The sequence below is a fragment of the Schistocerca nitens genome, chromosome 2, assembly GCF_023898315.1.
Source record: "Schistocerca nitens isolate TAMUIC-IGC-003100 chromosome 2, iqSchNite1.1, whole genome shotgun sequence".
In the NCBI taxonomy this organism is placed as follows: domain Eukaryota; kingdom Metazoa; phylum Arthropoda; class Insecta; order Orthoptera; family Acrididae; genus Schistocerca; species Schistocerca nitens.
In genome coordinates, this window is record NC_064615.1 from 894,414,747 (window position 1) to 894,486,835 (window position 72,089).

A 72,089-nucleotide genomic window follows, 5' to 3' on the forward strand; every position below is an offset into this window, starting at 1 on the left:
TAGTGGAATTTAATAGTCTTTCGTTAGGTAGCAGTAAATCAGACTTCCAACTTTTTTTTGGTGTTTGTCTAGTACTTTAGTCAACCTGCATTTTCTGCAGTTATAGCCGTGGCAAGATTAGCTCTCCCATACTTATCTTCATATGCCAACTGCCTGCATAGAATGTTATTTGTCCTTCAAATTGAAATGACAACACAATTTCTTTACGCAGATGCTCAAGGCGGCCGTTGTCAATCATACTGCATATCATTTATTATTGGTACTCAAGTACCTGTCGTAAAGAATGCACAACTTACTCGCCAGATCACCATCCGACAGAGCTTACTGCAGGGGAGCCCCCTCTCCAGGTCTCTTTTTGTCTTGTCTCTAGAACCTAGGCTTCTGTGTATTGCTCATCAATTATGTGGCTGGAAGACATTAGGGGAAACCCGCTCGATACGAGTGCAAGCGGATGATGTTATGGTATTGCTATGTCATATCGATTACATACACTTGATCAAGGACATGTTGGATTCCTTTTGTTATCTCCCTAGGTCCCGCGTTAATGAAGGAAAATATACGCTGTTACCATTGCGGTGTTTCCATTACGTTGTCATTCCATGGGTAAAGGTAGTTGCTCACCAGAAATCGTTAGGAATTACCGTGGATCGCTGCCCGATGAAAATGGCTACATTCAATTGGCGAGAGGTGACGAATCGCATTCGAGGGGGATTCATGGACACGAACGCCACTCCCTTAGTATGCTTCACAAAGTGAGGATCTTAAATTTTTACACGTTCAGAAGAGTGTACCATTTTGCACAAATATTCCCGTTACCCGCGGTGATGGCGCTCAAATTGAAGCAATTTTCCTGTCGATTTCTTTCGAAAAGTCGTATTTTTCGACTTCGGTATGACGTGGTGGCGATACCCTGTCCACTTGGAGACTTGGGACTTTCCAGTATGAAAGCGAAATCTGTAGTGTTGTTTCTACGGCTTAACGTTTCAACATGTGCTCTAGCTAATCATTCTACAATATCTCGCTTATTTGCCAGACTTCGGACAGCCAGTCTGACTCCCCCTGCCGATGTAGGCCGAATCAACTTTAAATTGTGGCACATACGTAAATTTTATATTATAATAAGTTTTCTGGAAGCTGTCATTTAATCAGATCATTGTTTTCTCTTTGGGGGAGTAGGCCTACAATCATCCCTTCCATCTCTCCAGTTGAGAAGCCCGCGTATTTGATATCTAGGAAAACAGCTTCGTTTCACGTTAGTCTTCCTAATCACCCGATGGAAGTCACCTCATCGCGGTACAGGGTAATTCACAATATGATCCCGAGCGGCGAATGCCTCCATCGCATTGGTCTTAGTCCGTGGTCTTTGCGACACAGCCGGCCGGAGTGGCCGAGCGGTTCTAGGCGCTACAGCCTTGAACCGCGCGACCGCTACGGTCGCACGTTCTAATCCTGCCTCGGGCATGGATGTGTGTGATATCCTTAGGTTAGTTAGGTTTGAGTAGTTCTAAGTTCTAGCGGGCTGATGACCTCAGCAGTTAAGTCCCATAGTGCTCACAGCCATTTTTTCTTTGGAACACACGTTATCTCTAGCGGACGAGAACACTAGCACTGGATTCGCCAACAACTGACCTCACATATCCAATCAGCTGAAACTGTTTTCTCGGTTCAATTTCCTCTGTGCCCAGAATTTTTCGTTTTCCCTCGGACGAACACTAATTCGATCGTATGACTCCTCAGGTACCACGCCCACTATGTAGTCGGGTGTGACAATGATCTCGACACCCTTTTTTTTCGCCAGTGTGGAGTGGATGCTCGTCGCAAGTCGCAGAGGCTTCCACATTGTCGTGCTTTGTTTGAAAATAGTTTGCACTTTGTCTTTGGACAGTTTTTTTTCTTATCTTGTTCTGAAGGTTTCGCTCATTGTGTTGTTCCTAGAAAAATAAACTTTTGTTTTTTTCTTATTTAAAAAAGTAAAATAAAAATAAAAACCAATATAGAAATTGAGGAAAAAAGAAAAAAAAATTAAAAACCAACTTAGTAGCATGTCGAGTAACCAGCACAGTGATATGGGGGGGGGGGGCAGGAAGCATTGACCTGCCCTGCCCAACTACTTGTCAACTTGTCTCCAACCAGCCTGAAGCAAACTGTGTCCGTTCTCTCTCATATATATATATATATATATATATATATATATATATATATATATATATATATATATATGAGAGATAGATAAAGTATATGAGGATTCTGAATGGTTATTCGTTGTGTGTAAAGAGATGATAATCTAATATGTGTAGGGGCTTGGAATGCGGTTGTAGAGGAAGGAGTAGAAGAAGGAGTTACAGAGTAATATGGGCTTGGTGGCAGGAAAGAGGGGGAGAAAGACTGACTGAGTTCAGTAATAGATGACGGCTACTAATGCGAATACTCTGTACAAGAATCACAAGAGGATGAAGTATACACGGAAAATTCCTGGAGAGCATAGTAAATTACAGTTGCATTAAATCATGATCACATATAGATTCCAAAAGAAGGTACTGGATTGTAATGTATACCCAGGACTAGATATAGATTCATATCATAATTTAGTAACGACGAAGAGCAAGATGAACTTAACGAGAATCGTCCAGAAGATCCGTAAGAAAAGATGTGGGATACTGAGGAACCATGATTCGCATTTGAAATTCATTAAAGGTGTGAATACTGCAGTTTAGCTGAAGAGTAATCACAGATGTTGGATAGACAAATATGGCTATAAGGACGATAACTGCGAAGAAACTTAGAGTAACGGCAGAAATACTTCAACTGATCGACGAAAGAAGGAATTATATAAATAACCAGGGAATGAAAGGAATACAGACAACACATAGGAATGAAATGAATAGAAATTACATGGAAGCTAAGGCCCAACGACTGCAGGAAAAGCGTGAAGATATCGTAAAAGCAATCATCGTCAGAAGGACTGTTTCATCTTATAGAAAAATCAAATTAACCTTCGGTGGAATGAAATGAAAGGGTGGCGTCATGAAGAGTACAATGGAAATTCTGCGGTTAAACATAAAGAGTGGATAAGTAGAAAGGCCTATATGAGGGGGAGAAGTTACCTGACAGTATGATGGAACACGAAACTGGAGCTGTTATGGAAGGGACAGGAGATCCAATATTAGAATCAGAATTCAAAAGAGCTATGGAAGACTAAAGATCAAATAAGGTCGAAGAGATAAATAACATTCTATTCCAGTTTGTAAAATCAATGAGGGAAGTGGCGACTATTCAGACTGGTGTGCAGAACCTATTAGACCAGTGGCATACAATCAGAGCTTCGGGAAAATATCAACTGCACAATTCCGAAGATAGCAAGAGCAGGTAAGTGCGAGAAGAATCGCACAATCACCTTAACGGCTCCTGCTTCCAAGCTGCTGACACGCATAATATGCAGAAGAATGGAAAAGGAAATTGAGGATCTGTTAGATGATAGCTTCGCTTTAGGAAAGGTAAAGTCACCAGAGAGATAGTTCTGACATTGTTGTCGACAATGAGAGCAAGACTGAAGAAAAATCCAGACACATACATAGTATATGACGACCTGGAAATATCCCTCGGCAATGCAAAATTAAGCAAGAAGCCGGAAAATCTGAGAAAAACTGGACAAAGCTATGGGAAACGACAGATAATACGTGACGTGTACAAGAATCAAGAAGGGACAATAAGTCTGGAAGACAGAGGACAAATTCCTCCGATTAAAAAGAGTATAAGGCAGGGTAGTAGTCTTTCATCCCTACTGTTCAATTGATGCATCGAGAAATCCAAGATGGAACTAAGAGAAAGGTATAGAGATATAAAAGATAGGATTTTCTGATGAAAAAGTGAAGAGGAGCTACAGGACGCACTGAATGGAATAAATACTATAGTGAGTACGGAATATAGTCAGACAAAACCGAAGAAAGACTAAAGTAACCTGATGTAGCAGAAATAAGAATATTGAAAAATTTTGTATCAAAATTTGTAATTACAAAGTAGACGACGTTCAGTATTTCCGCAACCTTGGTACCAAAATAACCAGTGAGAAACGAGGCAAGGGGGACATAAAAACCAGACCAGCAGAGGCAATGAAAGTTTCCGCGGCTAAAAGAAGTTTGTTAGTTTTATATATTTAGACCGATGTGATGAGTGAAAATTTGTACCAAGGCCGAGAATTGAACCCGAATGTCTTGCTTACGAGGCAGGTGCGCTAGTCACCACTTAGGCACAGCGTTTCACACACCTGCAAGGATTACATTGGCACACCTCCCTCCTCGATCCAGATTCTCACTGCCTCTCCAGTCTATTTTAGGGGCAATTTAATGTCTTGAGTCATGTCCATTTCTATTGGTTTGTGTCGTTGTCCTCCCATGGCTCAACATTGCTGCACCCAGCTGTTACCAGCTCTGAAGGTATCCTGGACAACATATCCACTCTAGTAGTAATTAATAACAAATGAATAGAGTGCACAATACATTTTTCACATTTGGAATATTGAACGACCTATGATTCAGTTACAATACAGACGCAACGCAATTCAATAATTATGTTGCACAATAAACAGAGCAATCAACTCTAAGACTCGAAAAGAAAGAAAAATATTTTTTAAACTCTAGAACAATATGACCATCCCATTTAACTTTGTTCGAAATTTATAAAGCAGTTGCCCTTGCTGCAGCTCATCCTCTCTCTCTCTCTCTCTCTCTCTCTCTCTCTCTCTCTCTCACACACACACACACACACGCACACACACACACACAAAGGCAGTCGACAAATGAAAACTGGTAACAGATGCCTCTGGCCTGAGAGCTGACTACCAGAGATATTCCATTTTCCATGATGGGTTTCCACGATGTTTATTCTAAACAATTTTCCCATTGAGATTCGAGCTATGCGATATGTAAACCTAATTCTGACTGGAGCGTGCTGAAGTTTTTCTCCGAACGAAATGACCGAGGGAGTTCTCTGCGGCTATACGCGTATCATACTCGCACTGTTAAGGACTGGGGCCCGAATCTCCGTGCGTATATTCTGATTTAGGCCGGCCGCGGTGGTCTCGCGGTTCTAGGCGCGCAGTCCGGAACCGTGCGACTGCTACGGTCGCAGGTTCGAATCCTGCCTCGGGCATGGGTGTGTGTGATGTCCTTAGGTTAGTTAGGTTTAAGTAGTTCTAAGTTCTAGGGGACTGATGACCACAGCAGTTGAGTCCCATAGTGCTCAGAACCATTTGAACCATATATTCTGATTTAGGTTTTCCCAGATTTCCCTACACGTGTTTAAGGTCTATATTGGAATGATTCCTTTGAGAAAGATACTGTGGATTCTCTTTTCCTTCCGTTCCCAATCTAAATATGTGCTCCATCTGGAACTTCCCGTTTGTTGAGTGGGAGTTAAACCCATACTGTCCTTTATGCTCCCTGCGTCCATCGTACAATGTCATCGTTGGCACCTTTCATTTATTCGTCTCCTCCGTCCTGCATATGTGTCCTTTCTGTGTTTCTTTCCTTCGGTACGAGGCTTTATCAATAAATAATACCACCATTTTTACAGCCTGTAATGTGTTTAGGGAAGCGTCCCTTTCGACACTTTAAATTTGAAGTCTCTTTTGTACGTGCCCAGAGTTTCGAACAATTCCGACAGGTGAAAGAGCCGTAGTGAACCATCAGAATCGTCTACATGCAAGACACTCGCTACAAGCATTATGATACAATTGAGTTCTTGGTTGCGGAAAAAGAAACGATGGTGGATATCTACTAAGATCTGTGAGCGGCGTTGGGTAATAACGCAGTTAGTAATACTGTTGGATGATGTGCAAAGAGAGTGAAAATATCAGGAAGGGCAGAAACCGAGCTCCATGATCGACCAAATTCGGGAAGCCCTATCACAGCCATTGCTCCCGACGTGATGAACGGACCGCTTAAGTATTCTCTACATGGGACAAACTTTGAAGATGAAGATAGCGTAATTCATGAATGAAAACTAGGCTACGAGTACACAACAAAAGCTTTCACCAACAAGCGTGGTACTACACAACGCTGGCTTAAGGTCACAGAACGTGTGGAGACCATTTAAAAATGGTACATGTAAAAGAAATGCTGACTGTTATTGTCACTAAATTCTAACTGTTAAGAATAAATATGTTCCATGAAGTAATAGTCTTCCGGAACAGGCTTTCATCTCTTATACTATTCACATGCACTTTCCATTTAAGCATGTAGTCAATAACTTTCTGATTAACAGCTTGTACATTGCAGTTATTACATACCTCCTCATCTGTATTAAGTCCTTTCTTATGCAGCCCTTCACTATTGTCAAGAATTTCATCTCAGCTGCCTGTATTCCAATTTACCCAACTCCTATTGTTAGGTTGTCAGTTTTCTTTGAAACTGTCACCCAGCATTTTTCGCGTATATACCAAATAGTCGATCACTGACGCTGTATAATAACTGCTATCGAGATTCAGTACCTCCGGTGACTGTTTCCTTTGATTTCTTTCTGTCAGTGAAAGGATTGTACAGATAGATGCCTACTAGCTGACTAGCAACAGATAAGAATCCTTTTAAGATGAGTTGGCTGCCGTAAAAATGAAGTCGCAAGCCTCTTAGCCAACGCTCTCCAGGGGAACATAGGACGGATGCTTTCTGTAGAACAAATACAATATTGTTCGCAGAAGCCTTTTAGCAACATAGGAGATCTCTATCCAAGTGTTGCTTCCCAGGGTTTAGCCCCAGGAGTGAAGGCACGAAATAATGTTCGTGTTCAGTTTTCAGGATCCAGCGTCGTGGTTAGTTCTTACTGTTATTTTCTATAAAGTATGCAGTTTCTCGACCGTACCTACGAGTCAGCTATCTTATAGTTCTGTTTCAAAATTGTGCCATGTAATGGAGGTGATTTTCTGCCTCATCCCCATCTCAGATCAATATTGGTTGGAAACAGTAAAAAATTTCGAGATTAGAGGATTATTTAAGATCTTTACTTGAGTTTTGCTGGATCGAAGGCGCAAAGTCAGGCGAGTTCTTGCTCTCGCGAAAAGCAACCAAGCAACAGCGCGTCCAGAAAGAGACGACTTTACTCTAGGCGACGAAAGAGCACACTTCAGGTGGTGGAGAACACTTCCCACTAGGCTTTTCCTGAGTGAATATTCCATCTTAGGAGCAGAAAGAAAACACTTCTCACTAGGAGATCATGGAGAGTAGACTTATTCCTGGACATCGGATGAGGCGAGCCTTGCAAGTCACGAAGAAGGTTGTTTACACTCGAGTTCTGACAACAGAAAGAGGCTCAAATCTGAGACCCCAGCCACTACTGCCACTGCCTTCCGCATTACGCTAAGAGAATGCTAAGATGCGTCATCGCTGCGATCGGAAAAATCTTAGAGTCATGATATTCATTCACTACCTTCAGAAACCAATTACTCGATTTTAATACTTCACAGCCAGATAGTTTCCTTTCAGTATGCACTTCGGCGTTCTCACTGGTGTTCAGTCCTATTTTTCTTTGTTCTTCCTGTAACTTACTACTCATGCTTACAGTCACTGATCATATTTGTGCATTATCCGCGTAACTTAGCATTTATCGTTCTCACTCCCTTGTGCCATGGTTACCGTTCACCACTAGAACCCATTTTCCTAGTATTTAACGTTCAATTGATTATCTGACTCAGTAACTCAAGTGATTTACTTCACGATAATAGATCTTGATGTTATAATAAGCACTTGTTTCTCCTATAGACTATATGATCCCTCCTCTCATTAGTAAGTCTCTGCGTTTTGTGTGGTACCTACATTGCAACATTTGATTGTGTCACCCAAATTAATTATCATTCAGGAAGACATTTCCACTGAATGGCATTATTAGTTCCTTTAAATAACTTGCTTCATCATATGGGATGCTTCACTTCTCTGTAGGTGACCAGAAATCGGACGTGAGGTTTATAGAGGCACGCAAAAGAGCCACTCAACACCCCACAATGTTCAGTATGTAATATGCAAGCTTAAGCCTGGTACGTACATTTACAGTATTTATAGGATTTGTAAAATGCCTTCATTAATTTAGTGATAATCTATGCAGATTTAATTCACGATTATATCCATAATACACTGAGTGAAAAAAATATCGCAGCACTGTGAAAGAATTTTCCGCCGTAAACGAAAGTTGGCAAGGAAGTATCTACATCTGGGAGACGGGGCCTCCTCAAATTTCGCGCTGGTTGCATAAGAGTTGCGCAAAATGCACCACTATGACGATGAAGACTAGGCTTGCTTTAAACACACGCTGTGACTGGCGTTAGCGTTAGTTGCCTTTGAGATTCGACATAGTGAGTTGATGTTAATCAGTAATGCCCTTAAGACAACAAAGACGCTGTTATCAACACGTTAATGAGTTTCAAGCGAGATCGTGTAATAGGGCTACGAGAAGCTGGGTGTTTCTCCTGCAATACTGCACAAAGACTTACCAGGAATGTAGCCATTGTTCATGATTTCTGGAAGCGGTGGTCACGAGAATGTACGGTCCCAAGTAGATCAGGCTCCAGGCGGCTATGTTGCACTACCGAGAAGAGGGAAGACCACCGTGTTCGGCGTAAGCCTCTGGCGCGTCGCACTGCATCTGCAACAGCAATCTGAGCAACAGTTGCCACCAAAGCGACAAAACTAACTTCTACAAATAGTTTATTGAAAGAAATCTCCAATCCAGTCGCCCTGTAGCGTGCATTGCAGTGACTCCAAACCACCGCCATTAGGAGCTTCTATTGTTTCAAGAGAGAACTCATTGGAGGGCAGGGTGGGTTGTGTTTTGTAATGACAGATGACTCTGCCTCGGTGCCGGTGATAGTTGTTTGTTGCTTAGGAAGAGGCCAGTTGAGGACGTGCAAGCAACCTGTCTGCATGTTAGACTTACTGGACCTACACCTCGAGGTATTGTTTGGGTTGCGATTTAGGATGCTTGCATGATCTAGAGTATATAAATGGAGGGGCGAAGATGAACAGTTTCAAACGGAGTAATCACGTGGAAGGACTTTGTTGTCATGTACTCGTGTGAGACACCGTCAACAATGAGAGGGGTCGTATTGTGGACCTCATTGTGGTGGGCTGATCGATTCGTGCTACATCCAGAGCTGTGGAGTACTTGGATGTGATAGTGGTCCGATGTAGTACTGCATGGGAATGTGAGAGCAGGCATACTAGTCATAAAGGTTTCACAGGAGGGTGTCTGAACAGCAGAAAGGAGTATCACCGTGTTGTGCTCCAAGCACATCATAATACTGAGCCGTGAGCGGCTCTTGTTCATGCCGTTATGGCTTGACATCTTGTCTTGGCGGTACTCCCGTCTCGTTTCTTATTCGATTTACTGGAGTCACTAAGTCTGTGGCTTGCCTGCCCGTGAGTGGCAGCAGCAGCGCTTATCGATAAGAGCGCTGTCGTACTATCTTTGGAGCGACTGCTAGCATTTCCGGGTCGTCGTGTGTCGGGAGGTCAGATGGGACGGAGCAGCAGTGAGGTCCGGACAGTCATGACTCGCCCGACCGTTGCCAACACACAAGACTTGAGTGGGGACGACTTTGGTTGGTCGTTCGGTCGGTCGTCTCATCCGACGACGTGTATTTGGTCGCCGAAGCTGCGGGTTCTACATCTACATCTACATCTACATTTATACTCCGCAAGCCACCCAACGGTGTGTGGCGGAGGGCACTTTACGTGCCACTGTCATTACCTCCCTTTCCTGTTCCAGTCGCGTATGGTTCGCGGGAAGAACGACTGCCGGAAAGCCTCCGTGCGCGCTCGAATCTCTCTAATTTTACTTTTGTCATCTCCTCGGGATGTATAAGTAGGGAGAAGCAATATATTCGATACCTCATCCAGAAACGCATCCTCTCGAAACCTGGACAGCAAGCAACAACGCGATGCAGAGCGCCTATCTTGCAGCGTCTGCCACTTGAGTTTGCTAAACATCTCCGTAACGCTATCACGCTTACCAAATAACCCTTTGACTAAACGCTCCGCTCGTCTTTGGACCTTCTCTATCTCCTCTGTCAACCCGACCTGGTATGGATCCCACACTGATGAGCGATACTCAAGTATAGGTCGAACGAGTGTTTTGTAAGCCACCTCCTTTGTTGATGGACTACATTTTCTAAGGACTCTCCCAATGAATCTCAGCCTGGCACCCGCCTTACCAACTATTAATTTTATATGATCATTCCACTTCAAATCGTTCCGCACGCATACTCCCAGATATTTTACAGAAGTAACTGCTACCAGTGTTTGTTCCGCTATCATATAATCATACTATAAAGGATCCTTCTTTCTATGTATTCGCAATACATTACATTTGTCTATGTTAAGCGTCAGTTGCCACTCCCTGCACCAAGTGCCTATCCGCTGCAGATCTTCCTGCATTTCGTTACAATTTTCTAATGCTGCAACTTCTCTGTATACTACAGCATCATCCGCGAAAAGCCGCATGGAACTTCCGACACTATCTACTAGGTCATTTATATATATTGTGAAAAGCAATGGTCCCATAACACTCCCCTGTGGCACGCCAGAGGTTACTTTAACGTCTGTAGACGTCTCTCCGTTGATAACAACATGCTGTGTTCTGTTTGCTAAAAACTCTTCAATCCAGCCACACAGCTGGTCTGATATTCCGTAGGCTCTTACTTTGTTTATCAGGCGACAGTGCGGAACTGTATCGAACGCCTTCCGGAAGTCAAGAAAAATAGCATCTACCTGGGAGCCGGTATCTAATATTTTCTGGGTCTCATGAACAAATAAAGCGAGTTGGGTCTCACACGATCGCTGTTTCCGGAATCCATGCTGATTCCTACAAAGTAGATTCTGGTTTTCCAGAAATGACATGATATGCGAGCAAAAAAGATGTTCTAAAATTCTACAACAGATCGATGTCAGAGATATAGGCCTATAGTTTTGCGCATCTGGTCGATGACCCTTCTTGAAAACTAGGACTACCTGTGTTCTTTTCCAATCATTTGGAACCCTCCGTTCCTATAGAGACTTGCGGTACACGGCTGTTAGAAGGGGGGCAAGTTCTTTGGCGTACTCTGTGTAGAATCGAATTGGTACCCCGTCAGGTCCAGTGGACTTCCCTCTGTTGAGTGATTTCAGTTGCTTTTCTATTCCTTGGACACTTATTTCGATGTCAGCCATTTTTTCGTTCGTGCGAGGATTTAGACAAGGAACTGCAGTGCGGTCTTCCTCTGTGAAACAGCTTTGGAAAAAGGTGTTTAGTATATCAGCTTTACAAGTGTCATCCTCTGTTTCAATGCCATTATCATCCCAGAGTCTCTGGATATGCTGTTTCGATCCACTTACTGATTTAACGTAAGACCAGAAGGTCCTAGGATTTTCTGTCAAGTCGGTACATAGAATTTAACTTTCGAATTCACTGAACGCTTCACTCATAGCCCTCCTTACGCTAACTTTGATATCGCTTAGCTTCTGTTTGTCTGAGAGGTTTTGGCTGCGTTTAAACTTGGAGTGAAGCTCTCTTTGCTTTCGCAGTAGTTTCCTAACTTTGTTGTTGTGCCACGGTGGGTTTTTCCCGTCCCTCACAGTTTTACTCGGCACGTACCTGTCTAAAACGCATTTTACGATTGCCTTGAACTTTTTCCATAAACAATCAACATTGTCAGTGTCGGAACGTGTGTATCAACTCGTGATTCGTCCTTGTTGTTCCACAGTCACTAGTTTTAATATTGTTCGAATTGCTTGTGGAAGTGTTTTAATATTGTTCGAATTGCTTGTGGAAGTGTTTTCGTGGAACCGTGTGTAGCTTTTGTGGTTTTGACTGAGCAGCTATTTTAATACTGTCTGCATGCTGCATGCAGTCAGTCAGTTGGGACGGAGCAGCGAGGAAGTCTCCACAGCCCGAGGCCAGGCCGGGACTGCTGGCAGCGTGCATGCTATGTCGGATCATGAGGCGCTAGCTGCGAGAGTGACAAAGTTTGTTGCGCACTGAACCTGGACGCAGAAGTTGAGTGATCAGTTAAGGACGCAGAAGTTTAGAGATCAGTTAATCTGTTATGAAACCCCAACTATTGTGACATCTCTTTGTTCATTTGTGGGTTACTGCTCCCTGGACAGTTCAGGCTAGCAACAACGTATGATATGTTGGAGTCAGCAAAATCTTGTAACTGTCTTCCTACATTGTGATTAATTATTAAATTTACTGTTACTTATCAGTGAAGTGCACCAGCGGTATATTCTGCCCTGTGGCCGTTAACGCCCCAGTTACCTGCCCTGTTCGTTAGCATAGTTTTCCAGCAGTGTGCCTTTCCTCATCATGTTGATGCTGTCTGGCACAGTGTGTAGTTCAAGAGCCATTTAAGTTGTTTGGTTCATATTTTGCTTAGAGTGGTTATTGTTCCCTTGGCTGTTTTTATACGCCAATTTTTGAAGACGTAGTGCTGTTTGTATCCTCGTCCTCTGCCGATATTTTCCATCGTCGTGTCGTTGGTCAGATGGAAGGGAATTGGTTAAATTGTTCATCGGTCCTTGGACCATTCCTAGTTTGGGTTGCCATATGAATATTTAACTTCAACTGCTGGCTGCCTGTCTCACCTCACCTTATGTTTGAGGTGTCTTCTCAGGCAGACCCTTGGAACACTTCTGAGTACCATTTGTTCTGCTTGTCCTAGACTGTAATTTTCATATCTGTTTGAAGTATTGTGTGAGGCCTTCGGCCTTCTATTAATTCAGTTCCTTTAAATTTTACATAAAGGCCTTCATCCACGTTAAATTAAGGTCTTGAAGATTGATTTTATTTTATAAAAAAATTTAAAATTGATTCTATTTAAAATTGTTTGTAATCCTGGTTCAAATGGCTCTGAGCACTATGGGACATCTGAGGTCATCAGTCCCCAAGAACTTAGAACTACTTAAACTTAACTAACGTAAGGACATCACACACATCCATGCCCGAGACAGGATTCGAACCTGCGACCGTAGCAGTCGCGTGGTTCCGGACTAAAGTGCCTAGAACCGCTCGGCCACCACGGCCAGCTGTAATCCAGGCCCTAAGCCGTTAGTTGTTCGATGTGTTATGTGTGGCCTTCAACTGAGGATTTACATGAACCCCTTTTAATACGGCCTTCAGCTGTGTGTACACTTTAAAGGAAAATTTTATACAAGAAGAAAGGGGTTTATTTAAAATTGTTCGTCTGACTTTTTGTTCAGGCCTTCAGACATTGTTTCAAATTTGTTTGACCTTCAGCCATGCAATAATTTAATATTTTTTAATGAGGCTTTCAGCTGTTCTGCTGTAAGTTTAAAAAGAAATTTCTTGGTTGGAAAAATTATTTATTAATGTGTTTTAATTATAGTTGTCCTTCCGGCGTGTAGTGTAGGCCTTCAGCCGCTAATTGTTTTGAATTGCATGCTTTTTGTAAAGGCAAAAAAAATTTTACCTTCTGATTTAATTGCTTTTCATTTCTAAGTCAGGTGGTTTTGGGCCTTCAGCCCAGAAAGCATCTCAAGTTTTTTAATTAGGCCTTCAGCCATATTGTTTAATTGTGATCTTCTAAGGCAATGTGTAAATGAGTGATTCTTAGACAAATAAAGTGGTGTGTTTTATTGTGAAACTCACAGTAACTCTTCACGGCCCCATCCACAATCATAACTATATCCTGTGAGCTCTCTGAGTACCTACCAACCTTATTTCAAATACCTTACATTTGTGTCTGCTATTTGAGAACAAGTAATAGTCTCTCGACTAATACGGAGGCGACTCGATAAGATGTCCCATTCTTCCAATGCTACTCCTGGAGTTGTGGTGTGGGCGCCATAGATAAAACTTCAAGCCATGGCTGATGATGGTTGAGGGCACTCTGGGATCACAATAGGACATCACAAACCACCCGTGTCCTTATATGTTAACTCTTACACGACAGTATAATGATAACATTATTCAATAGGACAACGCTCTTTCAAACATCCCAAGAGTATGAACTAATGTTGAAGTATTCCCATAGTCAGCTGGATCCTCTCTCCCGGGTGGAACATGTGTGGGACCAGCTAGAACGTCAGCTCTGACCCGATGCCAGCAATTGGGATATCAAAATGGCTCTGAGCACTATGGGAATTAACTTCTGAGGTCATCAGTCCCCTAGAACTTAGAACTAAATAAACCTAACTAACCTAAGGACATCACACACATCCATGCCCGAGGCAGGATTCGAACCTGCGACCATAGCGGTCGCGCGGTTGTAGACTGTAGCGCCTAGAACCGCTCGGCTACTTCGGCCGGCCAATTAGGATATCAAGTACCACTTACAACAGCTGTCCAGAGAGGGAATACGGGCATGAATGCATATCAGAGTCCATGGAACGTATTACTGATATCTGAGCTCATACTGTCATGTTCTTTAAGTTCTTTGTACATTTGACTCCGCTTTTGTAAACACCAAAATAACATCACATGCCGTCTCAACCTGTGTGATTTCGTTTCATTTCCTCCTTCTGGGTCTGGGTCTCATGCTACTACGAAAATTAGTTTTCCTTAGCCTCTTAAAATAATTTTTTTAATTGTGTATCCCTGTTGCAGCAATGTGTTTCTTGGGGGATTTGGGACACTGTGCTTTTTTGATTATCCCATCAACCACTTCATCAGTTGGACCGAATACGCATACGTATTTACCTACCTGAGAAATATTCCTGGCACTGTTTTAGAAGAGCAGTGGATCTTTAAGCATTGCCTTGCTTTATTCGCTTACTACCTAATACCTTTCGTTCGTCACTTACCTGTGCACGAACCACATGTTTTATTTAACACAAATGGGTACAGCAGTAAAACACTCGTTACCTAACAATCTGTGATTTTCTGTTGAAAGAAATGAAAGAATTTGTACGATTACGTTCCTGCAAACATGAAATCGTTGCCCCGATGTTGATATCTTATCGTTCATTTATGTCATCCGTAGCTGGAAGAAGTATACAGTTTATCTTTCTTCTGAGGATTACTCCTTGATATATCTCTTTTGCCTCGCGGAAACTGTATTGAGGGAATGAGGGGAGAATTATTCAGACGTGCTGTTGCGTGGTTTTGTTTGGTACTGAGCCGCCAGTGCTGACGTCACCACACCGGCAGCCGCCATTAACGTCGTCAACGCCGCGGGGAGTCTATTATGAGCAACAGATGAATAGCCGTTAATCAAACGCGTGAATAGCAACAGAAATACAAAAGGCATCTGCCGTGAGCTGCAGGCTCTTTGTCTCAAATCTTTGTCTCGAGGCAGAGCCGCTATTACGGCGCTCTTGCTGTGTATCGCATTGAATCGCACTATTACTCGCACATCCGAGATGTGGCACTTGAAAGCACTTAGCATATGACGTATGTACATAGGTACACAGCAGTATTCCGTGCTTACAGACGTACTTTGAGAAGCAATGGTCATGTACAGAGAGTCATTTTTATTCTGCGTATGAAATATTTCATTCTTCTACTCAGCGGTTTTATTATTTGTACCTCTTGGACGTTTCTGTGTACCATCTTCTAGGAGCCCGACCTCATTTCCTTTTTTTCCTCTGGGGTGCATCTCCATACCTTTTTTGGCCACCTTTTGACATCTGTTTTGTTATAAACAGTAACACCATAATAACTCATATTTTGAATATCTTGTATGATGTTCCTTTCTAGTTGTACTACTTTTTTCATTTTTTCATTTCTGATGTATTAATATAGAGCAGTGATCGGAAAACTCATTTGTCAACAGAGCCAAGCATCAACAGTACAACGACTGACACTTGTTTTGCAAGCCAATTTATTTCAAGTTAAACTATATAGGTAGGAGCATTGTTATTAACTTAATGAGGGTATTCCTAAGATTTTGGTAAATACGTCATTACTCTGGATGAGGTACGTTCGCTGAGGTCGACCCCCTCCAACTCTCCCATCCACACTCGCCTTGTTACTTGTTTCAACTGTCTGCTTTCTTTCGTCTTCTCTAAATGTCCAGACCACCTCAACATCCCATTCTTAAAACACGACACGATATCTTCTTTCGCTGCACAATCCTCCCTAAAGTTAAATTAATATGCTTTATTTAATGTTTAAGTTATGTTGAGTAAAGCTCGAAAGTCAGTGGCTGCTTAGACCCAGTGTGCCAAAGTTTAAAAACCTGTCATTTGGTCATCTATTTTTCCACAACCATAATAACTGAGTCATGCTAAATGCCAGTAAATTAGCACATTATACAAATGTTCTCCATTTATTTTTGAAAAAAATTCGGTTATGTAATCCAAGACACATGTTACGAAGATGACGTGGGTTCAACCCAAGTTTAACGATTTAAAACACGTAAGAAAAAGAAAATATCATGCAGTCCACGTATTCTTATGCTAAAAAAAACCTTCTTAATGAAGAGGCAGATTATTTGTACACTCCTGGGAATGGAAAAAAGAACACATTGACATCGGTGTGTCAGACCCACCATACTTGCTCCGGACACTGCGAGAGGGCTGTACAAGCAATGATCACACGCACGGCACAGCGGACACACCAGGAACCGCGGGGTTGGCCGTCGAATGGCGCTAGCTGCGCAGCATTTGTGCACCGCCGCCGTCAGTGTCAGCCAGTTTGCCGTGGCATACGGAGCTCCATCGCAGTCTTTGGTAGCACGCCGCGACAGCGTGGACGTGAACCGTATGTGCAGTTGACGGATTTTGAGCGAGGGCGTATAGTGGGCATGCGGGAGGCCGGGTGGACGTACCGCCGAATTGCTCAACACGTGGGGCGTGAGGTCTCCACAGTACATCGATGTTGTCGCCAGTGGTCGGCGGAAGGTGCACGTGCCCGTCGACCTGGGACCGGACCGCAGCGACGCAAGGATGCACGCCAAGACCGTAGGATGCTACGCAGTGCCGTAGGGGACCGCACCGCCACTTCCCAGCAAATTAGGGACGCTGTTGCTCCTGGGGTCTCGGCGAGGACCATTCGCAACCGTCTCCATGAAGCTGGGCTACGGTCCCGCACACCGTTAGGCCGTCTTCCGCTCACGCCCCAACATCGTGCAGCCCGCCTCCAGTGGTGTCGCGACAGGCGTGAATGGAGGGAAGAATGGAGACGTGTCGTCTTCAGCGATGAGAGTCGCTTCTGCCTTGGTGCCAATGATGGTCGTATGCGTGTTTGGCGCCGTGCAGGTGAGCGCCACAATCAGGACTGCATACGACCGAGGCACACAGGGCCAACACCCGGCATCATGGTGTGGGGAGCGATCTCCTACACTGGCCGTACACCACTGGTGATCGTCGAGGGGACACTGAATAGTGCACGGTACATCCAAACCGTCATCGAACCCATCGTTCTACCATTCCTAGACCGGCAGGGGAACTTGCTGTTCCAACAGGACAATGCACGTCCGCATGTATCCCGTACCACCCAACGTGCTCTAGAAGGTGTAAGTCAACTACCCTGGCCAGCAAGATCTCCGGATCTGTCCCCCATTGAGCATGTTTGGGACTGGATGAAGCGTCGTCTCACGCGGTCTGCACGTCCAGCACGAACGCTGGTCCAACTGAGGCGCCAGGTGGAAATGGCATGGCAAGCCGTTCCACAGGACTACATCCAGCATCTCTACGATCGTCTCCATGGGAGAATAGCAGCCTGCATTGCTGCGAAAGGTGGATATACACTGTACTAGTGCCGACATTGTGCATGCTCTGTAGCCTGTGTCTATGTGCCTGTGGTTCTGTCAGTGTGATCATGTGATGTATCTGACCCCAGGAATGTGTCAATAAAGTTTCCCCTTCCTGGGACAATGAATTCACGGTGTTCTTATTTCAATTTCCTGGAGTGTATTTAGAACTCACAAATATTGTTCGTATTAATTATAACATAAACATTGACGATATCTGGATACAGTTTAATGAACATTTGGAAATTTGTAAACAAGGCATAATGCGTAAACACGGGAAGAAACTTAGTAATCTTTTTTGTCTGTTTCCTGGTGAAAAAATATCCGCAAAGCACCTTTTAAAAAAAAGAGTCATATTTTCTATAAAAGAATTCTAAATAAAACTATTGTTACTTTTACACAGAATTACACTGTCTTGCTGGATAAAGGGCTGAAGTACAACGTCATGCCCAACTTGTCTGACCAAAAGGTGATTGAAAAAATGCTTTTCGGTCTAAAAATTGGTCTTAATTGTAAAAAATAGATAATGCATGTCAAACTAGAATTGCTTTTCTTAGCAAAAATGCAGCCTCTCTACATAATGTTACGCATATCGATAGAGAATTGGTTAATTCCATTAGTAATAAACTTACAGAAGCATGTGCTCTAATAACTAAGTCTGTCAAAGATTGCTCTTTAGTTATTGCTTGCAATTCTGAATATATTTCCAAAAACCTTGGTTTTTTTAGCGAAAATAATATTTCGGAACTGAATGAGGATCCGACTCCTGAATTACAAAAATAATTCAGGTCAGCTATCAATAATGCAAAATTTCTAATGAAACCTTTTCGGAAGAAAATGCTTATTAATATGAACCCTCGGCCCCCAAAGCTTCCGTCTCAATTTATAATCCATGAACCTAACTATCCGATACGCCCGATATCTAATAGTATGAAGAACGCGTACCATGATTTGGCCAAATTTCTACATGACACCCTGAAAAAAAATCATTCGTTTTCGAGAACAATTATTCCATTCTGAACAGTCACGCCCTAATCCGTAAAATAAAAATATATCGAATACAGATCAGACACCAAGTTGGTATTATTGTAAAAAAATCTGAACTCCTCCCGAACAGGCCATGAAGGCCCAATGGTACTGACCGGCCGCCGTGTCATCCTCAGCTCATAGGCGTCAATGGATGCGGATATGGACGGGCATGTGGTCAGCACATCGCCCTCCCGGCCGTATGTCAGTTTCCGAGACCGGAAGTTGTTTTCCTTAGACATGAAAAATCTTTGTACTAATATCCCCGTACAGGAAACGCTTACTATCCTAGAAAAAATTTATGTCATTTCAGAAAAGATTTGTCAGACGAACAATTCACTGACTTCATGAATCTCATCACAGTCGTAGTCAACTACAACTATTTTGAATTTAATGAACAATTGTACCAGCAATCCGACGGTCTTGCTATGGTAAATCCCTTGCCGATTTTTTCTCTAGAAGAAAATACGAGGGTTGTTTTTTAAGTAAGGGCCGTTTTTATTTTTTAAAAAAGATACAAATACTTTTGTAAAAAAACTTTTATTTTCTGATTCTACACACTTTTACCTATTTTTCTACATAGTTGCCTTGTTTATTTAAGCACTTGTCAAACCGTACAACTAAGTTTTTAATTCCCTCTTCAAAGAATTCGGCCGCCTGCTCCGACAGCCAAGAGTTCACGGCCGCTTTCACTTCATCGTCGTCATTGAAGCGCTGCTTGCCAAGATGGTGTTTCAGGTACCGGAAAAGGTGAAAATCGCTAGGAGCAAGGTCGGGGCTGTATGGTGCATGGTCCAAAACATCCCAGCCAAAAGAATCAATCAAATCCCGAGTCTTTTGAGAGGTGTGAGGCCTAGCGTTATCGTGCAGGAGCAAAACTCCTTTTGTCAGCATGCCGCGCCTTTTGTTTTGAATTGCTCTGCGGAGCTTCTTTAGAGTTGCACAGTAGGCATCTGAGTTAATTGTCGTTCCTCGTGGCATAAAGTCCACTAGCAAAACACCGCGCCGGTCCCAGAACACAGTTGCCATAATCTTGCGCTTTGACAGCGTCTGTTTTGCTTTGACCTTGACGGGTGTGGTTGTGTGTCGCCATTCCATCGACTGTCGCTTGCTTTCGGGAGCGATATGGGATACCCATGTTTCATCTCCAGTGACAATTTGACTCGACATGTCATCCCCTTCTTCCTCGTAACGAATCAAAAATTCCAATGAAGTGGCAAATCTCTTCCCTTTGTGGTCCTCTGTGAGGAGTCTGGATACCCACCGAGAACACAGTTTCTTAAAGTTTAGGTTTTCAGACACAATTTTGTACAAAACCGATCTTGAAACTTGTGGAAATTCCAAAGAAAGAGTGGAAATTGTGAATCTTCTGTCCTCACGAATCTTTGTTTCGACTGCAGCCACCAAATCATCAGTGATCACAGAGGGCCGGCCTGAGCGTTCTTCGTCATGGACGTTTTGACGGCCATTTTTAAACTCTCTAACCCACTGACGCACTTTACCTTCACTCATTGCATTCAAGCCATAAAATTTAGTCATCTACAAGGGACCTGCTGATGGCATTGACCGTATTTATGATCTTTTCCATGAACTTCATGAGAAAGTATCTTTCACCATCGAACTTGAAAATGAGGCCCGCCAATTAAACTTTCTTGATTTGACGCTTACAATAGAAGAGAATAAAATCTCATACAATATTTTTCGTAAAGAAACATACACTGATCAGATCGTTCCTGCGTCTTCAATGCATCCACTGTCTCATAAAACCTCCTTCTTTCAGTCTGCTATTCACCGAGCTACTTCTATTCCACTTTAGAAAGAAAAGTTCAACGACAAAATCAATTTACTCAAAACGATAACAGTTATAACAAGTATAAACCTGGCTTAGTAGATGACATCCTCAGAAAGATAACTGTTACAAGAGTTATTACCCTCGGCACGTCTGTCATTGAATCCAAAACAAAAATTAAAAAAAAAAATTCTATTCGTTTCTTGGGGCCCACCTCCTATCAGATCCAAAGTCTTCAGAGTGATAAAGAAAACTGCAATGTTGCCTTTTCTACCAATAACAACTTGAAAAAAAATCCTTCATTCATAATTTAAAATCGATTCGTTTCCCGTTAGAAAGTTCTGGCGTGTATAAGATTTTCTGCGATACCTGCTCTTCCTACTACTTAGGACAAACAGTACGTGCCTTTACAACCGGACATAAAGAACACCTTTTAAGAAAAAATGGCACTAGCCCCCAAAATTCGTCTTTTGCCGAGCATCTCTTGATTACAGGTCACGCGCCTAAAGCTATTTTCGATATCAATATCTTACACACCGAGAAGAACGGGCGTAGATTAGATATTCTCGAAGAATTAGAGACTTTTAAACATATTTCTCGAAATGATAGACTCATTCTCAGTAAGCAGCTGCAGTTACGTAATAAAAATTTCTTCGACAGTATAAAGCCTTTACTTGCCATTTAATTTCGGGTCTCCTCGTGCAGTTCATCGAAATGTTTTTTCCATCTAGGTCATTTCATAATTTTTCATTTATTAGAAGGTTTATTGACTGTATTTCATGTTATATCGTTTTCTACAAGCTGTGTCATTCAGCCCTTTCTGTATTTTCTATAACGACGGTTTTATGCTTCAAACTGTACTTCTAAGGTCTGATGTAGACAAAATGTTACTTTATCTGTCACTGTTAAACAAAATTCGCATTTTACATTATGTGCTGAACAATTTACTTTATAATTTTCGCCTGTCTACATTTGAATGTTAAGTAGTCAAGTCGTACCTGCGGCTACTAGATGGCGCTCTCGCTGCAATGTCACATTCACCTGCCGCACATGTTAACGCGGGCGCCTTAGTCCGTTGCAGCCTGTGGCTGTACAGGTATGAGCAGCCCTTGGAGGCTCGCCTTCACACATTCCTTTTAAATATTTTGGGACTAAAGCCCTTCTGGCATGTTTTGTTTATTTTATACGCGATATGTAAGTACTGTCTCTGTCTTGTATTGTTAGCCAGTACTTACACTTTTTTGTATAAAAAATGTTTTTCTTCCCATAATTTGTAATTATGTTATAGACCACTTTAAATGTCTAAATTCTGATGAAGGCACTCTTAGAAGTGTTAAAACCTGGTTAATGAGACTACAAAATTGTGACCGAGGGCTCATTTGTTTCAATTTCAATTTGTAAACGGTCACTGAACCAAGCAGCCATTTTCAAATCTTTGTTGCTGTTACTGCTGGCACAGCTCACAATGTGAAAAAAATTTCTTCCACGGTATAAAGCCTTTACTTGCCATTTAATTTCGGGTCTCCTCGTGCAGTTCATCGAAATGTTTTTTCCATCTAGGTCATTTCATAATTTTTCATTTATTAGAAGGTTTATTGACTGTATTTCATGTTATATCGTTTTCTACAAGCTGTGTCATTCAGCCCTTTCTGTATTTTCTATAACGACGGTTTTATGCTTCAAACTGTACTTCTAAGGTCTGATGTAGACAAAATGTTACTTTATCTGTCACTGTTAAACAAAATTCGCATTTTACATTATGTGCTGAACAATTTACTTTATAATTTTCGCCTGTCTACATTTGAATGTTAAGTAGTCAAGTCGTACCTGCGGCTACTAGATGGCGCTCTCGCTGCAATGTCACATTCACCTGCCGCACATGTTAACGCGGGCGCCTTAGTCCGTTGCAGCCTGTGGCTGTACAGGTATGAGCAGCCCTTGGAGGCTCGCCTTCACACATTCCTTTTAAATATTTTGGGACTAAAGCCCTTCTGGCATGTTTTGTTTATTTTATACGCGATATGTAAGTACTGTCTCTGTCTTGTATTGTTAGCCAGTACTTACACTTTTTTATATAAAAAATGTTTTTCTTCCCATAATTTGTAATTATGTTATAGACCACTTTAAATGTCTAAATTCTGATGAAGGCACTCTTAGAAGTGTTAAAACCTGGTTAATGAGACTACAAAATTGTGACCGAGGGCTCATTTGTTTCAATTTCAATTTGTAAACGGTCACTGAACCAAGCAGCCATTTTCAAATCTTTGTTGCTGTTACTGCTGGCACAGCTCACAATGTGAAAAAAATTTCTTCCACGGTATAAAGCCGATACTTGACATTTAATTTCGGGTCTCCTCGTGCAGTTCACCGAAATGTTTTTTTCCATCTAAGTTATCTCATAGTTTTTTGTGTCCCGAAAGAGTTAACGCAACAAGACAAGGCAACAAGAGTCAAAAGTGTGCACATATTTGAAAGAACTCTTTGAAAGGGAAGGTAATCTTTTTCTAGACATGATTTTAACATGTTACAAACTTGGGTTTACCACTTTGAACCAGAATGCAGCAAAAAGTATGATATCAAAAAATGTGTGAGAAAGTGGCTCACACTAAAAGACAAATACTTTTTTTGCGTGAGGTATAAAAAGCTAGTTCGTCTTTGGGACTACAGTATGAATGTTGGTGGGTATTGAGAAGCAGTAAAAGTTTCGTTTTGTTAAAATACACAGTTGTTTTTCAAATCTGTTTGCCTCTTTAATTACGAATGCCCCTCGTATTAGGATTTAGAAGATTAGAAAACTGCATGACTAAGATATTTGTAACTTTTAGTGCAGTAAATATTAACCTTTTATCTCAGTTCTTTACCATTTCCTCTTTCTGAAAAATAATTAAGCAGGCAAATCTGCAAGCAAGACTGATTAAATACAAATAAATTTGGGAAGTGTGTGTTCCGATACGTTCAATACACAAGAAATGGATTTTTTTTTCTTTTAGCGTAGGACTAGTATCACATTACACTAGAAACCTTTTTTGTCTTTTGATATCCATTTATTAAACACACCGAAAAATTTATAATTATAAGTTAATTAAATTTGTAACATTTACAAAACACAAAGTCTCAGGCATGTATCCAGCGGTTGAATAATTCAGCTGACGTCTTTGTTGACATCACGAACTCTTCCGCATAGTTAAAAGATTATCGTTTTGGGCACGCACATACGACTTGCTGAAAAGTTTGTCGTTCTGCAAAACAGTCACAGCTGCTCTGGAGCACCATCGTTATGCCGCACTTCAGCCCGAAGGTTTGCTATTGTTACTTCATAGTTCAACAGAAACTTGTAGAGATGGACGACAGGAGCGAAGTCTGTTTTCTACAGTGTACATGGAGATAAAGATCACCAGCTATTTCTGTGAACTCCCGCTAAAAAGCAAGCCCTCACCGCAAAAATTGGGGTACTGTATGACTTAGGATAGGTAGCCGGAAAGTTGGAGTGTTTTTGAAAGATCCTGTGATTATACCCAAAATACGGTTGAGGTGAGTGTTGATGCAGAGTGCAGCGCGATATTCTGCCACATGATACACCAGTCCTAGAGGAGACGTTCCTAGTGTGGGAACTGATGAACCCCGTGTGGTATCACAAAGTTTCAAGACGAAGTTGTTCTTTGTCTTCATCTGAGTGGCAGTTGGCATCTTAAAGCTGAGCGTCCTTTCAAGAACGACTACTAGATATCGTGGACTTCCGTTATGCCTCATACGTTTTTCTTCAGAATACATGTTTTTCTCCTTGTCGACGAGGTTGTTATTGAGGTAGGAATTGATGACTTCTATTTTGGCAGTAACTTCAAGTTGCGGAAGTGTTTGGCCAACATTTTGTTGATCTTCGGTCACGCCAAATCCAGTAGCACCCAGGTTTTCGCAGCTTGCTGTTGAGTCAGTGCGAAGACTGGGTTGATGCAGCCTCCCACTCTAGTCTATCCAGGGCCAGCCTCTTCATCTGTGCGTAGCTACTGCGACTTAACATGCTTTTGAACCTTATTACTTCAGTCATACCTAAGCCTTGCTGCTCATTATCAAATCGACAAAAAGTTGCTCATCTCAGTGCGCATCCCTAGATGAACCATTGAGCCATTACAGATGGCGCGGCGATGAGTCACGTGCTCCACCGTGCCCGCACTGCCTCTACGTGAAACATTTATGTTTCAAACGGACACTGTGTGTAAGCAAGGGTACATGTACAGATGCAACAGACTGGCAGATATAAGCAATCATGTTTGGCTGTGCCTATGGCCATGCGTCGTGTGAAGCTGCTAAATTTGTTGGTGTTTCGCAGCAGGCTGTTCAACGTGTGTACAAGCAGTGGTGTAACACGTTTGTCCAATAAACATGACTTTCACTTACAGTGAAAAACACTTCTGCTCTATATTAGACGTTTTATTCCCATTCCAAGAGAGTTTTGTAGCTACATATATCACCCCATTCGGTTCCAAAGATAGCTTCATTAACGAGTAACGTAGACATTTTTCCTTCAGGTGTTGTGTTTGTTAACATGTCTGTTAGTCCGAAACTCAACTCTGGGTAACAAATTTTATAAGTGAATAAATATAGCCTAAGGCTAAGGCTAGTTCACACAGCTGCTTCAAAAGACGCCTGCAAGATGCATGTGAATGAAAGCCACAAATAATTCTGAGCCGGCCGCTGTGGTCGAGCGATTCTAGGCACTCCAGTTCGGAACCACACGGCTGCTACGGTCGCAGGTTCGAATCCTGCCTCGGGCATGGATGTGTGTGATGTCCTTAGCTTAGTTAGGTTTAACTAGTTCTAGGTCTAGGGGACAGATGACCTCAGATGTTGAGTCCCATAGAGCTTCGAGCCATTTGAACAATGTGAAATAATTCTGAAAAATAAAGCTGTGTAATTTCGAAAAGGATCGTGTGAATTTCATATGATCATCAAAACAGCTGACAGTTACCCAATAACAGCGTGTAAACGTAATTTTACACATCACTACCACGTGGTCTAGCGGGCCGGCACGGTAGCTCAGCATGTTTGGTCAGAGAGCCGGTTGGCCTCTGTAACAAAAAACTGAGTGGAAGGATCAACCACCGAACTTGAACAGGATGTGTTGCGACGTCCGCAACGACCAAACACAACGATCAATAATGAACAAAATGAAAAAAAAAGGGGTAGCGTCTGTGATTCATAATCAAAACGTCTTCGGTTCCGGGTTCGATCCCCGCCACTGCCTAAATTTTGATAAATAATCAGCATTGGCAGCCGAAGACTTCCGGCATAAGAAGTCAGTCTCATTCTGAAACGGCCTTGTGAAAGAGGGCGGAGGAGCGAATAGAGGTTCAGGGCACTCTCTTGTCCTAGGGGTGGGAAATTGCCCGTAAAGGCGGAATAATCAGCAATGATCAACGACATGAGGATGCCGAAGGCAATGGAAACCACTGCATTAAAGACACGTAACGTGTATCCACAGGACATGTGGCCTGTAGTTGAAGAAGTGTCATGATGATCTCTCCATTGGCAAAAGATTCCGGAATAGTCCCCCATTCGGATCTCCGGGAGGGGACTGCCAAGGGGAAGGCTACCATGAGAAAAAGATTGAATAATCAACGAAAGGATAACGTTCTACGAGTCGGGGCGTGGAATGTCATAAGCTTGAACGTGGTAGGGAAACTAGAAAATCTGAAAAGGGAAATGCAAACGCTCAATCTAGATATAGTAGGGGTCAGTGAAGTGAAGTGGAAGGAAGACAAGGATTTCTGGTCAGATGAGTATCGGGTAATATCAACAGCAGCAGAAAATGGTATAACAGGTGTAGGATTCGTTATGAATAGGAAGGTAGGGCTGAGGGTGTGTTACTTTGAACAGTTCAGTGACCGGGTTGTTCTAATCAGAATCGACAGCAGACCAACATCGACAACGATAGTTCAGGTATACATGCCGACGTCGCAAGCTGAAGATGAACAGATAGAGAAAGTGTATGAGGATATTGAAAGGGTAATGCAGTATGTAAAGGGGGACGAAAATCCAATAGTCATGGGCGACTGGAATGCAGTTGAAGGAGTAGAAGAAAAGGTTACAGGAGAATATGGGCTTGGGACGAGGAATGAAAGAGGAGAAAGACTAATTGAGTTCTGTAACAAGTTTCAGCTAGTAATAGCGAATACCCTGTTCAAGAATCACAAGAGGAGGAGGTATACTTGGAAAAGGCCGGGAGATACGGGAAGATTTCAATTAGATTACATCATGGTCCGATAGAGATTCCGAAATCAGATACTGGATTGTAAGGCGTACCCAGAAGCAGATATAGACGCAGATCATAATATAGTAGTGATGAAGAGTAGGCTGAAGTTCAAGACATTAGTCAGGAAGAATCAATACGCAAAGAGGTGGGATACGGAAGTACTAATGAATGACGAGATACATTTGAAGTTCTCGAACGATATAGATACAGTAATAAGGAGTAGCGCAGTAGGCAGTACAGTTGAAGAGGAATGGACTTCTCTAAAAAGGGCCATCACAGAAGTTGGGAAGGAAAACATAGGTGCAAAGAAGGTAGCTGTGAAGAAACCATGGGTAACAGAAGAAACACTTCAGTTGATTGATGAAAGGAGGAAGTACAAACATGTTCCGGGAAAATCAGGAATAAAAAAATACAAGTCGCTGAGGAATGAAATAAATAGGAAGTGCAGGGAAGCTAAGACGAAATGGCTGCAGGAAAAATGTGAAGACATCGAAAAAGATATGATTGTCGAAAGGACAGACTCAGCATACAGGAAAGTCAAAACAACCTTTGGTGACATTAAAAGCAACGGTGGTAACATTAAGAGTGCAACGGGAATTCCACTGTTAAATGCAGAGGAGAGAGCAGATAGCTGGAAAGAATACATTAAAAGCCTCTATGAGGGTGAAGATTTGTCTGATGTGATAGAAGAAGAAACAGGAGTCGATTTAGAAGAGATAGGGGATCCAGTATTAGAATCGGAATTTAAAAGAGCTTTGGAGGACTTACGGTCAAATAAGGCAGAAGGGATAGATAACATTCCATCAGAATTTCTAAAATCATTGGGGGAAGTGGCAACAAAACGACTATTCACGTTGGTGTGTAGAATATATGAGTCTGGCGACATACCATCTGACTTTCGGAAAAGCATCATCCACACAATTCCGAAGACGGCAAGAGCTGACAAGTGCCAGAATTATCGCACAATCAGCTTAACAGCTCATGCATCGAAGCTGCTTACGAGAATAATATACAGAAGAATGGAAAAGAAAATTGAGAATGCGCTAGGTGAGGATCAGTTTGGCTTTAGGAAAAGTAAAGGGACGAGAGAGGCAATTCTGACGTTACGGCTAATAATGGAAGCAAGGCTAAAGAAAAATCAAGACACTTTCATAGGATTTGTCGACCTGGAAAAAGCGTTCCACAATATAAAATGGTGCAAGCTGTTCGAGATTCTGAAAAAAGTAGGGGTAAGCTATAGGGAGAGACGGGTCATATACAATATGTACAACAACCAAGAGGGAATAATAAGAGTGGACGATCAAGAACGAAGTGCTCGTATTAAGAAGGGTGTAAGACAAGGCTGTAGCCTTTCGCCCCTACTCTTCAATCTGTACATCGAGGAAGCAATGATGGAAATAAAAGAAAGGTTCAGGAGTGGAATTAAAATACAAGGTGAAAGGATATCAATGATACGATTCGCTGATGACATTGCTATCCTGAGTGAAAGTGAAGAAGAATTAAATGATCTACTGAATGGAATGAACAGTCTAATGAGTAAACAGTACGGTTTGAGAGTAAATCGGAGAAAGACGAAGGTAATCAGAAGTAGTAGAAATGAGAACAGCGAGAAACTTAACATCAGGATTGATGGTCACGAAGTCAATGAAGTTAAGGAATTCTGCTACCTAGGCAGTAAAATAACCAATGACGGACGGAGCAAGGAGGACATCAAAAGCAGACTCGCTATGGCAAAAATGTCATTTCTGGCTAAGAGAAGACTACTAATATCAAATACCGGCCTTAATTTGAGGAAGAAATTTCTGAGGATGTACGTCTGGAGTACAGCATTGTATGGTAGTGAAACATGGACTGTGGGAAAACCGGAACAGAAGAGGATCGAAGCATTTGAGATGTGGTGCTATAGACGAGTGTTGAAAATTAGGTGGACTGATAAGGTAAGGAATGAGGAGGTTCTACGCAGAATCGGAGAGGAAAGGAATATGTAGAAAACACTGATAAGGAGAAGGGACAGGATGATAGGACATGTGCTAAAACATGAGGGAATGACTTCCATTGTACTAGAGGGAGCTGTAGAGGGCAAAAACTGTAGAGGAAGACAGAGATTGGAATACGTCAAGCAAATAATTGAGGACGTAGGTTGCAAGTGCTACTCTGAGATGAAGAGGTTATCACAGGAAAGGAATTCGTGGCGCGCCGCATCAAACCAGTCAGTAGACTGATGACCAAAAAAAAACTGCGAGGAGATGGGAGCGATACCATGTAGGCTTTACTACGAACGGAGTAACTAATACTGTCTGACTGTTCGGTTTAAAACCGCTTAAATTTCGAAGTGCATATGTTACGTTCGATCCTACCAAACACGCTAATTTACTGGAGTACCAAGAAAGAACACAGGAGAACCAGCAAACGTCTGTACCTCACATCGATACGCACTGTTCCAATGGATAGCCAATACCAGTTGTAGGTGTTGGGGCTTCCGTCGGTTCTCGTTTCAAGGAAGGAACATGGCGATAGAGGTGGTAGAAATTTAAATGACTGATTGACTTCCGATTCCCAGTTAACAGGTACATTTAACATTACCTGCAACTGTTCTACTGTCTGGACCGTGGCCTCATCGGACCTCAACTCTTCTAGTAGGAGTTTCTGATTGTTAATTAAAGGTTTTTATGAGGGAACGGGGAAATTATACCAACCAGAAGTCGGACAGCTTTTGAAAATCTTGTATGTATTTGCGGAAACACACACTTTGATATGGCTGTTACAATACTACGCACGTAGAAATAGAACAGACAAAGAGAACGTCTTGCTGCAGGATAGGACAAAGGGAACGATTTTCAACATAAACGAGCATCCTCTCAACTCATCCAGCCATTAATCAGAATGTTCACTGAAAGATAAATTCTAGTGATGATTATTACTCACGAGAAAGAATTAACTGGAGCCGAGGCAAGGCAGTACACAGTAAGCATGGCTACCTTTGTCGTGTCTACCACTGGATATGCAGACTGTTGCCTTTGTCATGGTTCACGACCGAAATAATCGCTGGTGCGTCAACTGTAAAGCGAAAGAGTTTGAACCGTAATTGTAAAGTCCACGGCTATTACTGAGAACAGTAAGCAAGCACAAAGACATATAAATGGTGACAATTTCTGTGCTACGGAACTACACGGACCTGCTCCAACAAACCAAAAAGAAGCAACCGAGGACGAGAGTGCCTCCCCGTCAGTTTTGTTACCGACAATATCGCTACATAGTAAGCATCCGCCGGCAGAGAGAGGAGCCTGTAGCCAACCTAACCAGAATGACGGCTAAGTCTTGTTCACGCCTGCAACGCTGCGTTTAACGGTATCAGAATTGCAGTCACTGGAGTGGCGGCAGCTCCCCGAAAGGGGAAGGAAGAGACAGATGTCCCTCCGCAACAGAGAAGCCGTGGGCCTGAGTTCTAAATAGTGGCTGGAACAGCCTTTGTGGCTCTTCGCCGTATTGCAAATTATTAGGAATATTTAAAATAACGCTAGGAAAGTAACCTCGGCCCCACAAGACAACAGTCCTCAGGCTAGGAAAGCCAATGTTGATATCTGATTTCCGCCAAAATTTAGTTTGATGTGATTTAATTGTCAATTACACTACTGGCCATTCCAATTGCTACACCAAGAAGAAATGCAGATAATAAACTGGTATTCATTGGACAAATATATTATACTAGATCTGACGTGTGATTACATTTTGCCGGCCGCGGTGGTCTCGCGGTTCTAGGCGCGCAGTCCGGAACCGTGCGACTGCTACGGTCGCAGGTTCGAATCCTGCCTCGGGCATGGATGTGTGTGATGTCCTTAGGTTAGTTAGGTTTAAGTAGTTCTAAGTTCTAGGGGACTGATAACCACAGCAGTTGAGTCCCATAGTGCTCAGAGCCATTTGAACCATTTGATTACATTTTCACGCAATTTGGGTGCATTGATCCTGAGAAATCAGTACCCAGAACAACCACCTCTGGCTGTAATAACCGCCTTGATGCGCCTAGGCATTGAGTCAAACAGAGCTTGGATGGCGTGTACAGGTACAGCTGCCCATGCAGCTTCAACACGATACCACAGTTAACCCAAAGTAGTGACTGGCGTATTGTGACGAGCCAGTTGCTCGGCCACCATTGACCAGACGTTTTCAATTGGTGAGAGATCTGGAGAGTGTGCTGGCCAGGGCAGCAGTCGAACCTTTTCTGTATTCAGAAAGGCCCGTACAGGACCTGCAACATGCGGTCGTGCATTATCATGCTGAAATGTAGGGTTTCGCAGGGATCGAATGAAGGATAGAGCCACGGGTCGTAACACATCTGAAATGTAACATCCACTGTTCAAAGAGCCGTCAATGCCAACAAGAGGTGACCGAGACGTGTAACCAATGGCACCCCATACCATCACGCCGGGTGATACGCCAGTATGGCGATGACGAATACACGCTTCCAATGTGCGTTCACCGCGATGTCGCCACACATGGATGTGACCATCATGATGCTGTAAACAGAACTTGGATTCATCCGAATAAATGACGTTTTGCCATTCGTGCACCCAGGTTCGTTGATGAGTACACAATCGCAAGCGTTCCTGTCTGTGATGTAGCGTCAAGGGTAACCGTAGCCATGGTCTCCGAGCTGATAGTCCATGCTGCTGATGGTTGTTGTCTTGCAAACGTCCCAAAATGTTGACTCAGAGATCGAGACGTGGCTGCACGATCCATTACAGCCATGCGGATGCCTGTCATCTCGACTGCTAGTGACACGAGGCCGTTGGGATCCAGGACGGCGTTCCGTATTACCCTCCTGAACCCACCGATTCCATATTCTGATAACAGTCATTGGATCTCGACCAACGCGAGCAGCAATGTCGCGAAACGATAAACGCTATCGCGATAGGCTACAATCCGACCTTTATCAAAGTCGGAAACGTGATGGTACGCATTCTTCTCCTTACACGAGGCATTAGAATATCGTTTCACCAGGCAACGCCGGTCAACTGCTGTTTGTGTATGATAAATCAGTTGGAAACTTTCCTCATGTCAGCCGGCCGCGGTGGACGTGCGGTTCTAGGCGCTCCCGTCCGGAGCCGCGCTGCTGCTACGGTCGCAGGTTCGAATCCTGCCTCGGGCATGGGTGTGTGTGATGTCCTTAGGTTAGTTAGGTTTAAGTAGTTCTAAGTTCTAGGGGGACTGATGACCACAGCAGTTGAGTCCCATAGTGCTCAGAGCCATTTTTTTCCTCATGTCAACACGTTGTATGTGTCATCACCGGTGCCAACCTTGTGTGAATGCTCTGAAAAGCTAATCATTGGCATATCTACAGCATCCCCTTCCTGTCGGTTAAATTTCGCGTCTGTAGCACGTCATATTCGTGGTGTAGCAATTTTAATGGCCAGTTGTGTAATTTCATAGGGTTCCTGAGTATTAATCGGATCGACCTTTGTGACATATCAAATTTTCCTATAATTTGAATCTATCGCCAGAAAATTAAAGATATTTTGTTATGACACTCTCTGCTTGTCAGTTTGGCTGGGTAGGGTGGCAGTCGTTCCGACTGCACTACTGGAGAAAAGCCTCCGCTCTATGCTGTTTCACAGCACGTGCAGCCAACACAGGAGTGTATACAATGGGCGAGGTCTTGAAGGAAGTTCCCTTACTCCCTTAGTTTCTTACCGGCCACCTTCACACCGTCTTTTCGCGGTTTCCCAGCCACTTCCGGCGAAAACCTAATTTCTTTCGTCAACAGTCCGCGAGCACTTCTCTCTCCCTCTCGTTCGTCCACCGTGCTAGCACTCCGACGCTAAACAGCTTCTGCGCCACTTCGCCTTTTGTCAAAGGACCATTTAAGAATTCTAGACCAGGCACAGTGAAACGGCGGACGCCTTCTGGTGCCAAAGACGGTATTCTTAAAACTACTCGCATAAGTTTTTTTGGCGGTGGTGGCTCCCACGCTGAACTTCGTGGCGAGGTCCTTTTTACGCGGCTGCGCAGAGAGCCGCAGTCAGCAAGTTGTGCGCCCAATTACAGGCGCGGCGACAAAGCAGGCGCCAGGCGCTCCGACAAACTACCGCAGCGCAGCGCCGCGCCGCGGTGCTAATGAAAAGCTTCCCGCCATTACCGAATGTTGACCTACGCCTTCCCTTTCCCCCCTCCATCCCCACGACGGAAGCGCCGAGCTGCTACTGTGCGAAACGCGGTCGGCAGCGCCAACTGTGTTACTGACAAGAATTACTTTGCAAAGTTAGCCCCTCCTCATCCAGTTCGGTTAAGCCGCATTATCTCCGTGGTCTGTGACCCTACCGAGTTATGTCTCCTTTCTGTGTTCCTTGTTCTAGTCTGTCCCCGTTCTTTTTCGATCTCTACATGGAGCAAGCAGTAAACGATAGCGATTACTCATTCTTTTCTGCTCCTCATGCATGCTTTGCTTAATGCGTCACGTGGCCGCAACGTGATTAGGCGATCATGCGATAGGCAGCAGTCGTAATGTCGTGGCTCATCGGGGTATCCTACACTACTGGTTACATTGAGTTTATATAGTGGCTGTATTAAATCTGGCTATCACACGTGTCATGGGCATCATCGTTCCAGAAATGCGTTATAAATATTATACAGTCTGGCAAACTGAAACTGACCCAGAAAATGCACTTTGCAACAAAATGCGGAAGGATATGAACACGTTTTACCCCATTGTGCACTATATACTGAAGAGTAACAGTTCGAAGACGTTGATGGTTTGTATCAGCATAACAATGCACCTTGTCCTAAAGCAGAATCTTGGAGACAATGTTTTGTAGCTTATAACGTTCCCAAAATGGACTGGCTTGGCAGTATCACGACCTTAACCCAATAAAACACCTTTCGTGTGAGCTGCAACGTCCAATTCGTACCAGTGTCCTGTGTCCGACGTCAGTACCTTCTCTGGTTTCGACTCTTTAGGAAAAATGGGTAGCCATTCCTCCACTGACATACAGATACCTTATTCAAAGTGTCCCTGATAGACTTCAAGCACTCATAAACACGCAATGTGGACTCTTCCTATTTTAATGTTCACTAGTAATTGTGCGGATGTTTTTGATCAGGTAGTACAGTATGCATCGCTCCCCTTGTTATGCTGAGCTCCAAAAACCCGAAGAAATTAAATTTTCTTTGGCTGTCCATGATAGCAGAAGCAGAGCGATCAAACAGGCTTCTTAGGGAGGCTCACACGCTCATAATTTGCTGCCAATAGCATAGTGTCAATGTAGTGAGCGATAGGGCAAGGCCAGGAACTGCATATTATTATTGCACAATATTGATGCTTGGGACGCGTCAGTTATATTATCTTCGTAGCAAATAAGTCAGCGCCCAGTGACGGAAATCTTACACATACTGAGACTGATGTCGGTACATGTTGCGAAAAGCGAAAGAAAGAGGAAACGACGATGGTCGAAAACTGTCTTGGAAGGCGTTCTACACACGCCTGTGCAAATACTAAGGAATAATTTTTTTAATAATTTTTTCATAATGTGGGGCCACAGCCATAATATATTTCTTTAAAGTCAGTACCGCCATTAGACTGTTTTTTATTTGCAGTGTTACATTTACACGATCATGTTATATATAACATTAAAACACTTGATAATGGCACTTCGAAGCCGAAATCATGATCGTGTAAATGTAACACTGCACATAAAAAAGCAGTCTAATGGCGGTACTGACTTTAAAGAAATGCTGAGGAAACTTCCAGCAGATCCAGACAACTATCGGATTGAGAAGACTGTCGGAGTTTTATCGAAACCACGTAACTCTCTCCCAATCCGACGCATAAGTTTGAAATTTGGCTCAACGATGCCTACCACCTTCCTCTGTAATGGTGTAAAACCGACGCTACTCTCGGTCTCAGCGACACTTCAAACAGCTAGGTGTTCGTTCACAAGTGCGAAAATTGAGGACACAATTCAGAAGTTTATGTGAGATTTAAAGTGTTAATAAAGTCACATTGGAACCAAATTTCGCCACAATTCTGCCTAACGCCATCGTAGCCATGTTACACGATGGGAAGGACCACATACTCTCTCTTACCCATATTTCATCCCTCTTTTGCCGCATCTGCGACGGACGTCAGAACCACGACACTCAGTGTTGAATTTACGCGGTTTTCTTATGCGTACCCGAATGGAACATTTGAGACACACCACCGCTCAGAATTGAAAAAGCTTCTTCCGTCGAGGCGTTGATTCCCATACATTTCGCTGTCAAAAACGACAGTTTGCAGTGCGATGAGCAGCACGTCGACGTTCGTGACAATCTGCGACTCTGCTGCCACCCCTTGGGCGTTTCAACCCTACTCTAAGAAGAAAATCAGGCTGCAACCGCACTAAACATCATCCGACCGCTTTGGGGGTATAGTGCGACAGCAATTTCTGCTCTGGTATATAGACCTTTTAGCATTTGTCGATTATTTGTGATTTGAAGCGTCGCTGGGCCTGAGGATAGCGTCGTAGGCTGCATGCTTTTGCATCATTGCAGTGGAAGGTTGAAGGCACCTTTTGAGCAAAAATTCTAACTTATGCGTTGGAATGGGAGCGAATAACGTAGTTTCGAAAAGTGGTCTTTTAACTTTGTTGCGCCATGTATATCATGTATCTACAGATAGGTACCCAACTTGCTTAATTCACTCTTGGGGCTAGTTATCTTTTGCCCACATGGGGCAGCCAAATGAAAATGAGACAAATGGAAAATTTGTAAGTGAACTGATCAGTATATCAAAAGTTGTCACCATAGGTGTTAATACATTATTCCCACTGTGAGATAAGATGGTCAATCTCTTTATGGAAAAGTTTGCAGTTGCCTACGAAACTATGATTATACGCAGGCGTGCACCTCTTCTATGGCTACGAATTTCTTCAAGCCCGTCAACATGTTACCAGGATTTGATAACGTACGTTGCAGATATGCCTCTGGGAAGCCCTTACATATCCTCCATACAGTCGCAAATACTCCCCGTGCAGTTTCCTTAGTTTTGGAGCCCTGAAGAAATACATTCATGGCTGTCAATTTGCTTCGGATGATGAGGTCCACGCCAAAGTGGTATCGTGGTTTAGAAGACAACCCCAAACATTTTCCATGAAGATAATGATCGTCTTGTGCCACAGTGAGATAAGTGTATTAACAGGTAAGGCACTTGCTTTTTAAATAATAAACCGTTTATTTACTTCTTTTCCATCTGATTCTGTTTCATATGAATACGTGTAATACATAGATATACAAGAAGATAGCTACATTTATTCCAAACTTTATTTCTTCATCTCCAAGTGTGCTACAAGTCTTTGGGATTAAACAGGCAAACAGCACCACTATAAGGGCCTCACATGGAAATCTCCTGAAAATATTAATGATCCAGCACAAAAGTCAGTCTGGAGCCATAAATCGTGTATCTGACTGCGTAATGAATTGCGCGACTCACTGAGGTAACACAACAATCAATTTCTGCCGCTTCAGGTGTAAGTGAGTTAAGCAAACAATAAACCGGCACAAATCTCAGAATAAACGCTGGCTCTGTCTTCACCCAGCAATTACCAATGAAGAAAAATTTCAGTCTCCGTAATAAACTGAAAATAAGAAATCACACAGTCAGACATTGTTGTAATTAAAATAAACGATGAATTACCGACAGGAAAATTTGCGTACATCACTTAAAGACATGTGCTGTCGCTTCAAGTTGTCAAACTGTTTTATCGTTACGACAAGAATCCTGGTCCGGCGCAGAGAAAACCCTCAGACGGAGACTGACGCAGTTCCTAAAACTGACAGGTGCGCTAGTAATACTCTACATTTTTTTTCCTTGTGTCCAACAGCAGAGAGTTGTGGCCTCCTTGCTGATGACTTTTTTTTCACACAAGTGCCAGGTGTGCGCAAACCAAGTGTGTGGAATTATTTGTAGTAAAGCTGAGTCAGTTCACCTGATCTCTTATTGGTTCCTTTTCCAAACTGTTTGTTACTGTGGTGTGACTGTTGTAACAGTATAAATGGTTCAAATGGCTCTGAGCACTATGGGACTCAACTGCTGAGGTCATTAGTCCCCTAGAACTTAGAACTAGTTAAACCTAACTAACCTAAGGACATCACAAACATCCATGCCCGAGGCAGGATTCGAACCTGCGACCGTAGCGGTCTTGCGGTTCCAGACTGCAGCGCCTTTAACCGCACGGCCACTTCGGCCGGCTGTAACAGTATAGCTTAAGATTTAGAGTACTGGTTAGTTTACTGACATCTGGCTCAGTAGCCGAACTTTATACTGTTATAGGTTACACTAATTCTTTACTGGAGAAACTTAAATTTCATTGGTTTAAAACATTGGTGTTAGAACATGAAGTTCTGACACTATGAGCATAGGCAGCTAATACTGAATGTTTCTGTGATCAGGTTTTAATATACAATGCTGGAAAAAGGAAATAGTACACCTGGCAAGACGACGTCGCATTTGAACCGATGTCGGCATGTGCCGCCTGGGGGCTGATAATGGTTTCAGCTCCGTCTGCCAACAGGTGGTGTAGTGGCATAGCTACCAGAGTGCCATCTGTGTCTGCCCTGTCATACGGAATGATCACAGGCAGAAGGCACTATGTTCGAATAGGCTTTGCACCAGATAATGTATCGGAGCGAGCGCGTGGCCGGGCCAGCTGCATCGGTTGCGCAGGGGTCGGCTGACCGCCGTGTGGCAGTGCTTCAGACGCCAGCGGCCCCACCGGCAGCCCCGTCTACGACGGCCTCGGCCATGCGGGAAGGAAATTCGGCGACGGCGACTAAGGCTGCAGATACGGCAACTTCTGGAATGGCGCGAACGGACAACAACAGAGGGCCTGGGCCCCTGCTGCGACCGGTAAGCCCGCGTTCGAGGTCTTGAGCCAGACGCAGCTTCACGGGAAGGAGTGTCACTCTGGGAGGCCATACCGCACCACCTATCAACATTCCACAGACCAAAGACCATCGAGGACAGCGAATGACAGACGACGATCGAAGAATACGAGACCAATTGGCTCCTGATATGGCCGCGGCTTAATCACGCCGAGGCACCATGACGATGACTCTTCTTATTCTGACCACACACCAGTACCAGCGATCAAATCTGATTCGGAACTTCCCCATCCGACTCGCAACGGCGAAGACGCAGGTTCAAAATGGTTCAAATGGCTCTGGGCACTATGGGACTTAACTGCTGAGTTCATCACTCACCTAGAACTTAGAACTACTTAAACCTAACTAACCTAAGGACATCACACACATCCATACCCGAGGCAGGATTCGATCTTGCGACCGTAGCGGTCGCGCGGTAAGGTTTTCAGCTTGTCCGAAACCAACGAACCGGACGAAAGAGGAAGAATTTGCAAGACATCGCTGATGCCACAAATTCCACTTAGGAGGAGAAAAACTTCTTAGCCAAGATCTCAATAAAACACTGTATTGTGGATAACCGGTTTCGGTAAACTATGTTACCATCATCAGACCTTCGTATAAATTATTATAAACATCTTGAACGAATATCTGATGATGGTAACATGTTTACCGAAACCGGTTATCCACAATACAGTGTCTTATTGCGATCTAGTCTAAGAAGATTTCCTTCTCGTAAAGTAGTAAATACAAGTCGTACCTTCATAGTATGAATAAACCAGCAGATTCCACCACCAACCATCAACCAATTCGCCCCCTTGCAAATGGAGGGTCAATTAATGGAAGTGACGTCTCAACAAAGAACGAAAGAAGCACAACGACCATCCAACTCTGGAGCAAGATAGCTCCCTTAACTTCTCCCGACGAAAACTCTTCCAGTTACCATATAAAGATATTACAATTAAATCAATACCATTAGCTGCTGACGGGCATTGAAATACATTAACGGGGACAGTTGAAAATGTGTGCCCGACCGGGACTCGAACCCGGGATCTCCTGTTTACATAGCAGACGCTCTATCCATATGAGCCACCGAGGGCATAGGAGATAGTGCGATCGACGGATTTATCAATTTATCACCGGCACGCTCCTCGTGAGACCCACCTTCTCAACTAATAATCCACACACTAGATTGGTAGTGCCCCTGACATTATACCAATTACTCGCGTCAGACAATCCACCGAGCCCCGTAAGAGTTCAGGTAATTCGTGTGCATCCGCACCGAAGGTCGTCAGCCGGCTAGCTTTAACGATATGAAGGTGTTTGAAAGAACAGATGCTATCTTCACTTCATAATAACTATATAGTACGTGGACAAATATCTTTCCCTAAACACCGAACTGTAAAGACATGTGGCTGGACCAATGAAGGCTATCTGTAAAGAGGAATCGATCAAGTACCACTTCGAAACGATAGCGGATCAACGAACAACACTGCATCTCTTCTAGGGGCATAAATTCCATTATTACTCCTCACGGATCTCCGAGTGAGAGGACGCTCAAGGACGTTATTAAATAGCTCGCGGCCGAAATTACAGAGACGCAAGTTGAGACTGAGTCACATACCATGAGTTTTACGCAAGCTGTGGTGCACCGGTACAAGACGGGGAGCACCAATACAAATACATTAATAGCCCTACCACTATACTCCCTGCTGGCCCAACGAGTGACCCGATTTACGACAGCCTTCATATCATGGACACAAAATTGGAGGTGGAAACCTACAAACGTAAGGAGGGAGCTCCCCAGTGTAAACGCTGCCAGCGCTACTTCCATACGGAAAATTACAGCTCTCTTTACGCCAGGTGCGTCACATGTGGAGGCCTCCAATATTCACAAAATCTTCAACTCAAAGTCCAACTTGTGCAAATTGCGACGAAGAGTACCCAGAATGGCGCACGTTTCATCAAGCTCCGCACAGCTACACAGCCCACGGCCAAGCCGCACGTTTAGAAGAGCAAGTGGCAAATACAACGCCTCCGTCAACTCTAACCGGTACAAAGAATTCCCAGGACTTGGAAACCGACAGGCTCGGTTGACCTCCTCGACGAGACAGTCGGCATCGCAACGAGGACGACGAGCACCACCAGCGGCTTCGCAAAACAGTCCTCCTGCGACTACACAGCACTTATGAAGACTTTCCTGAGCATTTCTGACTTCTCTAAGCTACAGCAACTGAACATCTTTGCCGTAATTACAACTACGTTGAAGAATTTTAACGAAGAATCAACCATCATGTGAGCCTGCACGCTTTCGTCTCCGTTGTCACTAAAGTAAAAAAATTCTGGGTTGTTAGGCCGCGTCATATTTCCTCTACAATTTTAGAGGAAATATGACGCGGCCTAACAACCCCAGATTTTAAATTTATCAACCATTATCTCCAAACTGATGGCTCTCTTCGAAGGTGCCGTGGCACTGTTTGCACCTACATATGACCCGTAGACCGATCATGCTAAGGGACGACTCACTCTGTATATTCAACGTCCCAGGATTTTCAAATAAGAAGATTATATTGGAAGAATTTATTCTTCGTCATCGTGTGGACATCTTATTCGTTACTGAAACACACCTCCGTCCCACACAAACTTTTAAGTTGCGCAACATGGCCTCCTATAGGAGAGACAGTGTCAAAGGCCGCGAGGCCGCGGGGAAGATATTGCCGTTATTATCAAGAGTTCCATCACGCCTGCACCAACGGCTCTCCCAGCACTGTAGAGTACGTCTACGGTCACATCACGCTTATCTATGCGTGCATCTGCCCAAACAGGCAATTCGTTGAAGAGGATTTCCTGGCGACATTTTACAGACTTGAGAAAACCTTGATGCGTGGTAACCTGAATGCAAAGCACTTTACATGGCACTCTCGACGCAACAATTCGTGGGGTGAGTGACTATATGCTTTGGAAAAAAACACCTGATGCCACCATGTTCGCGCCTGATACAGCACACATTTCATCGAACCACCATCATAGACCATATGTGCTGGACGTGTAGGCTGGATTTGCAACTGCAAATCAACGATTTGATCTTCAGCCCGTCTTGGGCGTGATCACAGAGGCTTTGCACTCGATGTGACACCCATCACAAACTTCCACGAACTGCGACGAGTCTGAGCAGTGGTTGCAAAACAATGTCCAACCCACAGCAGATGTTTCATCTGCAGCCCTTATTGATGAAGTCATTGAGGAACTATCTGGGCAAATACGAAGAGTATACAGACAGGCATCACCCACCACCACCTTACCTTATGCCTTACTGAGACTATCCCTCTCCACTGATCCAAGATTTAAAAACTCTCAAGAATAGGGCCAGTGGCGCTGGCAGCGCTATAGCAATCTAAAAGATCGGGAAGATCGGAGGGAGATGAAATGCTTCTAACGCGAATTTCAGCGACATGTCTTAGACTGTTTAGCTTCCTGCTCCAATGTCGGAACGAGTGGAGTCTTGTCCGCAACCTACGGATTGTGAGGCCAGACATGTCAACACGAGCTTTTGCGAACCGGTTATTAGCAGTGAGACTACGGGCATACACACCGCTGGCCTGTCTTCCACTCACGCCGCACCATCTACATGCGCGGCTCGACTGTTGACGTCAGAGGATCACTTAGAAGATGAAATGGCACGGTGTGATCTTCACTGGTTCATGCAGATTCTCCCTGCACGCGAGTGACGGTCGTTTTAGCATGCGACGTAGACCTGGTGAATACTGTCTTGTGGATCGAATTCGTCCAAGACACATTGGACCCAACTCCAGACCTTATGGTCTGGGGTGCGACATACTACAATTCTCGTTCACCTCTGGTGTTTTTAAGCGAGCGCTAATTAGCGTGCGGTACGTGCAGAATGTTGTTAGACCCGTTCTTTTGCCACTCAGGAATGTGATGTGTTGTTCCAACAGGATAATGTTCACTCACACACTACCCGTGAAACTCAACGTGCTGCAACGTCCCTGCTAGCATGATCTCCGGACTTATCTCCAATCGAGGACGTGTGGGATATGATGGGACATGAAGTGACTTATGCCAATTATCAATCAGCAACTCTTACAGAACTATGTAAACTGGTAGAGCACTTGTGGCTTGACATATACCAGGACAGTATTCGTCATCTTTATGATCAATTGGATGCCAGAATCTGCGCCTTCATTGCCAGACGTGCAGGTTACACCACGTACTACAGTAATATGGGCATTTCAGCATGGGTGCATATCTGGAACCTCAGAATCTCTTCTGTTAGCTGTAAATGTTACGATTTCCTGTGCTCCACTGTACTCCAAGTGCACTTTTGCAACAATAAAACAAGAGTGAACTGGAAACCTCTAAAAGGTTGCACCAATTTTTTTTTTTTTTCTGGCAGAGTAGATTCCCTTTCAGATCGGCCTTTTATAATAGCTTAGGGCCCACTGCTTTGCTCGCTCAGATTGGATGACATGCAGTTTCTTTTTTTTTTTTTTTTTTATAAATAGAATTTCCATGTTCTTCACAAATTACAGCATCTTCTAAGCTTTCACGCTAATTAAGGCCGTATCAGCATGACCTTGTCCGAATATACTGCTGACCAAAAAGCAATTCTGGTATTTGGAGACAAAAGTTTTTGTTAATCATGGCTTTTGCATTCTATTGTAAAAGTTTCAATAGCAGCTTTCATCCCCTTCTAATATTTCTTGATATCTAACCGAGAGATGAAATACCAATTTTCATAAATGCAGTTTTAAGTTTTTTTAATGTAACAAAATATTTCCTTAAAAAGGTTCATCTTCTATTGCACTCCCTCATGGGTCGGTATTACAGAAACATTGAAACACTTTCTTTTTTTAAATTTGTAACCTAAAAGTCAAAGATCAGTTGTCATAAACGTAGTCTTAAAAACCCTTTAGTAATTATTTATTTTGAAAAAAAACGTTCATCGACTACTTTCCCCGCTTAATGACTGAATTTCCAAAAACGCTAAAACAAGTACTTTTTATTTCCTGACTTTGAAACCAAATACCAGTTTTAGTAGTTCTAGCTCTAAAATTCCCTTAAAAGCGACATACTTTCAAAAAGCCCTTCATCACCTATTCCATCCCCTTAGGTGTTCAATTTAGGACAATATTTTCTTGAATGATGCCTACAGTATAAGGTTTACGCCCACTGCAAACCTCAGGTTTCCTTCCTTAGCCGTTTGGGCTGGCGATGATGAGTCATGAATCAGTCTGACCCCGTTTCACCCTCTTAGGGGTTGAATTTCCAAAAACAGTAGAACACACAATTTTTCTTCTGTATCCATCTGTAAACGAGGAGCCAAACACAAATTAAAAATGCTTTCGCAGTGAAATATTTTCAGAAGTCTGATCGCCTCAGCTCCTTATTGTTGAACTCCCGAAAACCGTGAATCGCGTATCTTTCATTTCTAACACAGGAGCCAAAATTATATTAGCGTAGATTCAGCTTTAAAAACGATTTCATAATAAAATATTTTCATAAATCAACTCATCCCCTATTTCACTTCCCTAGGGGTTCAATTCCCAAAAACACTGAAACATGTATTTGTTTTAAAATTTGTAACCGAAAAGTCAAATACTAATATTCGTAGATGAAGCTTTAAAAATACTTTAGTAGTTCTTAAATAACGATATGTCTTCAAATATTCTTTCACCCACTATTTCACTCTCTTTGGGTAAAATTTCCAAAATTGCTGAAACACTTGCTTCTCTATTTCTGACCGAGAAACCGAATATCAATTTTCGCAGGTCTAGCTTCAAAATTGCCTTAATAGCGACATTTTTCAAAGAAACCCTTTATCCAATATTTCACCACCTTAGGGTTGAAATTTCGAAATGTGTGTTCTTAAACTACACTTCCAGTATAAGGTACTTCTCTAAATTTCCAGTTTTCAATCTTAGCGGCTTGGGCTAGCAACGATTAGTCAGGCAAGACATTTCCTTCTCGTATATACATGTATAAGGTGGTCCATTGATAGTGACCTTGCCAAATATCTCACGAAATAAACATCAAACGAAGAAACTACAAAGAACGAAACTCGTCTAGCTTGAAGAGGGAAACCAGATGGCGCGATGGTTAGCCCGCTAGATGGCGCTGCCATAGGTCAAACGTATATCACCTGTGATTTTTAAATAGGAACCCCCATTTTTATTACATATTCGTGTAGTACGTAAAGAAATATGAATGTTTTAGTTGGACCACTTTTTTCGCTTTATAATAGATGGCACTGTAATAGACACAAACGTACGTGGTATCACGTAACATTCCACCAGTGCGGACGGTATTTTCTTCGTGATACATTAGCCGTGTTAAAATGGACCGTTTACCAATTGGGGAAAAGGTTGTTATCGTGTTGATGTATGGCTATTGTGATCAAAATGCCCAACTGGCGTGTGCTATGTATGCTGCTCGGTATCCTGGACGACATCATCCAAGTGTCCGGACCGTTCGCCGGATAATTACGTTATTTAAGGAAACAAAGTGTTCAGCCACATGTGAAACGTCAACCACGACCTGCAAGAAATGATGATGCCCTAGTAGGTGTTTTAGCTGGTGCCGCTGCTAATCCGCACATCAGTAGCAGACAAATTGCGCGAGAATCGGGAATCTCAAAAACGTCGGTGTTGAGAATGCTCTATCAACATCGATTGCACCCGTACCATATTTCTATGCACCAGGAATTGCATGGCGACGACTTTGAACGTCGTGTACAGTGCTGGTACTGGGCACGAGAGAAATTACGGGGCGATGACAGATTTTTTGCACGCGTTCTATTTAGTGACGAAGCGTCATTCACCAACAGCGGTAACGTAAACCGGCATAATACGCACTATTGGACAACGGAAAATCCACGATGGCTACGACAAGTGGAACATCAGCGACCTTGGCGGGTTAATATATAGTGCGGCATTATGAGAGGAAGGATAATTGACCCCCGTTTTATCGATGGCAATCTAAATGGTGCCATGTATGCTGATTTCCTACGTAATGTTCTACCGATGTTACTACAAGATGTTTCACTGCATGACAGAATGGCGATATACTTCCAACATGATGGATGTCCGGCACATAGCTTGCGTGCGGTTGAAGCGGTACTGAATAGCATATTTCATGACAGTTGAATTGGTCGTCGAAGCACCATGCCATGGCCCGCACGTTCACCGGATCTGACGTCCCCGGATTTCTTTCTCTGGGGAAAGTTGAAGGATATTTGCTATTTAACATGTGTCCGCGCATTGTCAATGCATGTGTGAACATTACGGAAGGCGAACTACTCTCAGTTGAGAGGAATGTCGTTACAATTATTGCCAAATGCGTTGAGTTTGACGGGCATCATTTTTTCACATTTTTTGCATTTTTATCTCATATAATTTGAAACTTTCCGAATAAAATGATATATATATCACTTTTAATTTCACATGGGAAGTATTATTTTGTTTTAAATACAACCCACACCAGCTGAAAATGCTACAATTTTTACGTGCATTGCTCAAGATCTAATAAAAACGGTAATATTTGATTTAGACGCCTGTGGATTGTTGTGTTATAAAGGTTGAATTACGTGTTTGTATTGGTAGCACTGTCAAAAACAGTATCGTATCGTTTCATAGCAAAAACACGAGTTACATGTCATAGTGCTAAAGTTTTTCCGAAGAAAAGTGATGAATAGATTGGAAAATCTCTCAAAAAGTAAGGTATGACGCCAAAACGAAGTGTTTTTAAGAACATGTGGCGTGTGAGGTTACAGACAATGAAGTACAGGCAAACTCTTCATTATTTAGAGAAATATCCATTGGTGCTTCGAAGATTAAAAGAAAACGTTGTGATACACAGTTTTCTCAAAACGAAATTGATATAAATGGTAGGTTTACACATTATAACAGGGGTGTTAGGTAAATGTGTGTTCTAACTGCCCTTAAGTTTGGGGATCGTGATGGCCGGCTATCGCCCAGTTAGTCGTGCTTGATCTTAGAGCTATGACACGACCGTGAGTCAGGAAACGTAGTTGTCTGCATCAAGACAAGTATCCACAATGACAATGCGACGACATCTGTCACGTCACGGACTTTCGTTATGCGACGAAAGAATCAATGTTAATGGTTTACGTAAAACTGGATCTATTCTGAAAGTCTGATGGCGTCCAGTAACTGCGTTTTCACGGTATGAAGAGAATGACCATTGGCCATCTGCATTGGTCATCATGTGGAATGACCATCTGGGATGATATTATTCGTTGCCATTGGGTACAAAACACCATCACCTCTGCTACGCATACGAAGTCATGTAGGCAGAAACCGCTACATTTCTGACGTTTTCAGGCTGGTGGCAAGATTACCTGTGGTGTCCTGATCTACCTCGACTGTTGCCCTGCTGAGCACTTTCTCCTTATCCCTCACCCACTGAAGAACTCTGTTCATGGGTAGCTGGGAGATTTTCACACTATCATTCGATTCATGATCTCTGGGACAAAAATAAAGCAGTTTTGAATGAAGTACCCAAATCTCTCACCTGAATATGATTTCCTTCGATATGCAGCAGTGTTAGACCTGTTATTTCAGCAAGAGACGACAGCCACGTACACTACACGTGTATGCTTTGTACTACACAAAGTATAACAAAAAACTGTGGTCACACTTAGAGGAAACATTCCTCGCAGTTCGGGGGAGAAAATATCGTTCCACGCCAACTTATATAGGACAGTAAAACGTGTAACATTTTCAGTCTCAGAGCTAAGGTACTCGCTGCATTACGGAATTATGGCGTAGCGACCGCGATGAAAACATTTTGCCACTGACACTGGATCACCACAAAACACAACATTGGCGTTTCTGAAGAGCCAGCTAACATTCAGCAGAATATAGTGGATCAGAGCAGCCTAACAGGGTCACGTCACCCTTGTTATGTGACGAAATAAAGGATAAAGCCAGTATTACATTATCAAATTTCTTTGTCAAACATCTTTGTCAAATAAATTTGATGGTGTAATAGGGAACTTTGTCAAATCTCGTCTCTAATAAATTTGATCAAATCTAGGGCCTCGCTGTAGATTTGATCAAAGAAGTCGCTTGTCATCTGTTCACTGCGATGTGATATCTTACCACATGGATCACTAGCATCTCTGCAGCGTTCTGTCATCTATAGTGTTTTTATTAACATTGCCAGTAAATACAGTCGGTGTGTACCGAATACTACAAAATTAATATGGATGTATGAAGCTGATGAGGCACTTTTCAACGTGAGGTACCCTGAATACAAAATAGATTAAGAAGATTGGAGACCTATCCTATCCTAACCTAACCCAACCTTACTCTCTCCTGTAGCAAGGAAACGGAGTGTTATAGGGATCCTGTCTTCTGCAGATATAGCAGTTCTTAAGTAAATATTGTGCTTTGTGATATGAGGATACACTTCACTGGTCACATACTGAAATGTATGCTTATCCATTCTTAAATAATTGATGTACGACTTGACGTCCTCCACTATAATCTCATGTAAAAAGTTTTGTTGAATGCTTTTATCTTGTCGTTGTAAAACCTACGGCTTCACCATGGTACGTTTCTTTTTTCCCCCCGCTTCTCTTCCGCATGTGCACACAGTGCAATTTTGGTACACGTAACTGCTGCGGTTAATAACAAGTTGTTGCTGTCAGCCATCTTGAACTTTGACAGAAAATATCATGACGGTGTAATACCCCTTTCTAACGCCACGTCAAAGATGTTTGTCAGATATATTTGACGAATATTTGATCACATCTTTGATCAAATCTTTGACAAAGAAATTAGATAGTGTACTACCGGCCTAAGGCAAATGCAACAAACGGTAGCAAGAGCTTTTACGAACCAGTTTTGTACTGCAACAAACTTGGTAAGCAAGCCCTTTGCGGGACGTTTACAATCAATTATCAACTGCAGCAAAGTGACGTTATACACAGGTCTGGTGTAGATTTCCAGCACACTACGGACAGCAACAGCCACTACTTGGAGAGATGGCTAAATGGTTCAAATGGCTCTGAGCACTATGGGACTTAGCTTCTGAGGTCATCAGTCCCCAGAACTTAGAACTTCTGCAACCTAACTAACCTAAGGACATCACAGACATCCATGCCGAGGCAGGATTCGAACCTGCGACTGTATCGGTCGCGCGGTTCCAGACTGAAGCGCCTAGAACCGCTCGGCGAAACCTGACCGGCGAGAGATGGCTACCTCACCACAATCACCAGTTGCAGAGTTCAACATGACAATATGATTCTGTCGCAGATGGGAGGTCCTGAAGGTCTTTCCTTCCCACCACGACCAGGACACCAGCGTTCCTGACATGCCGCCGAATTGAATAGGGCCTACCTGGATGGCAGGCGGTACGACGGATGACAAAAGGAGGGTGGCGAGTTGGAGGGGACAGAGCGCCTCCCAAGTCGGCGTGTGTTAAGTTCAATATACGCGCTGCGGTCACTCACTGCCGCGGTACAGCCTGGGCTGGGCCACTGCAAGCGGCGAACTGCCAGTGTAGCGGCTGGCTGGAACGGAGTGTGCATTGTCAGCTGCCTTGAGCAGGCTGAAGGTCGTTTACGACGCGACTTCTCAGCAGGCATTGACAGACGATGCCATCTGCGAGTGAACATGGTACCTGTATTTTTTTTTATGGAAATAAGGTTTCACTAGACCTACAGGTGACCAGAGGTCACTATCATCCTTCTGAAGAAAACGGGCAAGGAGAGAAGTGGGAGAGTGACTCCTGAGACAGAACCTACGCTACTTCCCTCCCCCCACACCCCACCCCCCGCCCAAACCAGTAGTCGCCTCTTGCAACATGTTATATCGACGTGGATCAGGAAACGCTTTGTTTCCATGTTACACCTCAATTTCTACAAATTTGCAACACATTAATCATCTACTTTGCAAGGAAGCCACGTTTGTGAGTTGTAACACATTGTCAAATGAACCATTCGCAGAAGTTTACCTGTGCAAGGAAATCAGCTGCTGATAGTGCCTTAACACGCTGTACACGTTATGTACGCAGCATATTGTCGTGTAGCAAGCGGTATTCTGGCAGTCATACGGTCAAAATTACTTGTTGCATCTAATATTCTTGCGCTGACGCAAGGGTTATCAGCGACTTCAGGAAGTTCCTCCTTCATTTCAGGCCTCCTCAACCTTCAACCCCAGTCGCAAATAGTAAGCTTCAACGTCCTATGATCCTGAAGAGGATGATCAGTTGCTTCAAAAGTCTTGCTGTTGGGACGCTGTCATTCTGGAACTCTCTCCCGATAGAAACGTTGGGCGCTATGGCCATTAGCAGCTGCTAATCCGTACAGTTAAGGAGCATCTCCCAACTCGGCTTTTGAGTACTCTTCGATTGAACTATACTGGAAATAAAGTCTGTGATGAACATTAAACACTTAATGCTACTTGCTTGATTCTAATGCAGTAACGAAACTACTACAAGCAATGAAGAAAGTCCCATGTCAACATTACCTTCATTCACTTGGATCCACGAATACTGGTTGAGAACCTATGGCAACTTACTGGACTTTCTAACCAAAGACCGTGTTTTCAACAATCCATGTCAATATAGTCTCGCTATCTAATTTTAAGTAAAACTTAACAGGAATTTGTAAGAATGACACCATGAAGCATTGCACTTGCTACCGCCCGCTACCTAAACCTAACTAACCTAAGGACAGCACACACACTCATGTCCGAGGCAGGATTCGAACCTGTGACCGTAGTAGCAGCGCGATTCCGGACTAAAGCGCCTAGAACGGCTCGGCCACAGCGGCCGGCTAGGTTACAGTAACAGATACGTAAATGGATTGCGAGATGGGCTAGCTGTGCTTGGAAAAACATGCCCCACGCAGTGGTAATAGCCTTGGCGCCTAAGGCGATATCACAACACCAGAGCAAGAACCATGTTTTAAGATACGTGACCAAAGACTGAGTGACGTTGCAAAAAATGTACCATATAAATAGTTGTGAATTTTGGGGCGGATTGATTCGGAGTCTAGGAGAACCATCATGACACCAGGGCCACACTAGACGACAAGACGATTGGGCGCCGTTAGCTGCAACCATGGGTTTCTGACAGGGTCGAACCAGCACCCTCCTGCACTAACTCTTCTCTGCGGGACTTTGTGCCACAGCACATCCGAACTGCCGTCTGCGCCTTGGGCCACCATACTGCTGCTTGGGGGGCAGTGGGTCATGTCATGTGCCCGGCAGTCTTTTCTCGTCTACACATAGGACACGAGACGATCCTGTGTCGCGTGGATGTGGGTGACCTACAGCAGAACACAGTTGCAGCAAGAAGAGGGAATGCACCGCTAACGTCAGAGCCTAACCTGTCTGACAGACCGCTGTCTGCTGCTCGATCTGACGTCAGCAACGCAGGGCAGTGGCGTGTGTACGTTTTCGCTGGGGCGGAAGCCGGCTGTCTGTTGGGCATAGCCGGCATGCTGCACCAGAGTGGAGCGTGACTGCTGCGCATTGTGAACGACTATATGTGTAACTGAAATGTGGCGAAATATTTCTGTCGACAACCAGTCGATCACTGTGCCCCACCGGCCCGTCACTCCACCACACACCCTATGGAGTAGCGCCAGAAATCGGCCTCGCTCCGACATAAGCAAATGTTTCATATAATGTCGGTACGTTCTGTTTCTGTGCATTTCCCACGAATAGTTCTATTTTGAAGAGAAGTAGATGGAAATGGAAATGAGCGTTTGGCGTCATTGGCTGGGAGGCCTCTTACATGGTAGGTCCGGCCGCCTTGGTGCAGTTCTTATTACATCTGACGCACATTTGGCGACGGGATGGGGATGAAATGATGATGAATACAACACCCAGTCCCTGAGCGGAGAAAATCCCCGACCCAGCCGAGAATCGAACCCGGGCTCCTTAGGACGGCAGTCCGTCACGCTGAGCATTCAGCTATCGGGGCGGCCATTTCTGTACCAAAATACGCTGAAATAATTGTGTGTTCCTCGAATAACGTAGAATAAGATGTTCTCGGGCATCCATATTAGTCATATGCTTAAAATATTAGGGGTTTTCTACAAATTGCTTCCTGGGCGTTGTCACGTAGAATGACTGTTGATGGGCTGCTGGTACGCCCTCACACACTCTGTCTGCCAGCTTTGATGTCACAGGTGCTGCGGTATCGCCATGTATGGACTTACCTGATTCCGCGTCCAATGCAGCCGCTTGGAACTCGTGATCGCTGGATCCTACACCACTATGAGGTCTATTGAGCTGTAAGTCATTTTTATTTCAGTGCCCCCTTTAAAAACACTCTCCCAGAATCCAGTACAAGCCACGGAAGCGACATCGTCAGATTTGATCCAATGACTGCCTTCTAGGGTATGATCAGCTGACGTAGATTATTAGGGATAACATAGGCGATGAAGCCTTTCGTGCCCCTTCCTGCCCCTTCCAGCTCTCTGTCCGACATATGATTGGCGTAAAGCCATGTTGTTCTAAAATTTGCCGTCATCTTTAACTGGTCGCAGCTACTGTCATATTTTCGTTGGAGGTTGTAGGATGCCTCTTAAGTGAGGAAGACATTTTTACCAGTTTTAATAAATTATTGTCTGTTAGTGATGTATTCACGATAGTCAGGAAGTGCTGCAGTCCGTAGCCGGCCATGAATCGGAGAGCATTTCCCTCGCTGGCTGGCTAGGTGACGAAGCGACCATATGTCGCGCTTAGTGGGGTGGGGCTCGGCGATGGACCGAAGCAACAAGCGTTAGCCTGAGAAATATACATGACGGAAAGTACCGCCATCTTGGCGCCAAAGTCACCGATTTTGTTTATTTATATTTAATAATTAAAGTCTTTTTGGCAACATGAATACTAGGAGGAGCCTCTGGATGTTTAAAACATTTTTCATAATTTTGCCTCGTTAAAATTCACACCTGTTCATTAAAAATGCGTATCTTAGTAAGTACGAACTTGATAGGAAATCCAAGAACTGTGACGAAACTAGTGAGAGATACGGACTGCGCGCCAAATTCGGCAGTCGGCGTTAAGGGCTTTTCCTGTCTTGTTCGGTGGTAGCCATTGCTCTCGGTTACGAGTAGTTTGTGACATGAGTGTTTCATTATTGATCTAGTAGGAATAAAAGCGATATTACGGCATTCTGAATGTTAATTTCGAGTAAGTAGATACCCCAAAGTTGACCGACAGCAATTTCAGATAATTAGCTTCCACCGACAGAGACATCCAATGCGCCAGTGAAGAATCTGCACGGGACGGCATTTACGAGAGCTGCACCGCGTACAGGTAGGAGAAATCCGATGACACGACCCACGAAGGCGGATCAAGGAAGGTCTCACTTACACTCGCAAATTCCAGGTGGAAATGCTGACCAGCCATACTGTACGTCACATATACCACCCTCTACGGACTTGCGGCTAAGCTGAGTAATAACAGTATCAGTTTAGAAGCGAGGGGATCTTGCGAAGTCTGAGGATCGATTTGATTTATTGTCCATTCCGCAGGTGCCTTATCTTGGGCTACACTGAGCCACAGAACAGCAGAAATGTTAACTTAATTCCCCGAGGACATTTTCCTCATTGTTACCCAACGAAGTTGGCCTCTTACACTGTCACAAAATTTATGAGATGGCGAAATGCGCTTATACAAGTGGTGGTGGTATCGCATACACAGGGTATAGAAAGGGAATACATTGATGGAACTGACATCTGCATTCATGGGAAAAGGTTTCTGACGTCATTATGGCCCCACGGCGGGAGTTAATAGACTTTGAACGCGAAATGGTAGTTGGAGCTAGATGCATGGGACATTTCATTTCGGAAATCGTTAGGGAATTCAATATTCTCAGATCCACAGTATCAAGAGTGTACAGAGAATACCAAATTTCAGGCATTACCTCTCACCACGGACAATGTAGTAGCCGACGGCCTTCACTTAACGACTGAGAGCAGAGGCGTTTGGTAGAGTTGTCAGTGCAAACCCGACAAGCAATACAGAGTGAAATAACCTCAAAAATTCCTGTGGGAAGTACGACAAACGTGTCTCCTAGGACAGTGCTGCAAAATTCGATGTTAATGGCTAAGGCAGCAGACGACCGACGCGCGTGCCTTTGCTAACAACTTGCAGCGCCTTTCCTGGGCTCGTGACGATATCAGCTAGACCCTTCATGACTGGAAAACTACGGTCTGGTCAGATTTCCTGATTTCAGTTGATCAGAGCTGATGGTACGGTTCGAGTGTGGTGCAGACCCCCACGAACCCATGACATAGGTTGTTAACAGGACACTGTGCAAGTTTGTGGTGGCTCCATAATGGTTGGGATTTGCTTTCATACCTATGGACTGGGTCCTCCGGTCCAATTGAACCCATAATACAAAAATTTCATGTGACGAGGGCCTCCCGTCGGGTAGACCGTTCGCCGTTGCGCGTCGATGGGGATGAAATGATGATGATGAGGACAACACAACACCAAGTCCCTGAGCGGAGAAAATCTCCGACCCAGCCGGGAATCTAACCCGGGCCCTTAGGACTGACATTCTGATGCGCTGACCGCTCAGCTACCGGGGGCGGACATTGAACCCATCATTGACTGCAAATGGTCAGAGACCATTTACAGCCATTTATGGGCTTCATGTTCCCAAACAGCAATGTAATTTTTATGGGTGCCAATGCACCATTTCACCGACCCACAAATGTTTGCGATTGGTTTGAAGAACATGCTGGAAAATTCGAGCGAATGGTTTGGCCATCCAGATGGACATAATCTAGAGGTCAGTCCGTGCACAAAATCTTGCACCGGCAACAATTTCGCAATTTTGGATGGATGTAGCGGAAGCTTGGCTCAGTATTTCTGCAGAGGACTTCTAACGAATTGTTGAGTCCATGCCACGTCGAAATGCAGAACTACGCCGGGATACGTAGCTGTACCCCGCTACTTTTTGTCGCATCAGTGTACATTGAAACTCTGCAATCTGACATGCTTAGTGTATGCCGAATACCGCTATCTGAGCGTACACTGTTGCAAACTTTCTGAGTGGTGTACCACACGTCGTTTCTATTACCGAGTCACTTCGGTTATAGCCCGTGGTGCAGCCGCAGAAAACTCACTCTCGTCGACTACTTGGAGCGGGCGGCGGCGCCGCGGCTCGCTAACAAGCCAATTAACGTGCGGCTTCATTGTCACGTGGCTTGCCCGCGGCGGCAGCCTTTGTAGCTCGCGTCGCCTCCGCAGTCGGACTGTTCTGCGCAAGCCATCCGTCGCAATCAGCTCGCGCCGCGCCGCTGAACACCGGCGCAGGCGGTAAACTCCTGCCGCCAACACAATTTCCTCCCTCGCGCTTTGTCCGCGGTTCGACTAATCTCTACCGAGTCGCTGCGTTCCATACTATTATTCCACTGCGCCTCAAGTGCTCAATTGCTTTGTTATCTGTCTATACGCGTTGTTAATATTATCTGTCGTCATTCACATGGCCCCATTCATACTCTAGCGTCCACGGGGCAGTTCGACAATACACGGTGACCATATACGATATCTTGTTTCATCTAGAGCAAAACATAATATTTAATGATCATTTAACGCAACACCGTAAGCTGCTCTTACCCGGTAAGGGTGAGCTCGAAGTCCTTCCCTGATAACAAAAATTTATCTCTGAGGAAGGGTGCTAGATGGAGCTACGTCGTTTGTTGTAAATGGTACAGGGAGTCTTCGATAAGTAATACAACACTTTTTTTCTCGGCTAATTTCTGTTGAAAGTACGCGGAATTTGTTGTGGGACACCGTAGAAAAATACCGCTTCAGCTACTAAAGTTTCATGAAGTTTTGATATGTGGTGGCGCTATATGTAGCCTTCAAAACGGCACCTGTAACGAAGGTGCGTTCCAAGCACAGAGCTATCACTGATTTTATTTTGGAATATCAGAGCATCCCAGATATTCATAGGCGCTTTTAGTGTAAGGAGGCTGTTTAGGTTTTCTTATTGGTAACGCCACGTAGCGCTCTGTATGAAAATCACTGGCTGTGCTGTGTGCAGTCTGTGGCTACTTTGCATTGTTGTCTGCCATTGTAGTGTTGGGCAGCTGGATGTTAACAGCGCATAGCGTTCGGCAGTTGGAGGTGAGCTGACAGCAGTGGTGGATGTGGGGAGAGAGATGGCGGAGTTTTGCAATTTGTAAGACTGGATGTCATGAACTGCTATATACACTCCTGGAAATGGAAAAAAGAACATATTGACACCGGTGTGTCAGACCCACCATACTTGCTCCGGACACTGCGAGAGGGCTGTACAAGCAATGATCACACGCACGGCACAGCGGACACACCAGGAACCGCGGTGTTGGCCGTCGAATGGCGCTAGCTGCGCAGCATTTGTGCACCGCCGCCGTCAGTGTCAGCCAGTTTGCCGTGGCATACGGAGCTCCATCGCAGTCTTTAACACTGGTAGCATGCCGCGACAGCGTGGACGTGAACCGTATGTGCAGTTGACGGACTTTGAGCGAGGGCGTATACTGGGCATGCGGGAGGCCGGGTGGACGTACCGCCGAATTACTCAACACGTGGGGCGTGAGGTCTCCACAGTACATCGATGTTGTCGCCAGTGGTCGGCGGAAGGTGCACGTGCCCGTCGACCTGGGACCGGACCGCAGCGACGCAAGGATGCACGCCAAGACCGTAGGATCCTACGCAGTGCCGTAGGGGACCGCACCGCCACTTCCCAGCAAATTAGGGACACTGTTGCTCCTGGGGTATCGGCGAGGACCATTCGCAACCGTCTCCATGAAGCTGGGCTACGGTCCCGCACACCGTTAGGCCGTCTTCCGCTCACGCCCCAACATCGTGCAGCCCGCCTCCAGTGGTGTCGCGACAGGCGTGAATGGAGGGACGAATGGAGACGTGTCGTCTTCAGCGATGAGAGTCGCTTCTGCCTTGGTGCCAATGATGGTCGTATGCGTGTTTGGCGCCGTGCAGGTGAGCGCCACAATCAGGACTGCATACGACCGAGGCACACAGGGCCAACACCCGGCATCATGGTGTGGGGAGCGATCTCCTACACTGGCCGTACACCACTGGTGATCGTCGAGGGGACACTGTGCACGATACATCCAAACCGTCATCGAACCCATCGTTCTACCATTCCTAGACCGGCAAGGGAACTTGCTGTTCCAACAGGACAATGCACGTCCGCATGTATCCCGTGCCACCCAACGTGCTCTAGAAGGTGTAAGTCAACTACCCTGGCCAGCAAGATCTCCGGATCTGTCCCCCATTGAGCATGTTTGGGACTGGATGAAGCGTCGTCTCACGCGGTCTGCACGTCCAGCACGAACGCTGGTCCAACTGAGGCGCCAGGTGGAAATGGCATGGCAAGCCGTTCCACAGGACTACATCCAGCATCTCTACGATCGTCTCCATGGGGGAATAGCAGCCTGCATTGCTGCGAAAGGTGGATATACACTGTACTAGTGCCGACATTGTGCATGCTCGGTTGCCTGTGTCCATGTGCCTGTGGTTCTGTCAGTGTGATCATGTGATGTATCTGACCCCAGGAATGTGTCAATAAAGTTTCCCCTTCCTGGGACAATGAATTCACGGTGTTCTTATTTCAATTTCCAGGAGTGTACATTATGACTTTTGAACACTATTGAGGTAAATACATTGTTTGTTCTCTATCAAAATCTTTCATTTGCTAACTATGCCTATCAGTAGTTAGTGCCTTCAGTAGTTTGAATCTTTTATTTAGCTGGCAGTAGTGGCGCTCGCTGTGTTGCGGTAGTTCGAGTAACCATGATTTTTGTGAGGTAAGTGATTTGTGAAACGTATAGGTTAATGTTAGTCAGGGCCATTCTTTTGTAGGGATTTTTGAAAGTCAGATTGCGTTGCGCTAAAAACATTGTGTGTCAGTTTAAGCACAGTCTTGTATAATTTTTCTAAGGGGACGTTTCATATGTCGACCCTTAGCCGAGGATACCTCACTGGAATCTTCTGATTTTTTCTTGTAGTTTGTGTAATTACTGTTGCTTTTGTTTATTGCTAGCGCGTAATTATAGAGAGAATTTCCTTTGTAGTTGTAGTTTTTCATTGTTGTACAGAAAAACAGTTGTGGCATGCATGTAGATTTGCAGCAAGTATTTCGCAGCGGCGCTTGCAATTAACGAGATATTATTTTCAGTGCTACGTTAATGTGTTCTCTTATTTTTGCTCTTCAAATTGTGCTTTTCTGTGTTATCGTGTGAAATATTGTGACAATAATGGCGTGTGAAAAACGTAACACTAGGCTCCAAAGTAAACTGAGAAATGACAGTGAAGACGAAAGCAGTGTTTTAGCGCCACCGAGTAATGAATTAACTAATGTTCAAAGTAGTAATTTGGTAATTGTGCATAGGGAAATGGAGCGGGCTGCAAACAATGGTGTAGACAGTGAAACAATTAGTGAACAGGGAAGCATTATCGATCGATCGGTCGGCAACAACTTGCCTCAGGAATCCGAAATGACAGGACACAATCTTGCAAATACTGTAGATTCAGGTTTTGCGTCCCCGCCGTTTTCTCAAATAAGTCAAGACAATTTTTCTGCTTTTCAAACTGCGAATATTGCCGGTTCAAATGCATTGCCGAATAGAACTGAGGAACATGTTTCAGACACCATTGCATTGTTATTACAATTAATGCAAGAAATGGGACAAAAGCTTTAAAAGTTCGACGTAATGGAACAAAATCATCAAAAGTGAGACACAATGGAACAAAATCTTCAAAAGTTAGACACAATGGAACAAAATCAGAGACAAACGCAGCAAAAGCTTCAAAAGTTAGACACCACGCTTGAACAAACACGTGAAGATTTAACTACTGAGTTATATAACATTGAATCGAAATGTCAAAAAGTCTGTAATGACGTAAAACACAGATTTGTGAGCATCTTCAACCTATTTTTTCGCGGCATGAAAGTACATTACAGAATCACGAAGCAGCCATAAAAGAACTGCAAACTATTGTTCATGAAAATCATGAGACCTTGCAAGCTAAAATTGACTCAGTTGCATCTACCGATTCGGTTACGCAACTTGCAAAAACTCAAGAAAACTTAAAGGACACAGTAGATACTCTGAAAATTGGTTCAGAAAGACACATGGAGGAAATTAGTTCATTATCAGAGAATCAGCTAAATAATTTATCTACGAAGGTAGATGATAATCTGAATGACACAAAACCGGTAGTCTTTAATGACACAGAAGAGTGCGAACAAATTAGGAAATTCAACCAAAATCAGAATCAAATTAATACGCAACACCAAAGAGAAATCCGGGAAGTACAAGATCAGTAGACACAGGTAATACAAGAATTACGTATTTCAGAGGACATTCGCGCTCCAATACGGGAAGAGGGACATAGAAATACGGAACAGCCACAAAATAATAACACAGGGCACTTCGGAAATTATGAAAGAAATTGGCATGGTACACCGAATTTTGAGATGGAACCGCCGAAACGACGTAACAATGACCGACATGCGACTCGCCGACATGATGATTTTGACTATAAGCTGTTCATTACTACACGTAAATTCAAAACATTTAAGAATTCCGGCAACGACATACACCCACAAGCGTGGCTTCATCAATTCTCTCATTGTTTTCCTCCCAACTGGTCATTAGAACACAGATTAGAATTTATGTGCGGCTACTTAGAGAATGAACCAGATGTAAGAATGCGATCGGTCATTCACGATTGCCACAGTGAAGGAGAATTTTACCATGCCTTCCTCTCGACATATTGGTCTCAAGGCACATAAGACCGAGTAAAACATGGCATCATAATAATGAAACATTTCGAACAATCGGAATTTTCCAGTCTTGTGAAATATTTTGAAGACATATTGCACAAGAATCAGTACCTGTCAAACCCATACAGCCCCTCAGAACTCATCCGCATTTGTTAATCAAATTGCCTGAACATTTACGACATATTATTTTGGCAGGACGTTGCAAAGACGACATTGAAGCTTTTCAGGGACTCTTACAAGAATTAGAAATTGTCACTGTCAATCGCGGAACGCGAAAACAGGAACACAACAATTACAGGTCACATCCGTCGCAATTCCGCGATGAAAGAAATAATAACTGGACGCGACAAGGCTATTCTCACAACACAAATCGTGACCAAAACAGACACCACCCGTATGACAACCGTTGGCAGAGTAGTAATAATTACAGGGAAAGATCACCTCTCTGCAGTAATGACTATCACAGAGACAATCAGAGAAACAGACAATATGGGAACCAAAATAAATACTATCAGGGGAGACAGAATAACTTGAGACGCAACAGTCCAGCGCGCAGTTACGATTCAGGGAGAAATTCTCCACCACGTGACCTAAAAGAAAGAAACTATGGAATCTACCGACATAACGACTGACCTGAATTGCATCAGAACTGGCGGGATTCAAACAGAGCAGGGCCCTCTCGACAAGGTGAATTTGTAGAAGTTACGTCTCCAAATCCCAATAACGACGCGCGCCAACAAAGAGACAATAGGCAATGACTCATACCGCTGGCAGCCACAAAACGTACGTATGAAACTGACGACGCAGCTGCTGTAGCTAGTAATTACGTAAAAATGGAAGACATTAGGGACATCTTACTCCACGAACACAACGTAAAACATAACAACATTGCATATCCTGTGATTCACATTACAGTAAATGACGTAAAATTTACTGCAGTACTTGACTCTGGCAGTCCCATTTCAGTAATTAGTGAAACAGACTTTAGCAAATGCAACAAATCGAACGATTGCCCCACACTTCCGTTACGTAAGATTAAATTACAAGGTGCAATCGTTGGAAAAAGTGTAGATGTACGCCAACCAACCAACTTAGAATTCTTTTGTCAAAGCCACAGCTTCTTTATGAACTTTCTTATTGTTCCATTATTGTCGACGGAAATTATATTGGGAGTAGACTTTTTGAATGAATACAAAGCAATCTTAAACTTTCACGATGCTGAAATAAGTTTAGGAAAAGAAGGTAAGTCAATAGCTTTGAAATTTGAAGATTGGCTCTCAAACCATGACGAGGAAATTAATCGGCTTTACCTTCTGTTAGACAACAGTTCGGAATTTTCTACGGAACTAGACACTAACAATCACTCTGCAAGTACTGACAGGGATGATATCGACTACATATTTGATACTAATGAGTTAATTCAGAATAAAATTCAAACAATTGAGAATTGTAATGACACTGATAGGCAGGACCTTTTTGAGATTTTACAAGCACATTCCACAGTTTTTACTCACAAAACAGGAACAATCAACGGATTTCAATACCAATTTCGTGTTCGTGAGCATACTAAATTTTGTGTTAGACCATACGTAATTCCAGCACATTATAGGGACTGTGTTAGAACAGAAATACAATCTATGCTTGACGTGGTCATTAGTGGGCCTGCAGTAAGCTCATACAACAATCCATTACATGTTGTTGAGAAGAAAAATGGATCGATCAGGCTTGTCTTAGATTCGAGATAAATCAATACTATCATTATTCCTGAAACAGACAGGCCGCAAACGTTGGAAGAACTTCTTCAAAATTTTAATGGTGTAAAAGTGTTGTCTTCCATTGATCTCAGATCCAGCTTTTATCAGATCGAACTTCATCCAGAATGTAGAAAATACACAGCTTTCCTTTGTTTCGGCGTTTGTTATCAGTTTCGGAAACTTCCTTTTGGTTTGAACATTTCTTCGGCAGCATTCATTCGCGGGCTAAATTCCATATTACCTGAGTTCTTAAAACGTCACATCACCTTATATGTGGATGATATTCTAATAGCAGAAGCTTCATGGGAACAACATAATCGCATCCTCAACAGTTTGTTACGTATTTTTGCAGAATCTGGAATTACAGTTAACTTGGAAAGGTCTGAATTCGGTAGGTCAAAGGTGAGGTTTTTGGGACATATTATTTCTTCTGAAGGCATTCAGCCGGATCCTGAAAAGTTAGAAGCAATCAGAGCCATTCCAGTTCCATCCACAAAAAGACAAGTCCGCAGTTTTCTAGGTCTCGTAAATTTTTACCGTCGTTTTCTGAATATGCAAATTCTAGTTACACCAAAACTTTGTTCTCTCACTGGTCAAAATACTATTTGGAACTGGGACGAATAAGCACAGTTGGAGTTCAATTCTTTGAAAGAATCGCTACTTAACGCGCCAATACTAGCTCATCCAGATCTGTCACAAGATTTCTGCCTTAGCACGGATTCTTCTAAAGTCGGTCTTGGTGCCCATTTATTTCAAGCAGCCATAGAAAATGACACTACCGTTCAGAAAACCATTGCTTTTGCTAGCTGAGTGCTAACAAAATCTGAAAAAAATTATTCCGTTGCTGAATTAGAAGCTTTAGCTATCGTTTGGGCATTTAACAAATTCCGTTTCTTTCTTTCTGGTAAGCACGTAAAACTATACAGTGATCATCGTGCATTACAATTTCTTATGTCTTCAAAGTTAAATCATGACAGGTTAAAACGTTGGGCATTGTTTCTGCAAGAATTCCGCATCACAATAGTCTACATTCCTGGCAAGGAGAACATTGTTGCGGACGCACTTTCACGCGCACCGGCTGGGCTTGAGAAAAGTAACACAGAAGGCAACCTCGAGAAAAATTTCAGTATTCTTTACATTCAGAAAGTCGCCTTTGAAAACTTCATCACCACATCTTTAAAGGACATCGCTCATGAACAAGATAAAGATCAGATTTGGAAAGACATCAAAAGTAAATGGCATGAAAAGCCTCACACTCAGATTCGGCATTATTATCTGGTTAGAAACAACATACTCTTCAAACGCTGCACTGTTGATGACAAGCTATGGGTACTTTGCATTCCAGACGATTTTGTTAATAAGCTCATTTGGTACATTCATTTCAGGTACACACATTTTGGTCCACGAAAATGTTATCATATTCTTCGAATGACTTGTTATTTTAACAATATGGAAAAGAGAATTCGAAGAGTCTTGTCTATTTGTAAACTTAATCAAAAGGCGAAACCATCTACTATCTCACATCGTGCTCCGTTGTTTCCTATAATTCCTTCTAAATTAAAAGAATTTGCTGCTGTTGATCTCTTGGGACCCCTTGTCAGAACATCGAATAGATTTTCGTACGTTCTAGTCGCTGTTGAACTTACTTCAAAATTTGTTTTTTTTCACTCCGTTACGTAAAGCCACTGGACGGTCTGTATCCAACGCCTTTGTTAAAAATGACTTACGTGAAGTTGGACACGTTAGTAAAGTCATTTCAGGTAACGGACCGCAATTCAGATCTGCTGTTTGGTCACGCATGCTTCGGAATCATAAAATCAAACCTGTTTTTATTTCGTTGTACTCACCACATTGTCACCCGTCTGAACGGATTATGAAAGAAATCAATAAGCTTTGCAGACTTTATTGTCACAGAAAGCATCAGCATTGTACTAAAGAATGAAGAACCACCGAACAGATTCAGAGAGCTTGTACCTTTTCCGAATACCCGTAAACTTCGACACAAAGACATAATTGATTTAGCTATTAAAAATATAAAATCTGCAGCAGACAAACGGAGAAAATTACACGACAAAGCAAATGCAAAGAAATTATATATTGGTCAGAAGGTTCTCATTAAAGCTCATTCATTGTCACATAAGAAGAAACACCTGAGTCACAAATTCTTTCTAGTTTGCAATGGACCTTACAGAATCCGACGTATACCACATGATAATTGCGTTGAAGTTGAAACTCTGCGTACTAGGAAGAGTAAAGGTTTACACCACATTTCACATGTAAAACCGTTTATTGAAAGATAACCTGCTTTTTAACTTTGTCTTTGCCATGAAACTTTTCACTTCACATTTCTAGTATGCTTTGTCAGACTTAAGAAACAGTTAACATGCAACAATGTTTGAAGTTAAATATCCAGTCTAGAACCTAGGGAACATTTTTAAACAGAAATTACGAATGCCTTGTTATAGTGAACAGACGACACAGTGTTGTATTTGTACATTCTTGCTTGTTAGTTGCACGATTACGTAACGACTATCAGGCTTACATACTTAGGACATATACTGGTACTGCTAATGAGATTTTAATGCAACATTTTGGTTTACTTGAAGATACATTCTGGATTTAAAGTACTTTCCGTGAGATAACAGATGACACAGTGGTTAGTTTATGTGACAGCTACACGATTATATCACGACGTTACTAATGAGTGACAATTTACAATGTTGCTTTTGCGGTGTATCTGTTTTATATCTGCACAGTTTTTCAGAATTATTCTGGAAAGTAAAACATGTTTTAGTAGTAACTTTTGTGGTATAGCTACAAGGAGACAGCCTTTTCCGTAGCACAACAATACGTTACAGTACAGTACTTTCTTCATCACAACAATAAGCGTAATAACTAAGATATCTATACGCAAAGCATTTCACTTTTGTTTATCATGAGGTAAGTACATTGACTTCTGCAGAACTTAGCTTTCGGAGGACGATAACTACGAGACTTCCACAGAGATTATCTTACAACATGACGCACAGTTTAGCGTATTTGAGTGATTAATTTTGTACTTAAAACTTTTAATTTTGAAGGTATTTGAAGTACAATGATACAAAGGTTTTCCGTGATACATTTGATTCCATTGCTGTAATCTGTAACACCTGAGGGTATAATTACATTAATCCTCAGGGGGTACACGCCTACTTTGTGTACCATGTGTTTGGCAAGCACAAGGAGTCCTAGCTAATATGGTATTTGCTTACACAACTTTACACATCGGTACTATATTTCTCTAACACACAAATTACACAGCTATCTGATCATTTAACTGAGAGATAAACATTTTTTTTTACTACATCAGTGACACATGTTTACACAATTACACAGTTGGGTAACTTCACACTTACAAAATTGTATTTTGTCTGTACTTTGTGAACTGTTCATATTTTTTCGGAACCATTGTGATACTATGAGAGCTTTGAATGATATATTTGGTATGGGATCACGATTTTTAAAGTACGTTTGAGGCAGATGACACTGTTGACATGAGCAGAGAATTTTTTTTGGTTTTGAAATTATTTGAGGAAGCTACGACGATTTTGAGAGTTGACTGAGGTGTTATGATGTTATTATTACGATGACTATGTGTATTATGCTGTTGCGGTATGTTTACGATCAATAAGCTGATGCTATATGAGTTATTTGAGTATGCTTCGTATCTATTATATTCGGAACTGGGATGTTCGCAACTGCATCTTTTCAGCCTTTATCATTGGCCGTAACGTGAAATCACTCTCATACGTGCAGAAATGAAGCTTTCTGCCCCACTGTAAGAGAGAAATGTGTGTTACTGGTGAATCGCCGCAGGTTTCTTAGGAGAAAGGAGATTGTTGCTATTGTTACAAATTTTTCATTGGTCAGAACTCAGGTCTACTATATCTCCAGAGGGGAACTTCTTAGCGTTGGGCCGTCAGAGGGAGAGATGCCTGCACCTTAGTTCTGCAGAGTGTGAGTAAATCATCGTAGAGCTAGTGATAGAAGTGGCCAGAGTCAGTTGACGTATAAGTTTTCTAAGTATCGTACCGAGCCGTAATGTACAAAACTATACTGAAGAAACCAACGTTTTAACTATGGTTATAGTGGCCTTCTTCTATGTCTACTTCTGACCAGTAGACCCAGAAAAAAACCACTGTAACCGTGGCCGAAATGTTGGTGACTCCAGTGCAGTTACGTACATTATTATGCGGTACGATACTCAGAAAACCTTTATGTCAACTAATCATAGATGTCTCAGCTGACATAACTTCAGTGTATCGCTCCTGTCATCCTCTGCACCTGAGCTTTGAAAGGTGGTAAGCACGAGCCGCATTTGCGTCTGTCATGATGGAATGGCAAAGGTGTCGTATTAGAGGTTCGCTGTTCTAAATTAATTAATATAGTCATCTAGTTGAAATCAACATGTGGCTAGGCAAGGGAGCTGGTACTTAAGAGTATACGTACTTGTATGAGTCTTTTCTTTAATCTGTTGACGAATTTGGCAGTCACTGGGAGTTTACATGGAGTGCCAGAGGTGTTGATACAAAGTTGAACAATGGCAAAGATAAAAAAAGCAAACATTGCATTATATCTACAACAACAGTTGCCGAAGTTGACACTTCGTCAGAAAGGAACCCAAAAAATTCTTCAGTGTAAGACAGAAGTGGAAGATGAAATACTAGCGTTTCTGCAAGATGAGTCAGTGGGATGTGTGATGATGTATACGCTCGACTGCGCGGAATATGTACATGAGCAATACGACGATACGTCCTTAACAAGTGAAATGGATACTGAAATTTGTCGGACAGGGAGCCACAAATCCCGTCTTCAGTGAAACGTTGTAGATGAGAATCGTTGTATAGGGAATGGGTGTTAAACATAGCTTACGTACGTGGAAGATCAACTGCAGATTTAGAATAAGCCTACAGCAATATGACCGCCTAGTGCATAAAAAAACTACGGATATTCAAGAGAGGAGAAGGCCCTCTTATTACAAAAACTGGTGCTTGCGCGTTTCAAGGATGCTCTACACAATTTACAGGATTTTCATGATAGGCACCTGCTACATTATGAACATCAAATTTTGTGCTACATAGATTATAGTGACTCAAGGGAAGCAATGGTTGGTTACAAACTTAAGTGCTTCCCGCTTGGAAGACGTGAGATAACGAAATTTCAAACAAAGCGTGAGCTTGACGTCGCACAGCAAATTGCCGAATCGACATGAAAATTTGTTGGCAGGATAAAGAAACCTATCCCATATTCCACTAAGAAATTTATTTTTGAACTCGAACCAATCAGAATATGAAGGGGAAATGCATATGAGCTCTGCAAATTAGAGGCACTAAGAGAGTTGTATCAATATCAACTAACATAAATGCCGCAATGCATCCGTATACAACTACACCGACTGTTAATCTGGATGGTAAATTGGGTGGAAAGTTATTTGTTCTGCGAGAAGTTGGAGGTGCTCTTGCAAGGACGGTAGGGAATCTTTACGTCACAGCAAGTAAGGGAGGGAAAATGAGAGTAAGAGAACAGAACTATGACATGATCACAGCTTTTAGCCAATCGCTGGTAAAAAAAAAAATTAAAAAAAATGAGTACCATCTTTCTCATCACACACAGTTGTTAACATGATAGCTGGAAAGAGGGTGTTATTATTAGTGTTTCAGTCTCCAGCCATGCATGTAATGTCAAGAACTATTTCTGTATGAGCTGTGTTGAACGTCACTAGGTCGGTACTTTTAAACATTCAGGTCGTAGGCTTCTCGCTGTAATAATAGTTTTGCAAAACACTACATTTCTTAACAGTCATCCGTGTAGTGCCAAAAACTGTTCCTGTGTGAGTTGCATTGAACGTCTCTAGCTCGGTACTTTTAAACGTTCGGGTCATAGTCTTCTCCCTGTAATCGTACTTTTGCAAAACACTACGTTTCATAGTTTGCACGCACTGCAGATGTTCACTATGATGAACGATCTACACAGACGTGAGGGAAGTTAGTGAGTTTACATTTTCATGTTGTAACGTTCAGATGTTTCGTAGTAACATGCAGCTTGCTGCCGTAAGCGAAGTACACTGTTTGACAGTTCGCACTTAACAGTTAATGTGTTTATATGGAAATTTCACCCGCAACGGTCGCATACATCAAGCTTTTAAGAGAATAGACACTAAACAGTGTTTATCACTGTTCAAAGTTATTTATCTGTCGTCCACTGTGAATTAGTTCAGTTTTCGTCTTCGGGAACATTTCACGAAGTTTTCTTTCACCCACTAGCAGCGACTACATATTTCAATCGCTTATGTGGTATCCCTGATTTAAACAGTTACAATGCATTTTTAATCGCACAGTTCATACATCGTAAGTGGAGGAAGTTCATTCTAAGTATTGTGTACTATACAATAATCTGTACATACATTACATATTTCTTGACAACAATCCTGTTATGTTTTGAGCGTGTATAAGCAGCCAGGGCTCCCCTCATGCAGAAAAGTAAAACCATTTGTTCACGTGGACCATTCAGTTCATGTGAGTTTACAAACACTGTTACATTTAACACAGAATCACTCTGTACTTACGTTATTACCTCTTTATGATAGAATGAGATGTCATGAGTTGCAAGTTTCTGCTTCGTGAGTGAGTTTGTAATTTTCGATTAAGACAAGACAACTAGGCTTCAATAGATTCTTGAGAAATTTTTCATGAAAATTAAATAATCTCTTAACTCATTTCTATGTTCTAGATCGAACAAAAGCAGCAAGTAAACTGAGAACCATACAACTGGCTTATTTCTTAGTCAGATTTTGGTGTATATTTGTCCTCTCACGCTAATGGTAATGTCATTACATTCGCAATGGAGACTTTCTTTCATGTGACATACCTGGTTACATTTCAATCATACAACAAATCATACATACAGTTATCCAATACTTAAACGCTACACTTAAAAAATACATATACATAATAAAAATGCACTTATCAATATTTATTTTAATGTTTATAAGCGTAGGTTTCATCTTAAGGTGAGGTCTATAACCCATCCCTGGGTACGAAAGGGTTTATATCTTTATGAAGATATAATCCTCTCACTTTTAATGTCTCGGTATGAGCCGGCTGACAGCATCCTTCACAAAGTATTTGTCCTGTATACAACAGTTGCCACTTTTTGTTAATCCATTTAATGCTGGAAGCCTTTGAATGGGTCTTTAGCAGGACCAACTCATCCTCCTCGTATTGGTGTACAGTTTATAATCGTTTATTATATTTTCTCTGCCTCAAGTATTTCTTTAACGATACCCACACTTCTCTCGAACTCTACGTCCGGCGTCATAATTTCTGACGGTGTATAGCCAGTACATATATATATTCTCAAAAAGCGGAATGTATTCTACCGAATTGATTAGCAGAGCATGTTCTCATAAACCAATGAAACTCACAAAACGCCCTATCCACAGGATTCGTGTTTAGATTAAATAGGAACACCATTATGTGCTTCTCTTCTCTCAGAGACTGCTTCCACTTCCAACTCTTAAAGGAAACAGCATCCTCTGACAGCAGAGTAACTGGTCTGCCAACACGGGGTATATAGTCAGTTGCCAATTTTTGTATTATTGTACTCCATGTCAACTTCCTGGTAGAATACATCTTCAAGTACTTCGAAAATTTATCGTACTCTGCCACCAGCAACTAAACTACACCCCTGGCTGTTGGTAACGGACCTGTTAGATCGATAGATGTTAACTGGAGGGGATCCATCGTTACGAGTACTGCAATTCATAGGTTTCCGCTTTTGGCAGATTAAGCAGGTGCGTATCAGTTTTCTGACACGCCTCTGCAAATTCAATAAACAGCATTATGTCGCTATCCTACTTGTACAATTTTTAATCCTAAGGGGACCCCAATAATAGTGAGTGTACCATATTAGTATGTCAGTAGCATTTGATGGCACACACACACACACACACACACACACACACACACACAACACACACACACCATTGCTCAGACTCTGATATCGGTGAAACAAGAGTCTGCCTTGCAGTATTTATTTAGATCGGTTGTGGAGTTTGTTTCTAGTGAAACTTTTATTTTCTTCTACAATTGATTCACCTCTTGCAGGATTTCTTTCTCTATACATTCTCAAGCAGACCTGCCGGCAGTTTGCTCTTTGATCAGCAGAATCTTGTATTCTGCAGGTTGTTCCACCAGTTCCGTGAATGCGGGTACGCCTTTGGCCAAACGAAACATTGCGTCTGCTACCACATTACCACTTCCCTTCACGTGCTTAGTTTCAAAGTGATGGTTCTCATTAATCTGGTGCGTAATAGCTTGCCCGAGAGCAAATAGCTCAGCCTTGGTGATTGCAGAGAACTTCTACATGTTTCCGATGCATATAACAGTGGTACTTTTTAAGGGTCCAAACTACGGCCAAAGCTTCAAACTCCATTGCAAAATATGCACTTTGGCATCCCATTAATAGTCGGCTCGCAAAGCCTACCACTTTCACTTCAGTGTGTCCCGCAGTTTCACTCAGTCGAAACAGACATACCCCAAACTCACAAAATGAAGCATCCGTTGCCAAATAAGAATCTTTGGACATGTCGGGATGGTGTAAAATCAAGTTGACTAGAGCATCTCTTATCTCATCAAAAGCTTTCTTACACTCCTCTGACAAAAAATTGATTATTTGTTTTTTCATAGTAGTCATAGCAGTGTTTCATTACTGAACAATTGTACTGCTACAGAACGCTGAAAGAATGATGCCATGCCAAGAAATGAAGAAAGACCGTCAACCGTTGTCGTTTTTCTTTTCTTTTTTTTTCTTTTTGCTGGAATATGGAAGCTCTTGTGTTGATTTCAACTTGGATCGGGCGTTATCCCGATATATGAAATAATGGTGCCTAGAAACTTTTTTTAGCTCGGCCGAACTTCAGTTTTCTAAAGTTCGCCGTAACTCCAGCCTCTGCAGATTTCCGTAAGACACGCTGCAACAATTCAAGGAGCTCTTTTCATGTCTTCTACTGAGAGGGTTTCTTTATTTAATAGATCTGGTCCCAGTATGATGTCCAAAGCAGCAATGAAAACGCCCACGCTCACATAGAGCCCGAACGGTAGCACTCTAAAACGGTAGCTACGGCTGACAAATATAAAAGCCGTGTAATTCGGTGTGACTTCAGACAATAAGACCTGGCAGTACCAAGCTTTCAGGTACAAAGAGATAAGAATTTTCTGTATTTGTTTCCCGGCGAGTTCGCACCGGATTAATGATTTTGTTAATACCACACGCGACAAGAACGAGGCATATGCTGCCATCTGCCTTAGCTACCGACAGCAGCGGCCTACTTTAGGGTAACAAGGATGACTCGATTATTTTCCAGCTGAGCATGCTTTGCATTTCTTTCGATACGGATTCTCTTTTTGACCAAAACACAGTGGCACGACAAAAAGCTTGGTCTGGCCTTACTTGCTTATCGTACACGTATCCTTTAATGATGCCAGGTATATCTGAAAGCACTCGGGAATATTTATTTAGAAGCTTAGTTGGTTCATGTTTCTGGTTATTATCGAGATATCTCGACTCAGCAACTCTGACCGCTGTTCCCTGTAGATTTGTATTTACTTCAGACCCATAATCATCAACCATGTTAGGGTAACCCTCCACGAAGTAGTTGCATTGTGTATTTAAACCGGGGACGGAGAGGCTTCGTCCCGCCATAAACCTCAGTGGTTCACAACCCCAAGCTGGCCACAGCAGTCCACCCGCCCCACTGTCACCGCCCACAGAACCCAAGGTACGATAATAAGTTTCGTCCCCCAGTGGACCCTCCCCCCCCCTCCCCTCTCCCACGGGAACGCCTCTTACCAGAAAAGGATAACCCGAAATGTTTGCGTGGTAGAGTAATTATGGGTACGCGTACTTGGAGACAGTGTTTGCGCAGCAATCGCGGACATAGTGTAACTGAGGCGGGATGAGGGGAACCAGCCCGCATTCGTCAAGCCAGATGGAAAACCGTCTTAAAAATCATCCACAGGCTGGCCGGGACACCGGATATCGACACTAATCCGCGCGGGAAGCGGCGCGTTAGACCGCACGGCTAGTCGGGCTGGCATGGAGTAGTTACTCTCCATGGGCAATATATTCGGTTATGCAAAGGTCACTTTGACATATCCGCACTAATAATTATGTGTTGCAGTAGTCTTTATTCGTGCGAATTCAAAAAACGTTTTCATAATGTGCACACATCACGAGAAAGATTCTTTTTTCACTTCCCTTTATTCCAACAGATCGAAACCTAGGATACATGGAACGGCTAAGTTTCTCACCACTAAGAATGAGAAATTATTCGCTTCGTTTTCGAGGTCTATCGTGGCTTGCACCTAGCTCTTGATCAACTGTAAACGAACACGTATGGCCCCCACAATTTTACAGTTGTGAAATGACGTTATCGGTAACCTTCTAACCCGATCGTTACGTTTGTAGAGCTCAAGCACCACAACTCGGCAGCGTGAACTAATTGAACTGAAAGCTGCCTACTCTGCTGCTGGTCAACAATTAGTTCTAAAAAGTGGCTCTGAGCACTATGGGACATAACATCTATGGTCATCAGTCGCCTAGAACTTAGAACTACTAAAACCTAACTAACCTATGGACAGCACACAACACCCAGTCATCACGAGGCAGAGAAAATCCATGACCCCGCCGGGAATCGAACCCGGGAACCCGGGCGCGGGAAGCGAGAACGCTACCGCACGACCACGAGCTGCGGACAAATTAGTTCTTTTCTCAGCTCCATGCCCTCATCACAGACATAACGTGTATACTTCCACGCTTTGTATGCCTCCCCTTTGCCCCTCACCGACCAAATGCGGAAGGCTTACATCGCCTGGTTTAAGTTTGACACTTTAGAGTGACCTGTTTGTCGTTCGTCTACCACCTCCACAATGTGTACGGTTTCCTGCTATTGTTTTTTTTTTTGTTGAAGTTGTGCGTAGTGGTGGTGTCCAGTGCTGTGTAGGCGGCAGCATTGCTTTCATATTTATATTATTCACAGGCACATTCCTTTCGGAAGAACTGTTGTATGCTTGCCCATTCTCAGGACCAGGTTTCTGCCAGTGCTCAATGGCTGTGCACATATCTTTATTTGCAAATAAAGTGTTGTAGCTCCCGTTCACTCGCCTTTTGCGATTAAAGTTACCGTTGTTCCCGTTTTTACTCGCAGATGTATTCGCATTATTGCTAATTTTGTACCCTCACTGCTTACCATGCCCGTTTTCTTTTCTTCCACTGTTATCAGCTTGATAATCATTTTCTCTTTAGTAACCATTGTTTCGTGGTCTACTGCCATTTTGGTTTCGTTGCTTATGATAGATATTTTGTCCTCTGCCACCATTTCCGAACCCTGTCTTCCTGTATCAAATATTGAGTCTATGGTAGCCATAAACTGCTCAAGGTCAGTATCAGGGACATGTACCAGTTTCGCGGGTATCGAGATCAGCAACTTCCCTTTCGGTATACGGAGCACATCTCTTGCCTACATGAGCTGGTCCCAATACCGCGTTTCATTTAGGTTCAAATGGTTCAAATGGCTCTGAGCACTATGGGACTCAACAGCTGAGGTCATAAGTCCCCTAGAACCTAGAACTACTTAAACCTAACTTATCTTAGGACATCACACACATCCATGCTCGAGGCAGGGTTCGAACCTGCGACCGTAGCAGTCGAGCGGTTCCGGACTGAAGCCCCAAGGACCGCTTGGCCACCGTGGCCGGCTTCATTTAGGTACCTTTCCGAAATATATTCAGAGGTTTCCTTGATTGGGGTTGTATGGTTCGTGATTTTTCCTTGCACAGAGAGACGAGAAGCGCGACAGGAACATCCTTA